Source organism: Amblyomma americanum, chromosome 6 (assembly GCF_052857255.1).
Source record: "Amblyomma americanum isolate KBUSLIRL-KWMA chromosome 6, ASM5285725v1, whole genome shotgun sequence".
NCBI classification, from domain to species: domain Eukaryota; kingdom Metazoa; phylum Arthropoda; class Arachnida; order Ixodida; family Ixodidae; genus Amblyomma; species Amblyomma americanum.
Genome location: NC_135502.1, coordinates 59,976,540 through 60,039,908, shown reverse-complemented (window position 1 = coordinate 60,039,908; position 63,369 = coordinate 59,976,540). Strand labels below are relative to the sequence as shown.

Below are 63,369 nucleotides of genomic sequence, written 5' to 3'. Positions count from 1 at the left end.
ACGTTGCTTAGGACCAGCGTCGAGGGCTTGACCCTCTTGAAGGCTTCGCGCGGGATGAGCTCAAGACGACTGTCCTTGAGGACGAGTTCTAGTTTGCCCCCATCGCTGGACCTCCCAGGGAGGTTTCTCTCTAGTTCTTCGGCGCTGGTGAAGTCCGAGCAAGTCAGCTGTGGGTGATCGTAATGAAACGGCGTCGTTTCCTGGCACAAAGGATCGCAACGGACGACACTAGCCGCACACAAGACAACGAAAGACGACACAAGTCGCGCACGTTCAGACCAGCTCCTAAAAGCCGCCATGATGCAGGGCTTCGCTCTCCTACAGCAGACTACTCCTGTCGTGTGCGAACAAACTGCGAAACTCCGACGGAGGACAACAAAGGTGGCGCTGCGTTTAAATAGCTTCGCTGGGTGCGTATTTGGCACGAAGTTTAAAGCGAGGAAGAAAAATGCTCGAACGGGAGAGAGGGTGCGTTGGAAGAAATAAAACTGCGCGCTGTCTTGAGATGACCTTGAAACGATAATGAAGCCATAATGAGTGTGTTTGCCGAGTACCGTTACGTTCTTCTTATTGCGTTCTTTGCAGCGGACGGCACCGTTGTCGGAAGCTGCCGTCAGCGGGAAAGAATGCCGCTGGCGTGCGTGACTTGAATGCCAAGCAGTCGGGAATCGCTTTCTCGCAGCTAAGCGCGCTATGGACTGCGATGCGACGCTCGTGCGATTGTACCTCGAGCGTCGGTGCAGTGTGTAAATAATGTCTGGCAGTAAATGCTCCCATTCACAGGCACAATGCGCTAATGGTCGGAGGAATTACCGAGCCGTGACTTTCAAGCTGTTTTCTCTTTAAATTTCTTTTTGCTCATGGAAACTTCGGGATTACTTGCTTGGCAGGGTGGCAAATGACGCCCGAGATAAAAATAAAACATCAACAAGATAAAAATTAAACGCCGAGTTATCACTTTTATTGCTCTCTGAATGTTCCGAAGCACCCGGCAGGCGTTTTCGCTTTTGAACGCGCATGGTAACCGTTGCAAAGCTCCGCGCATGTGAATGTCTAATTAGTATTGCGGGCACGGTGAGCGCCTTGGCAGGTCCGGTTGCTGCTTACACGATTAAAATCCAGCACGCGCAGTATTAGAGTAGGCTTGGAAAGATGTACGCGCTGGTTCATTTAAATGCGAAGGGGAATATGTTCACGTGTGATTGTAAACTGCAAATAGGACAAACTAATTACTATTAACACGTATGAGACAATGTCATATTACGGGACAGAGTTAAGTTACTGGAAGGAAAATGTTGAATGCTTTGTTTTTTGTATGTCAGCTCCGTTCTGTCACTAAGGCTTGTTTGCATTGTCAGCTTGGTTTACTCAAAAATGTTAATCTTACCATGAGCCGGATATTACAGATGTTCGATAATGGAGAATTAGATAATTTGTTCCGCGTTTTCCCGCCAGTGAAGCGAAGTGACAACAACATTGATAGTGATAGGTTGAGGAGTCGGCTAGGGAGTCATGGAAACTAGCCTCTAGGGTTTTTTTTTTGTGGAATTTATTTCACTTCTGTGATCGGAAATCGGAGCCGCTGTAAAAGGCATTTGTCTCACAAAGGCTTTTCTTCAAAGAAATGCTCTTGCAAGCAGAAAAGCAAAGTCACGTGATGACAATCTTTAACAATATGTCAGCGTAAAGATAATATGCGGGAAAAGAATGAAAAATGCGTAAAAATACACTAAAACATCCCTCTTATGCCAGTACAAAAGTACAAAGTGCATATATCGTGTTACAACATGCTGTAAATACTGCAACACAATACAAAAATTAAAACGCGTGAAAGTTCAAACGAGACCTTGAGGTATCCCGACTGGCTACGTCGCGCCAAAATGAATGTGCTTTCGAAAAGCATGCAGGCGTAACTAGTAAAAAAAGCCAAATTTCGCCTAGCCACAGCGCCAAGGGTAATCGCGTTTCCGAAATTCCAAAAACTGATATGACTATTACTAACGACTGGCTACAAATTTATAATAGCAACCAGCGCCTTACTCTACTTGTTATAAAGTTAATTATTAAAAATTAATTAACCCGCTTACTACTTAAGCCGATTCATCGGTTTCTGGTGTCCACCAACACTGGTAGCACTATGCTGAAAGAGACATTTTTACCTAAAAAAAACTATTTTTAAGAAGTACTCAGTCATCCCTGAAACACCCGGTACATGAACTGGAAATATTGCGCGGACAGATAGACTATGAATAAAAGAGGTCCTTGCATCGACGTTGCGGTGCATTCTCTTAATTTCTGCGTATCAGAACATTTATCAACGCAAGCATACTTCCCCCGTTTTTCTGTGTAACTGCATATTAGCTGCAAAAGAAATCTTGCAGAACAATTTCTTCAGTAAACTACAGCCAACGACTACCTCCCCGTCTGTCATGTGCGGTTCCAACTCACAGGCGCAGATCCTAGTTATCTACTTGCCGTCACTCGAGAAATACGCCACTTTGAAATCTTTGTAGACCGTACGCCACTTGCCTTCTTACCTGTTTTATTTGCAATTTTACAGCGAGGCGTGGGACTCAACCAGACACTGGACGCAGAGCAGACTCTTTCAAAGGCTGGATCGAACCATTGTCTTTACCATTCCGCGTGGAATTCAGCGTAACTAGACTATTCTCCTACTTAGACTGAAACTGGGCGTCTCTTTCACGCGGTGGTGTGTGCATCTAATGGGCTCGCAGACTCTTCAGACTGCTTTTCTTGTCACGTCAGTGAGACTGTGGACCATGTGATCATGGCACACCCCGTATATGTGTGCCAAATACTGGCGTTGGCCGCTTCCCTGAGTCACGAAAGGTGTTTTATTGTTTCATCTTCACCTGCTACAACTATCGAGAGAGATGTTTTGTGTTACACGTAAGTTTATTATTCTTTTTTGTTACTATTGAGACGCCATGCCTTTTGGCATAAGAAATTGCCTGTAGACATAAGCAAAGACCGGATTCCCAATAGTAGCCCAGCAATTAAGATGCAGCAGTAAAGTTCATTACTTCTTTCTGCTTGAAAAACACGTTTCCTGCGTGCCACAGCGAACTTTCACAGCCTTGATAAAAGAGAAAATAGCAAGATGTTTGGGATGATGCCTGCAAAGGTAATCTTATCGAAACTGATTCTTGCCGATTTAACTTTTAGTTTATAGGTAGCTTTTGCGCTTTGAATAGTGAAAACAAAAAGAATTGAATAGTTGCGCCAAGCTGTTTGCAAGAATTGACCACATCACGTGCGGCAGTACTTATCAGTTGAGCGTAATTATCCAACTCAGCTTTTTCGCGAACTGCATAGTTCTTATTGGTGCGTTCATAAAGTAGGTACTACTGCCGTCGTTTCTATCAGTATACAACCAGAAAACACACTTTTCACGAATACAACGGCATTTATAGTGTTCATATAGTCCTCGCAAACACACGGCATTAGCTTCCGCTGTCTTTCATTTTGCGCGCAAGGCAACAGCTGTTAGCTTCAGCAAAGGCCGGTGTATTTTGTGTTGAAAGGGAAGCTTGAAAGTCGTTCTTTCTGTCTGCGCTGAGATCTAAACCTACTTCCAATTAAGCAAGGCTGTCCTCTCCTCTTTAATTTTACCGCATCGAAGGCATGCATCTGCTGGCGTGGCGGCCTGGTAACTGCCGGTTCTCTCGCTCTGACGGAGAAGTCGCCGTGAAGGAAGGGGGCGGGGTGGTGGAGGAGGGCGGTCGTCTATTGCGCTCTTAAGAGCCCGAGTACGGTTTAATTAAATTCGCGCCGCCGTGACCGTGCGGGGGGACCGCATCAAGCAGACGACTTGTCCCAATATTGGCCTAACCTTGGCCCAGCCTTGGCCCAACCTTGTGTACATATGTGTGCAGAATTCAATCCTCGAAGCACTTATAAGCGCCGTGGTCATGCTTGAGGTGATTGTTTTTGAACTTCAGTTTATTGATCACATTCCAATTGCGCAACTTTCCCGTAAGGGCCCACGCATTATAACTGTCGCTTTGATTGTTGCGAAACTCGGAGGTAAGCAGACTGCCATGCCACTTACGGTAGTGAGGCTAACTGCTCAGTGCATACAAAAAATTTCGGAGTTGTGTGCCTCGTTCATAGGTGGTGCTTCCGTCGGTGAACTTCCAGAAACTGGCGACAAAACATGCCAGTTTTTTTTTTTTTTAAGGGGTGTCGTAGCGGTAGAATGAGCAGATTCGCTTTAACACTCCGTGCGCGAACTTTACAGGTTGCAGTATTATCTCGAGGAAGTGCTGCAGCGTGAAATGTTGTGAAAAAAGGTATATGGAAGAAATTTGAGTATAGAGAGACTGTATGGGGAATTTTATAGCCTCATTTAGCTTTGAGTTGTGTCTGGCCATTGTTGGCGCATGCCCTAATTCTCAGACGAGGCTGCGAATGACAGACTGGTCGATCACTCATATCGCCATCACACAGACAGTATATCGAACTGGCTTCACCAAATAGAAATCATTCAGCGGCAATTACAAATCTAAGCGTAAAGATAATTTTATCTTCGATTCGCTAGCAATAATCTTTCAATACATCTAGACACATATCTACAGGGACACGCACGCTCTGTGCCAAAAGTTAACGGCTCACCGCACCAGTAACTTGAGCAGTTTCTGTGGTGTGTCGTGGTATTGTAGTGGTACTTCTGCGCGGGTTTATGAAGGCGTTTGACAGCAAGCGGACTCTCGAACTCTGCAGAGCATTGGAGCACATGAGGCATCGTGGTGCCCCATTGTATGGTTGGGGCACCACTCAGTTCATGCGTGCGTTGTCTTTAAACCTTTTACTTAGCCACACACATGAAGGATAGTGAAAACTTCTCGTCGATAACGCTGCAACTTCCAGAAACAGTCACACGCTGTGATTTGGCCCTCGCTAACCAGGAGAGACTTCTGGGGTAAGACCACTGTGACTGCGGGGCTGGGGTGAATCGGTGATTTTTTTAAACAAATAACAATATTCGGCATAAGACGTTCTATGCGGTCTGGCTGCCTTGTTCTCCGATGAGAAAAACAAAGAAGAATGGGTGGACTTTCATGTTGCTTCACTTACTGCGAAACCTTTACTGCAACCATCTCCAGGCCTACCTGCCCCGCATGATCATAGGTGGCACAATCCGCGACCCACGTGTACCCTCAAGTCAACCTGTGCAACATTGAGAATAACCTATGCAACATTGATAATAATCTATGCAACATTGAAAAAGTGAACGCGGGAGTTTTTGATTACGAGTTTCTATGCCGCTAAATGTGACGTTGTTTCCACTGAAGAACGTCCAGTATAGTTACCCTTGTTATAAGAGTCAATCTGATGTGTCTCGCTTTGGCAGTAAGACGCTGCATGCTTCACTGCAGTTGCTGAAAATTTATTGGCATTGCGGCGAGAACTCACGACAAAAAATGCGATTAACACTCCAAAATTATATATTTTAGCGAATGCCGCAGTTAAGCAGTACAAGCTTGTAGCTGCCCCAGAAGGACAAGAAAGCGTATCTGCACTGGGGGAAACCAGCGTTTCACCAATTGCAGAGTTTCTTCGCTTTTTTTTTCTGCTTTAAAGGCGCGCGTGCAGCGTTGTGGCGATGACGCGTAAGAGCTCAGGATGTCTCATTCCCCTCCTCCGTAGAGGTCGCTGCTGCCGTGGGGTCATCGGTGGCGTCGCAGCTGAGCTGAACGCGCGTCAGCTCCTTGACGTTTCTGTTCAGCAGCGACTCGGGAGCAGCACACGTCGGGTAGTGCCACTCTTCGGGAAGCTCCAGCAGGAAAGCAGCCTTGCAGTCACACTGCAAAGGATTGCCTGGAACACAAGACGAAGTGCAAGGAGGACCGTGTAGCTAACATAACATATATATGCTAAAGGCACCGTCAGAATTAACTAGCAGCCTTCCATGAAATTCTTGCAAATGCGAATTTAAAAAAAATCAAAATGGACAATGCTGTGAAGTAGAACGGCAGCCACCAACTGCCTTCAATCATTCCTGTGTTGCACGGGGGAGTTAAAGTTGCGCACCAAACATAGCTGTAACCTTGAGAAGATATGATAACGCGCTACTAAGCCCCGCAACATTGTTTAATTGGCCACAGCCACTAGACCGCCATTTTTTTTTAGATCATTGTGCGGAGAGGGGACTGCGTACTCTACTCCATTGTCAACATAAAATGTTTAACAACAACAACAACAACAACAACAACAACAACAACAACAACAACAACAACAACAACAACAACAACAACAACAACAACAACAACAACAACAACAACAACGACGACGACGACGACGACGACGACGACGACGACGACGACGACGACGACGACGACGACAACAACAACAACAACAACAAGAGACGACGACGACGACGACGACGACGACGACGACAAATTATTTTCATTGTGCAACTTGACAAATTGACTTGAGAGGCTAGAGCACAATCCCTACGCTTTAAATAATCGCAGTTTCTGCCATTATCCTGCGCAAGGCAGACGTTCTTTGTTATCTGCTGCTGTGGTTCCTGTCTACAGGTACCCGTCTCTTCCGTGACGGTGCAGCCATCACCGCCTCTTCCTCTGTCTGTGGGTGGCGCCGATAAGATGACAGAACGTCTACATTATGCCAGTCTTCGTGATCAGACTCAGCTGGCCACACAGCGGTCGTTTCGTCGGCAGATGCTTTGCTTTAGCAACGCTGTGCCTTGAAAGCCCGTTAAAAGCCTTGAAAGGTGTCTTGAGAACTGGTGGCGCACCCGCTACGGACACTGGGATCGCAAAGTGCACAGCAGCGCCAGCAGTGCTATAGTAGTTTCTTTTTTCTTTATTTGTCGTTATTCGGCTTATTATTGTTGATCCCCTTGGATGCTCAACAAAATCATCATCATTGTTTATCATTTATTGTTTTTTCTTCTTCTTAGCAGTGAAAGCTTCATTGCGCGTGTTCCGCTTCTTTCACAGCGCTTCCCGGGGAAACATGCAATGTCTCTGAGAAAGTGCACCATTGTCGACGACTTGGGCAGTGTATATATACGATGCCAGGGCGCAGTATGCGGTCTGAACCAAGCGCATTTTGCGAAGGTTAGAGTGTCCTGCTATCGAAACGAAACGCGGAAATGGAACATGGATAGCAGCGATCAGAGGAGGCAAGTGGCTGTCTACGGCTGGCTTATCTGTGCTGACCGGTTCACTGAGGGCAAGCACTCCACGGCTGAAACAGTCATCCTCTGTCGAGGAAAGGTAAGAGTGCGCGAGGGGGACCAGGGCAAGAGGCAAAGAAAAACAAACACAACACCATGGGCGTGTCGTTGTATTCGTTTTTATGCACTATGTCCTCGTCCATTTCGTGCAGTCCTACATTTCCTCGAAATGAGCCAGCTTATCATCAAGAACTTTTTACCAAATCCTTTGTCGAAGTTGCATCCCGCCATTGGCTTGGGCAGCCTCCAGGTCTGCTGTTCATCTTCATGTCTACTGGTCTGAACCGCCTTGTGCAGTTTGCGCGGACGCCCTTATTTCTTTTTATCTGGCCTCCGCTTTATCATTTAACAGGCGTGTACCAATTCACCAGGCTAGGGTAACCACCCGCAGTCTGTTCTGGTTAATGTTGGAAGATAGAATAGGGATGTAGTATTTGCCTTCTTGGCTCTTCAATGGAAACCGACATCAGAGGACTTGGATAACTGTGGTATTTAGATGGTGAGTATGATTGCGCTAAGAGCTGGTGATGATGATGACTGTAATGAATGAACTTGCACACGTTCTTTGCGTTGTCTTTAGCCTTGCTCGTAAAGCAACCATAGATTGCTGGTCCTTAAAGAAAAAAAATGCGAACTAAGTTTTTTCTTCACATTTTGTGGCAAAATTATTCTTTTTGACCCTTCCAAATGATCGTATAACTGCAGAACACTCCACGCACTTAAAGAGAACTTTTGTGTAATCTCAGGAAAGACGGTCTCAGAAGGAGCTATGCCGAGTATCAACGCACCAGTGGGTCAGCGAATGGTATCCGTGTACAAGATACAACGGCCAGGTGGAAAGCCACTTACCGCTCTCTACAAGAGGCTGCATGCAAAACAACCAATTAAAAAATAACCAGTTTGTGCGAATTATCAGTATTTTCTAAACCTATTTCCTTAAAAATATGAGCGCACTTGATAGCATTTGTCTTCATTCGCTATCAGAACCCACGATACAAGACCAGCAGACAACTGTTCCCATGCTCTCATATATATAGGCGCCGAACTCTTACACATGTGCTCGCTTCTGTGTGGCATCAGACGAAAACTATACGACGCCACTTTCTTTTTTTCTTTCTTAAAGCTCAATAATATAACAACTTCTGCCCTTAGAAGAAGTGCTATACTAACTTGGTAAAACAAAATACGCTTATGCTGCTTTTTCTGTGTGCTGTGAGCAACTCTACTTGGTTGGGAGTTAAAACTTATGCTTATAGGTGGAGTCAACTGGGGACGTGAATTGTTTCAGATTTCTAGTATTCCATAGCCCTAATTGTAGCATTTAATTCTTTCATAGCACCCGGCTCGGCCGCCTTGACAACTATGGACCCACATGTCCGCACAGATGCTTTGAGCAACGTGCACCTGAGGGCTTTTATCAAAGGATATGTTTCAAAATCATAGTGTTTTCAACTGCATTCGCACATAATAGCCCTTATAGCTCGGACACCCTTCATTTAAGCTTGGTGGCCAATATTATTGAACTACAGAGCAGTGCTTAATCATTTAATGACAATGTGTCGTGCTTCTAGAAATAAGTAGCATGTTCGACCAGAGCATCTCAGAGCTCAGAATGTTCGCCAATGCTTTACTATTCAGGGGACTTAGGTGATTTGACACTCAATAAAAAGAGCAAGAACAAGTTGTCTCGAAAGCCGGGGAGTAACGTTGTAAAAAACCAATACTATGTGCGCCTCTTTCTCCAGTTCCAATGAGTAACTTATCGTGATTCATTAGAATAGGTCGTTACCCATTACAAAAGATCGTTACTAATCACATGCGGTAAGAAGCGGTGAAATTTTAATTTTATGCAAATAATTTGCGTAGAACTGCCACTATATTCACTTGCATTGTAGCAGTTGCGAACGTCATTGTCAATAGCAGTTACAAAAAAATTATAGCGTTAGTTTACCGCATTGTTTTCGAGCAACCAAGGCGGCGTCATTTCCGCTCCGTTCGATTTATTCGTTTTCAGGGGCCTCACTACTATTCTTGGAACATCGCATATCAATAGGGAAATGTAGAGGACAATAACCAGGGGCAGGCACAGGAAGCACCTTCACAAGTGGCATAATTAGCAGCCATTTGTGAAGTGGCTTGTTGAGCTTCAAGGTATGCTTGAAGTCGAAGAACATGTGGACACGATAACAAAAAGAACTTTCGCAGCTACCTGCATATTATAACCGTTGCTCAGGATACCACACACACCAATGTATGCAAAGTTGTGTTCGCCAATCCAACACCACGCACCTGCCAGGCTGACCCTGGTGCCGTTTCGTGCCAGGGGCAATAGTGTCGCAGCCCGGAAGGACGCGATCGAGTTGTGTCGCAGGCCGACCTCTTGCAGGGCTGGCAGCTCTTCAGCGAAGTCCAGCGGAAGTGACGTCAGGTTGGCGTAGCTGTGCGCGGTGAGAGCAGAGAGATTGGAAGAAAGCTAGGCCAGTTCGTAATGCTCTTCGCTCGTGCAGAGTAGCCAACAAATGCGCTTGGCTACCCTACATCTGCGGAGAATGATAAGGCAAAAGAGAGACAGCATACACCTTGCATGCACGGGGGGAGATTAGAGAGCGTCGACACGACTGCTCGCGAATCAGGAGTATCTTTGCAACGCTCGCGTGGCGCCGTGTTCTCATTGTGGAGCTGCTCCGCACTAACTCATGCGTGCGGAACAGCAGCTATTGGCATATTAATGACGGAGAGTTTGAAGCTACCGGAATACGCCTTCATATCGTGCAATGCTGACATACGCGTAGACTATAGTGAATGCGCTGTACTCTCACACAAAGTTCCTTGAATTAGGCGTGCGGTCACATCCCGCCTATCAATTAAAGCTGTTGGTCTTCGTCTGTAAGTATACGCCGACTTCGTTATAAATCAGTGGCCGTAATCGTGCTTGCTCTATGCCTGGACTATTGTCGCGTTGGCCAGCCTGACTGGCTAGCACATGGGCGGAGGCTTGTGTTCCCTGAACAAATCGTCACTTGCACGCCGGGAACGTTGTTGCTATATAAAGAAGAAAAGAAGCTTTCAATTTTTTTCACTCCCCAGGGGCGAAGAGTAACAACGACCACTGTACCAGTCCCAATTATACCTCATGGGAGTGCCAATAACTCCAGTCACTTATACCAGTCAGACATTTTTTGGTCATGTGGTCGCACCGGGCCTGTTCCCGAAGCGCCCCCTCTCCGGCACGCCTGGACAAACTTCCCATTGGTCACCTGGCGACCGCGGAAGTTTTTAAAAATTGCGGCATGCTGCGATGACAGCGGCACCGACATCATTTAACAAGAAGATAATTCGGTAAAATTTAAGCTCGCAATATTCATAAAGTCTACACTCTGCAAGGTGATAAGCTCGGGACCAATTATTTAACATATTCAATGGGCGGTTTGGAATGGGCTCCACTTACTCGAGTATGAGTCTCCAGAGCTTTGGCGCAGGTCGCGGCAGCATCGTGCGATGGAAAGTCCCCAGGTTGCACTTGATCACGGACACCTTCTCCAGATTCTCCAGCTTTGCCAACCAGTCATCGCTGACGCTTTCTATCGTCGACTTGATCACCGCCACATGGCTCACCGAGCGCGGCAGCTGAGCAAAGTTGCTCGAAAGTCGCAGGCCCGTCATGTTGACCAACCTGAGTTCCTCCAGCGACCGCATGTCGCTCAGCATCGTCCAGCTGCTGGGAAACGTGCTGCCGTCCGCGAGCTCGAAGACCTCGAGGGAGTCCTCGAGGCCTTCGAAAGCGTAGTAACGTTGTAGCCATCCCCTGACGTAGGTGCCGACGGTGACGTTGCTTAGTTTCAGGTGCGAGGCGTTGGTCTGGGCGAAAGTCTCGGGAAGGAAGTAGTCCAGGACGCTGTCGCGTAGCACCAGTCTCGTCTTCGGCAGGTCTAGCTCTCGAGGAACGGCGTTCCATAGCTGCTCGGGGTTGTCGAAGCCGGAGCAAACGAACTCTTCCACTCGGGAGGAGGGCCGCTTCAAATGGGTGCATCCCGACTTGGACGCCGCGCCCGTTACGGCGAAGAGCGCCGCGAAGGCGACGACGGCACCCAACGACATGACCTATTCGCTTTGTCGCATGCGTTGGTAAGGCGCCGGTAATTTTTCTCCGTTTGCGCCGCGAGACGCAGTCACGGGGGTCTCCCAGCAGCTGTTAGTAAACATTGGCTTCCGCTTAAATGAAACCCCGATAAGAAACGGCTGAAAGGGCGCAAGACGCTCCTCAGGTTGCAGTGGAAAGTCGTTGAACCCTCCTCTGGCTATCTGAGCGAAAACAACGCGAGCGACACTCCGTCGGCTAAAAACGGCGCTCGCGGGCTCTGCCAATGTTTCGACGCCGGAAGTACTCGATTTGAGTGTCGATGTCGAAATGACACCCGCCTCTTTCTAAGTATTGAGTGTGGCACGCTGAATACAACTTGTAGATGTTCAGAGAGATAGACGCACCATTGTACGCCGCCCAGAAGAGTGATAAGGTACGCTATCATTGTGGTTAGCGCATAAGGTGAAGTACTTGCATCTAAAGCACGTCATATAGTGTACATATTTACCATGTGTGAATCTTAGCTTCCAACTTCCTTGTAATAACTGGGAAGTGTCGGTGAGGAGATAAACTTGCACAAAGAAAATAATCTAGACTCTCAATCAAATCTCGAAGTACTTCAGCCGTTTGCGCATGAATGTCATACAGATGCTGGGCACAAACGGTGCACCCCTTGAACGCACTGTGAACACTGTAGTGGTCAAGCGCTCTTGCGCCGTGGTTTGATTCAACATTCAATGATTCGAACCGTGTCGCAACACCGCTCGACCACTCCCACCGACTCGAAGCAGCGGCCCGGACCTTTGGCGCAAAATGAAGTTCTTTCTGTCTCTTAAACGTTTACAAGCGAGGTGGCACATAAGCCCGACTGCCATATACAGCGCCTAGAAAACCCTCACTTACAAAACACAACACAGTATATACTATAACGGGTATGCTAAGAGGAATTCCGCTCGAAACGCGACTTCCGGCAGTCGCGGATCTGGCAGTTGCCACGACAGTTGGTGTTAGACCACTTAACGTCTGAAACATATAATATACGTGCGTATGTGAGAACGGAAGGCTAATCACAGAGTACATAACAAACGACTTTCTCAAAAGCAATTCCTTGCGCGACTCTCCTCAGTGAACGTGAATCAATGCTCTTCGGACGCTTCACCGTTGTTCACAAAAATCTTCCTAATTTTGGCATTCACGTTTGCGTGGTGTTCAGCCTTTCCTGGGCGACTGCACCCGCACTACACGATAAGCGTATGTGTAAAGGGGATGTTCCGCATAAGCAGGCTGAGACGCCTGCCTATAGCGTCGACCTCGCACATACGCGAGCAAACAGGAAAGAGTGTTCCCCCAACGACGCCTTTATACGTGTTGTTCCTTGGCTCCTATTTTGTCGGCGATGTAAGAGTTAGGGGTCGAGGTCAATGCATAGAGAGATAAGATGACGGGACAGTCAAAAAGCGGAGGAGACTTTGGCATTTACTTGTGTCCTCCGCGAGCATAGAGTTGTTTATATCATGTTTTCCATCCAAGTGAATTCCTTGTTGCTTGAACGGGACTGCGCAATATCGTTCAGTAACGCAACTGTTCTCACGAGTCGTACAGTAAAGTCACGGACTCTGCAGCGCTCAGTACCACAAGTACTGCATGCTGTCCGCTAAAAAAAACTTCTTCCGTGCAAAAACATTAGAAATCGTACTGTTCTCAATATCGTTCTAGTGAAGTTCACGGAAAGCGAGGATCGCAAACTTCGACCAGCACGAACGAGTGCATTACAAACGCCACTCGCGTCACACATTGTTGCGTTCAGCGCACAGCCAACCCCCAACATGTAAATGTTGCGATGAGCTACCCTCCTCCTGGCACATTCTTTTGGATTTCCCAGGAAAAAAAATTACAGAACGATCATGTAGCCTAAAGCTATCATAACAATTAGATTTTCTCTCGATGATTACTTTGATGCTTTTACTCTAGGACGAGGTTTCACAAGAGCGACAGCATTTTTCTGGGAGGTGAAAGGTGCGCTGAAGAGGGTGGGTGTGTAGTGGGTTGCGCCTGTGGACGGTGAATTGGGATGGCTAGTTGGCCCGAAGGTGGAGGTGGGTCGTTGGGCACCCGCCTAGCCATGGAGGTGGGGTGCGGAAATGGCTGTGGGTGGTTCTTCCGGAGGCCAGTTGGATTTCCCCTCTGTGTCCTTAAATTTAACGTAACACCGTTAACCTTCCCGTTCAGCGGAAAGCCCCACGTCATTAGCGTGAACGAAAAATCCCCAGAGAAGCAACCTAGATGGCCCACCTAGGTGGCAGGCGGACCACCTAGGTCACGGGACTTTGTGACGTCATCACAACCTGCCAACCGGATTGTGAGCAAACTGTCCACCGTGGCAGGTGGCAGTTAAATTTATGACTGGTCGCGAAAGGTTGCTGAGGAAGAGCGACCTGGTTCTTACAAGCCCGACCAGTGGCTGTGTTTGAAACAGCCAAGCGCCGTGGCAGTGGTGCATCGCTTAACTGCTGCACTAGTGCACCGGGAGTTGTATGAGGAGGATTCGCAGGGATCTATATATGTAAAGCAGACAATGATCAGTTGCGCATATATGACCATAAACCTATTAACGCTATCGCGTCATACCCTTGAGGGGGAGCTTAGTGTCCCCTCCAGTATTTAGTTCCACCCCTGCAGTGGTTCAGTGGTTATGATGCTCGGCTGCTGGCCTGAAACACGCGGGTCCGATCCCAGCTGGGGCGGTCGAATGTTGATGGAGGCGAAATGCGATGTCAGTGCACTGATCCCTGCAGTGCACTGATGTCAGTGCAAGGATCCCCGGGTAGTCGAAATTATCCACAGCCCTCCAGTCCAGCGTTCTTCATAGCTGGAGTAGCGTTGGGACATCAAATCTCATAAAACTAATCCGAGCTTTTTCATTCCGCTGCTGCGTGAACTTGTAGTGGGTGGGGTCTTTGTGCAGGGTAGAAGTAGGTGGGTTGGTGGAGGGTGGCATTTCACAGAGATTACGCCGGCACTTTCGCCAGGTGCCACTGGTACCGCCATCGCAGTAGAAACGGTTAACAGCCAAGATTGAGAAAAAGAAATCGCTACCTACCTTCGAACCCGTTTTTTTTTTTACACTAGTGACTTTAGCAGACCAACTAAATTCAGTCATACAGTAAAACGAACATTGCAGCTGCAGTCTACAGCGACCAGTACTACAGGACAAAAAGCCTGGGTCTATGGTCTCTCATAACGTTGCCAAATAAAGCGCGCTTCATAGTATTATGTCTAGCGAAATTAAATACCAGAGCAGATCTTATTTAACGGCTCATCGAGGTCCAGAGTGAACAGATCTTTCTTCACATGTGGCACACTCTATATGAATGCGTCTGCTCTTCCTCACTGATGTCTCGTCGCAATTTTAAAACTGTGGGAAGAAAAAAAAAAGACGCTTCTGTTGCTTCATTCACGAGGATGAGCGAAGGCCACTGTGCCTTCAGGTCGTCTGAAAAGGTTTTATATTTAAGCATATATTGGATCCGGCAAGAAATCGCTGTGATTCCAGAATTGCGTTTCGTAGCCTGCGCGTCCGTGCAGCATGTACGTACAAAACAGCCATGCTTCGCCAGCAGCATTTGAATTGAATTGCTGTTTAGATCTGTATTACCTGGTAAAGCTTCCAACGAGGCTCTTGAGCGAAGGACAGGTGATGTTCCTTTGTCTTTCTTTCTGCACCGCTTCGACTATTGCCCAGTGTCTGTCTGAGGAGGCCAGGACCTATAAAGTGGTTTTTAGAGCTTTTTCTCCGGCCTCCATATTGATAATCATATATGTTGTAGTAAATAATGATCTATAATGATGTATTAAATAACAAAACTCGCTCTGGCCAACTCGTTAAACTTAACGCCGTTATTTGTTAGACAAACACGACATTACCACCCTAATTTTTTAAACCCTTATATTCGTTAAAACAGGCGCAAATTTTCGTATTTTTTTCCACGCACAAAAACAGATTGGAATCAGATAACTGAACCGCTCCACTGCGAGGTTTAACCAACAGGTGCTATTTGTGCCTTTTTTTACAATGTCGCTTCTTCGTGATTTCACTAACTTGTACGCCCTACCTGCTTGGACCGCAGTATGCTACGGATAAAACTAATTAAATTTAAATTAAATTAACAGACCTTGATGCTGGGATAGTTAGTGTTCTTCCGTTATTTCCTGTGCACTAAACAGACGAGGACAAGAAACGCGTGCAAGGAACAAGATTTGCGCTTGTAGCACTGCACGGATATATGCGTTCTTTATCCCCTTCATTGAGAAATAATGGCGGCGCTTGGAACGGCATGTGCACAAACAGGGCTCTTTTTATTTAGGACGTACAGAGACGATGACGAGAACAGGGTCCGGAAAAAGCAGGGAGATGGATGGGAAGGATGGGGCCGCAGTAGACAGCGGAGAGCCTCGTGCGACGCGCAGCGCCACGCCGGGCTCCGGGTCGGGACAGTGCTTTGGCGAAATGCGCACAGCGCTAAGGGCGCGTAGACGTCGGGCAGCAGCAGCGCCGCTACGCGGTGGTCGGCGGCGGCGGCACGGCTGCGGCGGCGGCGCTGCACTGCAGCTCCTCCTCGGTGAGCCGGTGGAAGTAGCGGTCGAACAGCGACTGCGGGGTGCGGCACAGGAAGTAGTGCCACCGGTGGGTGTACGTCAGCAGGAAGCGCAGGCGGCAGTCGCAGTGCAGGGGGTTGTCTGCGACGGGATGCGGAGAAGAAGAAGAAAACAAAACAAAGCGACTTCAGGATTTTTCTTGAAGTTTTTTCAGCGCCGCAAAAACGAGAACATAGAAAGAAAGAAGTACACAGGACGGGCGCTGACTGAAACTGTCAACAGCTGCCAACAGTGCTGTCAACAGTGCTCCAACAGTTGGGGAGTCAGCGCCAGTCCTGTGTACTTCTTTCTTTCTGTGTACTCGTTTTTGTAGCGCTCTCAAGAAACCATGCTTCACCAACTAGCCCACAACGTGTTTTATTAACCGACTTCAAAACCCCCGACGAAGCTAGAAATCAAGAATTTGACGGAAACTCGTCTGGTCTGGATAGTACGGGTAGTTCCAATACGAAAAGGGACAGTTTTCATACATGAACGAATGATGTTGTTACTATTTCACTGAAGATGAAAATTCCTCATGGGCGTTATCCGCCCAGTTAAACATTATTTAGAGCAAACGAAGATTGTTCTTATCGCTCGTGCTTATGCAGTAATTACTGTTTCTTTTCATATTGCAGCCCCCTGTACATGACGACGAACTTTATAATGGCATGGACTGAAAGAGAAATGAAATGAAGAGCCGAAACGTCATTTCATTTGTGATTGTGAACAACGTTTTCATGTAGGAGCCTAAGCATGATTCCATTCGTCCTTTGGGAGGCCAAGATCTAGTTCTTCGTAAACATAGCAAGTTCTTCGTGCATTTTGTGTGACCCTTGCTCTGGGTGAACTCGAAGGCAGCGAATATTTCATGATTCCTCTCTTTATTCCTTTTTAAAACTTGTGAGTCACTGTCATACAGGAAATGATAGTTTAATTATAGACCAAAATGTGCTTTACCGTTTATTTAATTTACGAGCATGATATTTATGAAACGTTAAACTTGCATCATTTCCTGCTTCGTCTGCGAGCTTTTCATACGTAGTTGAATTTTTGTGTCGGCAGACTCAGTACCAACATGCAATCTTTTTTTTTTCGAACTGATACGAGAAAAGCTCGCCTTCAAGCATTCTCTCCGAACTCAAGTTGTTCTGCATAACCGAATTATTTCATCTAGTTTTGCAACAGTTTCAACCATTCCAGCGACAGAGTTAGCCAGCATTGCCAACTGCCTCATGTCCAACATTCTTGGGCAGAAATTTTCAATATTTGAATATTTTAAGGTACTAGTATTTAAATATTGAAGGTAATGGCCCATGCTTACGATGCGTAGCAAAATATTTCTTTTAAAGTTTTTTCATCGCTCCCAACGAGCCGATAAGATTGCCATATAAAACCAATGGGTAACGTTTTGGCGATATCAAAAATGTTAATAGGAAACAAATGCAAGCCTGTCGAGTAGACAGCCGCGTTTATATTGATTGTTATAGTGAAATCTTTAAATATATAAAAAATTTCGTTCGTTAACTGTTTCCCCTTGAAGAATAATTTTGTTCACAATTGCTGGTTACACTGTAGCCCGTGCATCGCCGGTTTCGAAAGCGGAACAACACCGCCGGTTTTTTGAAAGCAGACATTGTTATTTCACTAAAGCGAGTTGCATTGAATCAAGCGTACCGGCAAAGTTGACGAACACGGGCCTGTCCTTGAGTGGAGCGACGGCCTTCTCGTCCACTGTGGTCAGCTTGTTCCTCTGGACGTTGACGAAGCTCAGGCTAGGCAGCTCGTCGGCCAGGCCCTCCGGGAATGCCTCAAGCTGGTTGTCTCTGGAAAACAGATTTTAGACTCGCTGTTGTTTTCTTGGAAGCTGCTAGCCTCTAAGGCTAAACAGCGCGTCTATAGAGGACTCCAGTCAGATCGGGCGGAAACAACGACCTTTTCTTGAGTCTGCCATTTCGGCTACGCTTTTATCTAAGATGAAGCAGGTATAGTGAACCTTGGGAAACTATTAGAGGAATGGAGAGGTTAGCTAAAAAATAATGCACCTTGAAGAACGCACTGCCGTCAGTTTTTGAAGCTTGAGTTTCTATCATAGCAGCTGTCATTATTATCGTGAACGACGTAGGTTACAAACAGCTGTGTGCCTCAACTCTCTGCAACTCTGTCCTACCGCGGCATCGGTTGGAGCTGGCAGAGGACGGTATTTTAAGGTGTGCTACTCGGGAATCGTACACCTAATCTAATTTGATGTGTCCGAGTTTAAAAATATTCTAGATTTAATATTACTCTTAATTTAAAACTATGACTAAACGAAAATAGTTCAAAATGAGTGAGACATCCAATCAAGACATTGTGTGATAAGTACTTTTCAGCCATCTCTGCGAAGTTGCCATAATTAATACAGCCGGGCGTACAAAGTAGGTGACGTAGCTCTGAAACGAAATATATACAGAACAGCATGTGCCCCTCTTGGTACTTTTGAGGTCAACGAGCTGATCCACAGATCAAGTCTGTACATAGTACAACGCTAGAAAGTCAGTAAAAAACAAAAACAAAACAGGGATGTATAGTAGCAAGAAATCGTGGCGCTGAAGTATGCTATTACGGGAGGCATAGAGTACTGCGACCTTTCTTTGACACCGGCTTACGTAAACCATGAAATAGGCACAAAGGTTGACATTGAACAGCTTTAAGACGTTGTATAACTTACGGCAGGTCAAGGAAGAAGAATTTCGGCGCCGGTCTGGGCAGCCAGCCCCTGGAGAAGACCTTGAGGCTCGTCTTGCGCAGCACAAGCGCCTCGAGGTTCTCAAGCGACGTCAGCCAGTCAGGGTCCACGTGCTCCACGGTCGACTTGGTCACGTACACGCTCTTCACCGTCTTCGGCAGCTGGTTGAAGTCTGTGGTCAACCTGAGGTTCTCGTAGTCGTCGATGCAGATCTCTTCCAGCTTGTGGATTCCCTGGAAGACCGACCACGAAGGAGGCAACGTGCTTCCGCTGTGGAAGACCACCTTTCGCAACGTGTCTTCGAGACCCTCGAATGGATTGCCCGTGGGACCCTGCTGAGCGAAGTCCAGGACGGACACGTTGAACAGGGACAGCTTGCAGACGTTGAGGTCCGCGAAGGCCCGCTCCGGGAACTTATCTAGACGACTGTCCTGCAGCTTGAACCAAGTCTCCTTGCTCAGGTCGGCTCCGACGCCACGCTTGACGTACTTGGCGAAGTCGTCGGCCGACTGGAATTCCCTGCAGACGAATCTTCGCACGTTCTCACTCTCCGTCTGCGTACACGAGGGCTCGCAGAAGGCGACGCTCAGCAACGCGGCGAGCGCTACGGCTAGCCCCGGAAGAAGGGACGTCATGGTGATGCTCTGTGAGTGGCGCCGCTGAGTTGATGGGAGGCCGAGGCTAGCTAAGCGAGTGCGGAGCCCGGTGGCGCGACTGAGAACATCGACCGGTCTCAGACGTGCTTTATATGCACGGGATGCTCGTGTCGGACAAACACGTCTGCCCAAGACCCCTCCAGGACTGGTTTCTGGCCTCTGATTGAGCGCCCCTCCTTTCTTTTACGAGGTCTCCGACCGTGTCACTAACCCCAAGACGGGTCCACTTGACTCGCACCTGCTCCACGGCCTCCCAGTGGCGGGCCAAACTTGGGAGGCTTCTTTTTTTTACTGTTATTGGCCAGGGCGCTTTGTGAGCAGTGAAATAAGTTACCGAATCAAGGATTAGAGACCGCCCTGGGGCGTCTACGTGCGTGGTTAGGTAATATTTCATTAGGGATCACGCTAGAAAACAAGCCGCTAACCAACCAGTCCTGATACCACTCTGATGCGGTACGCGGCGACCGAAAACGCACCACTTGTTCCCACACCCTTTGAGGCTTAGGCGGTGTTTACATGTCAGGGGCCGAAAGAGAAGCAAGAAAAGACAGCGCTAAAGGAAGTCCCCTGGCATCCACTTTTCGGCTCCATTGACCCGCTTATCTGCAGACAGGGGCGCTTTTGATAGTTGTATACGCAACTAGATCGCAGAACCGGCTCCAATGAAAACGTGATGGCAACCCCAAACCGGTCTTTGACCTCTGCAGCATTTGTGTATTGCGGCCGTCACATCAGCTGCCGCGCATGGCCCACGATCCCTTCATTCTATCCGCTGGAAAACAAGCAAGATGGAGCGCTCGGCAAACGCTGCGAAAAGCACACCGCCCCCCCCCCCCCCTCCCCCCTGGCGTGCCGTGCAGTTTTGCATGAGGGTCGAACGCGATGCGCCTCGCTCGCGTAATCGGTCGACTGTGCCGTCCCCTCGCCGACTGAAGAAGGCTCGCTGCGGTGCCGGCGTGGAAACTTCCACTGTCGCGTTCGTTTTTTTTTTCTTCTTTTTGCTGCGTGCGTCTGCGTGTTGCTTCTATAAGAGCTGCTGCTTAGACGTCATAGAGGTTCTCTCGCTAAGTTATTGCACACTGGAACTACGTACTTCTCATTATATTTTCGGACTTAGCATGCGGTTGATTTCTGATGATGATGGTAATGACGTAGCGTAGCTTTGTCAAATATAGGCATGCCCGACGTGATTGCTGGAGAGACCCAGTTCTTTAAAGCATCTCACCGTTGAGAATACGAGCATTAGGCCAAAGGGAAAGCTTTGACCGGCCGGAAATCCAGCAGGTAGCCGGCAGCACTGAGAATCGAATCCGCGCCTTCCACATGCTACTGATTACGCATGCAAGTACACTATTCACCATACTCAGTATTCCTAGTGAGTAGGCCTGCGAAAGCGAACTGCATAGCTTCATGCTCACGAAAGCGATATATGAGGGGCGTGCGGGGTCCTAACGGATCACTGTAAATTGCTCGGATAGCATGCTTGGGACGTATAAGTTGTGGGCGTCCACAGCCTAATTGAAAACATCGACGAACGCTCTTTATCTAGTTTATTATCCGTGTTTATAACTGCGCTGTCACCGTGTCTACTAAGGACGCGAGCGCGCCCTGTAATGAAATTTTAAGCAACAGAGCTTTCTTCACTAGATGCGCTATACTACGTTCTCGAGTGTGCAAGCTCAACGATTTCAGACTGTGTCGAATTTCTAGGAGGTGGGAGAACGTATTAATGACAAGCTCGGATGCGCAAATACACAAGAAAGTGTAAAGGCAGCCCTGAGATGGTGGTTTGCACTATATATTTTAATAGGCCAGCACTAAAACTGGACGCAATTTCTTACATAGAATAGCACCTAACATACAGAAAAATTTCACGGATTTGAAGTAGAACGTGTCACGGCAACAAAAATTTTTAAAATCTGACAAAGGATGAAAATTGTTAGCAGGCGGTATTGGCCAGCGGGAAGCGACATTGGTAACCAGCTAAGTCCCCATGCAGTGCATGTATTTAATTTTTTGGGCTGAAAATGCTGTCGACTTTTTTAATCTCTGAAAGGGCATACCTTGTTCAGCTCAACGAGCAAGGTCATCAGTACATTCAGTGAGTGTCACTTATGTTGCAATCACTTTCACGCGGTTACCGTCTGCCGATGACAAATCACTGCGACAACCGAAAAAAAAAATACCCATGTGTTTGAAAGTGAAACCTGGGTAATAAACGAACGCGTTTGACGCTTTGAGTTATTGATAATTGGACAAACTGAAGCCGGACATTCAGTCACTGAGCTGCAAGAAGAATGTCTTGATTTGCACAGTCGTGACTGAGCCCAAAATTGTTTGAACTAGGACGCTTCCGGCTACTGGGCGCCAGCCCTCTATTCTGCATCAAATAAATTGTTTACGAGAAATGGAAAGGCGCAGTAACTGTCTCGCTTCTCCATGGACACCTCAACCTCGCCATGAGGGAATGGATACAGAATGTATTGAAAGCAGGAACAGATAATTTTCTTCATTTTTCGATCATACATGGGGAGAGGGGAGGACGTAATATCCTCTCACTTCTTCACCCTTGAGGAGATCAAAAAGTCTGGAAGCTTTCTTATTCTTTTCCGATTTTTCTAACGACGCAACCGCAAAAGCATCTTCTGGCAGTATGTCCATTGTTTGTGACTTACAGCGAACACTAAATATTCGATAGATTTCACTGTAATCTGTCGCCGGTATTGAGTAAATATACTCCTATTTTGATTATAGTTAAATGATATCAGACAATATCAGTTGTTATCGCAAATCTTGCATACTCAGCTGATGCAAGATTCGAAGCGAAAATGTGTATTTATTCTGAACATTCATTCACATACAATTCGGTCTTTAAGTTGAGTTACGCTTGCAGCAGTGTGACGACAATTTTCGTGAAGTTTTTGGCGTGCGGGGCGAAGGTCTGTCCTTGCCTTCTTTTAGAAAGGAATTATTACTGGCATGATCGTTCCATTTATCAATATAAATGGAACGACTGCGTTGAAAAAGGGAGCGGTTGAAGACGCGCGGTGAATTTCTTGGCTGACTATACTACTTCCCCAAGAATATCCAGTAGTCATCTGTATGTATATGTAAACTCACCCCATCTATTACAATATTTGGTGATGCTGAACCTGCATTGATAGTGCGATTTCAGCCACTGATGCTTATGATTAGTTAGTCGCTTAAGGCCATTGAAATTCCCTTATAGTGATAACTATTATCCTTTGAAAACGACCTGAATCGTTTTTTTTATTAACCGCTTAAAAAATACATTTAGTGACCAAGCGGCAGTCTGAGCAGCTTGTGGACGTGCTAAGTGAGCGCGCTTTGGGATATTTTTTGCCGGCATGGTTTGTGAGTGGCCCACAGTCTGGAGCAGCCAAACCTCGTGCTCAAAAAGGACAATTGACTTGGAATTACAGGAGCTGGGTAAGAGCCATTCAACCCTTTCGGCCTTTCTATTTTTGTCATCTGCCTTTTTCTTTCGCGAACTTGTGCTATGTGCGTGTTGTAAGGTGGAAACCTTGCGCACTCACACATATGAAATTAGATGACACAAAGGTGCTTACAACGTGTGCAGTAAGTTGTTGCCCATTTTTGAACTCAGACGTGTGAAAATGGCCACAGTGTTGTGGCGGAAGACGGATGCAACACTATATAACAGCGGACGAACGAATGGCGCAGACCCTTCGCTGGGTGTCCTGTTTCGATTTCCTCAGCTGCATTAGGTTTAAAAATAATCACCCGACACTATCGACGCACAGATGCGACCGTCACAGGTTAACACTTGTCATTAATGTTTTTTCTTTCTGTTTTGCTGCATGATGGAGTTTTGCTTCGCTGCTGTTGGAACACAAGTGGGGAGACAATAACTGTGCGCTGCGACTCAAGTTAAGGATAACTGCTGCTAATTAGCGATCACCCTGCTCAAGTTTAGTGAGAACATGATTGTTACTGCGGGAGATCACTGCTCTCGGTGAAATGTCAAAGCCTTTTAATGCAAAGCGTAATAAAAAATATACAGACAGAGACTAGTGCCATGGGTAACAAAAATATCAACTCGTCGATAGAAATTCTTCTGTGACGCTCATTAACAGGTTGAGACAGAACTTGTATTAAAACCACAGTGCTTGAACTCTACGTAACACGCGTCGCTGGGTATAATTGCTTCATATCTGACAAAACACAAAGTGGGTCTTCCACAACCGCGAGAAATAAAATTATGACTTACAGATAAAACTATGGCAAACGTTAAAGAGAAGGGCATGCATCACGCAGTCTTCATAATGTGGGGCGGCCATCTTGCAGGTCTTTCTGCTAAAATGACTCCAGTGCGCGCGGGAATAGGATTATGCGACCTACAAAGACGGCTCGAGAATGCTGGTTTCCTTTTATGGTCTGGGACATTAAAAAGGGGCTACTTCCAGATTTCTAACCATGTTTTTTTTTTTAGTTACCGGCACAGTGTCAAATAAAATCTAATTCGTGTCTTCTTTTCAGAAAGACCAGACTCACACCAATATTAACGCTTCACGTCATCATCATCATCATCATGTTAAGCATTGATTCCATTGCAGTACAAACGTCTCTCTCTGCGGTGTCTTGATATTTCAACAAATTTGCTTACTGCGTCACTCTGCCTGACTGTCATCATCCGTTTATTACGTTTTCATTTCACTCTGACACCCTAATGACCTACCGGTTAGACGCTTAACATAGCGCAAAAAATAAAAAAAAAAACGAAGAAGTGTTGGGCAAAACAGAAGAAAGTTAAATCGAAACCATACAGACACATTCTAGGGAAAAAAACGATCACAACAAGCTGTTGATGGGCGTCGCAGGTTCTTCACTCATCACGGTGACGCAGAGGATGGAGGGGCCTCCGACGATGTGGCCTGCGTCGCCGCCGAGGGCTGAGCCGCTGGTGCCGCCGATGGGGGGACATTGGCGACGGCCGCCGGCGTCTCGTATTCGCAGGGCAGCTCCGGTTCCGAGAGCATCTTGATGTAGCGGCCCTGGTGGATCTCGGGTGACTGGCACAGGAAGTAGTGCCATCTGTCGGTGTAGTCCAGCAGGAACCACAGCTTGCAGTCGCAGTGCATCGGGTTGCCTGCGCCCCCGACAGGGAACGGAAACGAAATAAGATTGAGGCAAGAGGGGCGCTTGTGTTTTTCAGTTCCTGCCTCCCATGTCAGTGTCGGTATGGCCTCACAAGTTCGTCAGGCTTTGGACACCTGTCTCAGACTGACAGGATAATGTTTCCGGGTGGATCTGAGCGGCAGTTGCGTGTATAGAGAAAATAATAGTGAGCAGCCGAGTTGTCCCTTTCATAAGTTTACTAGGATTGCGTCAGATCTGTACAGCACGTAATAGCCATAGTGTTTAAACGGCGACAACCGTAAGTAGATTAGGCTAAGACATCATCAGAAGCAGCGTGTTAGTGTATCGCGGGCTTGCTACCGACTCCGTGTCGTAGGTGTCGCAGCTGTTTACTGACGTCACGGCATCTTCCGATTCAAAATATTCACCCCATGGGGGCGTGTTCCCCAGGTGTTTGCAACACAAAGGACCGGCTCGTACCGATCTTCCTTGCACGCAGTCACTGCGTGCATTGCAAAACCCCGAAAATTAATTGCATCGGCAGCTCTATCGCATTCGATTGAGGCCGTGTCTAATAGATGAAGATGACCCCCCTCTTACGCGATAGGATAAATTTTTTAAGATTATTTTTTGGCTTTTGTTTTTACTTGGCTTGGTTCCTTGCTGATAATGAAATGTCGGTTCATATTAGGTACATTTTAATGCACGTTATAACTCGACCTATGCATTTTGCCCACCTGCTTGGTCTTTCAAGACCCCTAGTAGGATTGCAAATGAATGAATGAATGAATGAATGAATGAATGAATGAATGAATGAATGAATGAATGAATGAATGAATGAATGAATGAATGAATGAAACAATCAAAATTGACCTTTTTTCTTTATTTATTTCTTCCTTAGCCTTTGCGGCGGCCGACTGTGCCAGAGAACGCTGGATGGTTTAGTTTCGCGAGATTTTCTTGAAATTAAAGAAATACTATTTGAAAGCCTCTTTAGAAGCATCAGACGGGCCATTGAAAAACGGAAGTTTTCTGCTGAAAACCCCTCCTTAGCACAGCGCAGGGTTCGAGCAGAATTCTCCAGGCTATAAACTTTCACTTCATCGTACTATCGTCGATAGTTTGTAGCTCATGAAACCAGAGACAGTATAACTTTGGTACAATCTTTGTGTGCCCAAAACATAGGCACAAACTGAGGAGGAGCCCCTTGCAGGGCTAGAGTGCAACCTAGATAAGAATTCGGCCCTTCGTGATGTAATATGCGCTCATGCATAAGGCTGTTACTTGAACAACGATATTACTAAATTACAGCCCAACCCGCACTGGTGGCTCAGTGGCCTGGTGATCCCAGGGTCGCGGGTTCGATCTTGGCCTTCGGTGGACGTATTTCGATGGAGGCGAAATACAAAAACGTCCGTGTGCTGTACGATATCGGCGTACGTTAAAGAACCCCAGCTAGTCTAAATAACTTTGGAGCCCTCTATATACTACAGCGTCCCTCGTAGCCCTTGTGTCGATTAGAGACATTAAACCTCACAATTTACAGTTTTCCGTTATAGCCAAGTTTACCAGATAAAGAGAGCACCAGACACAAGATCCCATAATGCACCACACATGTATAGGCTACTAGTCACTGGGTGCACAAAAAACTAAATTAAGAGAAGATATATTAGGTAAATATTGCTTCAGCCGCCGCGGTGGCTGAGTAGTTGTGGCGCTCGGCTGCTGACCCGAAAGACGCGGGTTCGATCCCGGTCGCAGCGTTCGCATTTCGATGGAGGGTAACTGCTAGAGACCCGCGTTTTGTGTGACGTCAGAGGGCGTTAAAGAGCCCCAGATGGTTGAAATTATCCAGAGCCTTCCAGTACAGCGTCCCTCATAGCCCAAGTCTCTTTGAAACGTGAAACCCTATAAAGCAATAAGCCTTAAGCCGTAAGCATTGCTTCAAAATAATTCACGTAGTGTTTACTCGCATTGTAGCGACTGCACAGAACAGAAGATGGAGGCAAATCCCCTTACCCTAACACGGAAATCATGTGCGAAAACAGGAGAACATTTACATGCATATGAAAACTAAAGTAGGCAGAAACTAAATTTTCATTTCTGACTTGCCTTGGTCCTCACTGTAAATACTGTTTTAGACCTGCTCTACTTAGTTCGTGTAGAATATATCCCTTATTTTCAGCATTTTTTGAATTCATACGTTGTGCTCAATTTTTTTAAATATTACGACTCTTTTCGCACAGTAGACGAACAACATAATTGCACACTTCACGAAACTGCGCATATGTAGCTCTGTTGTGCAACCAATTTCAGGCAGCTAGCAACGCGTCCAGTAGCGTGGTGAGCTATACCAGTAAACGGTGAGCTATACCATTCACATTTGTTGAGTGAACTATACGTTTATCACTTTACAAACGGTTGGTAGTAGTTTCTTGTGGTCGCCCTGTGCCACTCCTATTGTTAAACCCGCCTTCCGTACATTAAGCTTAAATACTATTTATTTTATTTATCAGGTAACCGCAGCTAATTTTGGCACTATAATAAAATGATTCTGCACAAATAATAAAGAGTAATGTATACATCCTAAATAAACCGCTCGTCCCATTTAAAAGCAACCAAGGTTTTAAAGCAGATGGTGTGTCCTAGCCAAGTGAAACCAGTTGAGTACTATTGAGAATCACGTGGCCTAGGCTGCACTACTTTTCGTTCCCCGAAGTAAATTAATTAACAAACGTTAATAACTATTTTTTTAAAACATTGGCTTCAGGAATAAAATGTCAATTCGGAAGGGTAAGATCGTTTTGAAAAACAGCTGGCTCATGTGTTTGCTCCAAGGTACCATTTACGCTGCTTTGTTTACCGACATTAAGAGAAAAACCCCGCAGACTACAGAAGCTACCACGTGACTGCTGTTGGCGCATATCTCTCGCCCACTGCACAGGCAGTGCCCCGTCCGGGAGAACGCGCTGGAGAAAAGCGGATTTTGTTCGCTGATGAGACCCGTCTTGAGACTCTGAAGCAGCATCTCTGTCATGTGAAAGCTTTTGCATTTTACGAGCTTATTTTTAAGATTGGTGAAGATAAGTATTTTACGTAAATTGTGTCTTGGTGCAAACATTTCGGCCGGTTCTTTCTCAAAGCGATCTACAATTTCGACCTGGTAAATAGTTAGCTACTAATAGTCTTTACTGATTAAGTTTTCAGAACTAAGAATACTGTTGTCTAGACCACGCGACTCTCGACCGCAGTCAGTTGGTTTCTGACGGTTCTGACACAAACAAAAATAACAAAGATCCCCTGACTAAACGCCCTTAGCGTCAACAAAAACTTGCGGCGAAAGGTTTAATTCGCCTAGGGCACTCCATGGTTTCAATAATAATAATAATAATTGGTTTTTGGGGAAAGGAAATGGCGCAGTATCTGTCTCATGTATCTTTGGACACCTGAACCGCGCCGTAAGGGAAGGGACAAGGGAGGGTGTGAAAGAAGAAAGGAAGGAGTTGCCGTAGTGGAGGGCTCCGGAATAATTTCGACCACCTGGGGATCTTTAACGTGCACTGACATCGCACAGCACACGGGCGCCGCATGGTTTTCAAAATCGTCGTTACGTTTAGCTGAGGCACCCGGTATATACCTACGAAGGCAATACACAAACATGTCACAATGAACTACACGAAAAAATAAAACCTTCATGAAGAAATGTTCGGGCAACAAGAAAAAAGAGTAAACAAAAAGCAAAAGTTCTCACCGATGAGTCTGACCAGGACGGAGTCCTTGTGAAGCGGTGCAACGTCCTTTTCCTCGAGCGTTGTGATTCGGTTGTCTTCGAGGTTGACGAACTGCAGCTGTGGCAGGTCTTCGGCCAGCCCTTGCGGAAACGCACTCAGCTGGTTCTCCCTGCGTTGCGCATGCAAATGGGCGCGGTCTTATCAGTACGTGACCTGGGCTCAACTTTCCAAATCATCTGCGCCGCTTTTATCACCAGACCGTCTGTGACCACTCGACGTTTAGAGGGGGTGTTCGCGCGATTTTGCATTCGAATCACGCGTAAAGTGTGTCTTAACTTACAAGTGCGGCCGCCTGTAATAATTCATTGCCTGTGAGCGTCAGGAGCATTAAGGAAGCGATCGGTGAGCGAGATTATGATAAGCGCTCGGCGGCGAGCCATTAAGCCAAACTGGCTTCCGTGGGAAAAGAGCATTCAGAGAGAAGTTGGCTGCTTTTCCGCTTTTGGGGGGGGGGGGGGGGGGGGGTATCCCCAGGAAGAAAACTTGAAATGACGTAGACTACTAGCGTCTCTCTTTCGGTTTTTCTGAAACTCTGCAAGAACGCTGATGAGGTGAATTCGTCGTATAGAGGGGCGGTCAAGGCCTAGAGTAAACTTTCGCTGATTTGACGAACGTTCTTTCTTGAGGCGTATACCATACAATGAAACGCGTTACTGTTTTCTGACAGCTCGCTCCGGCCACGTCAGAGACGAAGCACTGCTTTATTACATTCTTTTTTCTGTGAGCATTGGTAAGTATTTCGTCTACCTAGCGCACTTGTTTTTGACCCCTTTGTGAAAATGAACTTACTTTCAATAATTATGAGGGTTACGAAGAGAAGGCATATAAGATCCATCGAAATTCTTCGATTGAAACGCTAGTACGCGCTTAGCTGCAGACTCTATCCGAAAAAGTAAGTCATTTTTGCAGGTGATAAGTACTGTTGTCCAAGTTTTCTATATCGACGTGCTTATTGCTCGGGAAGTTACTAGTGTTGGCAAATTTTTTTCATTTAAAAGTTTCAGTTCTGACAGTTTAGGTTCACAATTTCTTCGTGGTTGTTATTTTTTTCAGGTGGAACTCAATAAATTATAACTACGTTATGAGGCTTCATGGGACTTCTTATATGGCTGTACGAAGTGACAAAATATTTATTCCAATGGGAGCTTAGCCTGCCGCCTTGACGTACACAGCTATTGCACGAAAGCATACAATTTTGAATTATTTGGCAATCTAACTAGTTGTGCCGCGAAAAAGCATCACAGAAGCTCATTTTAAGGAACTTAAGCGTGGAAAGTTGATGTGTGCAACAAAGCCTGCGTTCAAATTGCCTACGCCTTACTTTTATTCCTGGACTCATCTTGTGTACTACTTTCTGTCACAAGCAGAAAATCATTGTTACCAAGGTTTTCGTTTTTTTTTAAATTTAGAAATTTAGGTCGGTGTTCCATATACTCTTTTTGCTAAGAAATCTAGTAATTATTGTCTGGTGCAGCTGCCGAGCCCACAGTGCTGCTTCTGCCTTGCTGTTGAATGTGTCAATGTGATTCGTGCTTTACTATTACTATCGGGCGATGTTGAAACAAATCCGGGACCACCTAATACTGATGCTGTTTTGTCCGAACTGCAAAAGTTGAGCGCTGGTCAGAGAAAACTTATTTCTGAAGTCCAAGGCCTGAAAAATCAACTAGTAACAACAGATAAAACAATATCTGCCCTAAGTGAACGAATTGCGAATCTTGAAACCCAATTTGAGGTAATTAGTACCCTGCGAACAGAAATCGAAACACTTCAAACCAGCACTGCTAGAACGACCCACCAGCTTTCCGAGATAGACACACGTCTGGATGATCTTGAGAACCGCTCAAGAAGAAACAATCTAGTATTCTATGGACTTCCCGACCCAAATGAGAAAGAATCATATGACCAATCAGAAAAAATAATAATCCAGCACTGCCTTGACAGCTTGAACCTCGTAATCGACCCTAAAGACATAGAGCGCGCACACCGCCTTGGCCGTCACAGCATTGACCGCCAAAGACCTATAATAGTGAAGCTGTCTGCTTTCAAAACCAAAGGGGTCATTCTTTCGAATGGCCCTAAGCTTAAAAATACAGATTTCAGTATCGGCGAAGATTTTTCTCGGTCCGTCCGAAATGCCCGAAAACACCTTGTGGCTTTCGCCAGAACCAAGTCAGGACCCTTTTCCCTTCGATACAAAACGCTGCACATGGGACCAAAACGTTATATGTTCGACCAAGACACACAGACCGTGAAAGAAATCGCATAGGAATCATGTCGCCGTCGGATCGCGCGCAAGCAACGACAGGCTACCCGTCGAGTTAATCTTTCTTTTTCCATAATCTACACCAATATACGCAGTTTCCTTCCAAAGCGCGAAGCCCTGTCTAATCTCCTGTCATCTTCAGGCAGCAACATATTAATCTTAACTGAAACGTGGCTGACAAGCGACGTGACAGATAATGAAATTCTGGGTGAATTGCCAAATTTCAATGTTTACCGCAATGATCGTCAAGGCACACGCGGAGGAGGTGTTCTTATTGCCATTAACAGCCAAATATCTTGTTCTCATGTTAACATTAGTTCAGATCTAGAAATATTGTGGTTAAAATGTTGCGCTCCACCGGAAACAGTTCTACTTGGCGTCTGCTACAGGGCCCCCAACAGCAACCCAGGATTCGCGCTTAACCTGAACGATGCACTAGTCCAAATTACTAAAAAACACCCTGGTGCACAAATTGTTCTCTTAGGCGATTTTAACTACCCTGGCATCGATTGGCAAAACGTAGGACCACTAACCGCCGGTAACCCTGAAGCAAGAGAATTCGTAGATGTATGCTTAAACTTTAACCTGACGCAAATGGTGCTCGAACCGACCCGCGTCGCTCATGGATCTTCAAATATTCTGGACTTAATACTGACCAACAACCCTGAAAGCTTATCATCGATTACTTACCTGCGTGAAATCAGTGATCATAAGGTTATTCATGCCATATTCAAGTTCTCCCCCACATCCCGCCAAACGTTCAAGAAAACCATCCGTATGTACGACAAAGGCAATTACGAAGAAATCAACAACGAGCTAGAAGCATTCCTGCCTTATTTTCAATCCACATTTCATCACCGGTCTGTCAATGATAACTGGTCGATTTTCAAAAAGAAGATCGAAGAACTGACAAACAAATTTATTCCCTCTATCAGCTTTCGAGCAAACCGCCAAAAACCGTGGTTTTCACACAACCTTAAGAGATTAGAAAGAAGAAAAAAACGACTTTATAGTGCAGCGAAACGGAGCCCAGACGCAGATGCATGGGATAGGTACTATCAGGCCGAGGACACGTATTACAATGCAATTCGCTGCGCCAAACAAGCATTTTTCCAAACTGATCTACCAAAAATCCTAACGAATAACCCCAGGAGGTTTTGGGAAATAATAAATCCGCAAGCAACTCGCATCATCGCTCTAACGAATGCCGCAGGCGAGGATGCCAGTGATACTGAATGTGCCGAAATATTTAATCGCGCGTTTGTATCTGTTTTCACAAACGAAACTGCCTCACCATTGCCCACTCCGCCTACTCTAACACTGCCAGCAATGTCTCCCATCGAAATCACAGCGCAGGGTATCGAAAACCTTATCGACAGAATTAAACTTTCGTCAGCCGCTGGAGTGGACGAAATGAACTCAAAAGTACTGAAAAACACAAAACACATTTCTGCCATTTATCTCTCATTACTGTTTCTGCAATCGCTGTCGACAGGAACTTTACCGGACGACTGGAAGGTGGGGAGGGTCATCCCGGCCCACAAATCAGGTCAAAAGGATTCTCCGCTAAATTATCGTCCCATCTCCTTAACCAGCGTGCCTTGCAAAATCATGGAACATGTCATCTATTCCCATATCATAAACTTTCTAGATTCAAACAGCTTCCTTGATCCGGCTCAACACGGGTTTCGTAGGGGGCTCTCCTGCGAAACCCAACTGGCAATCTTCACTCACGACGTGCATGCTAACCTTGACCGCAACCTGCAGACCGATGCGTTATTTTTAGATTTTGCGAAGGCATTTGACAAGGTACCTCACCAGCGCCTAATACTAAAACTCGCCCTTTTAAATTTACACCCTAATATCCTGCAATGGATTAAAGAATTTCTAGCTAACCGATCTCAGTTCGTTTCTATTAACAACCACCGCTCAAGCGCTCTCCCTGTTAAATCTGGCGTCCCTCAGGGATCTGTGCTCGGCCCACTCTTGTTTCTAATATATATTAATGATCTAGCTTCACATGTGTCATGTAAAATTCGTATCTTCGCTGATGACTGCGTAATCTATCGCACTGTCACTAACCTTTCTGATCAAATGGCCCTTCAAAACGACCTTAACAGCGTCCATAAATGGTGTGACCTCTGGCTAATGACGCTAAATGCTAACAAATGCAAACTCATTTCCTTTCATCGACAACACAACCCTCTTATTTTTTCCTATGCAGTTGCTAACTCGTTTATAGAAAGCGTCCAATCGTTTAGGTATCTTGGTGTCACCCTCTGCAGCGATCTTTCTTGGCGAACACACATTACCACAATCATATCATCTGCTAACAGATCTCTAGGATTCATGAAACGTCATCTTCGTCATGCGCCGCAACACGTGAAGCTGCTCGCTTATAAAACCCTCATCAGACCCAAACTTGAGTACGCCAGCCCCATCTGGAGCCCACACCACGCATACCTAACAAATGCACTCGAATCAGTTCAGAACCGCGCCATTCGTTTCATTCACTCTGCATATTCATATACCACCAGCGTTTCAGCTCTGAAGAAGAATTCCGCTCTTGAAAGCCTCGCAGACCGCCGCCGCATTGCCAGCCTCTATTTGCTCCACAAGTTTTTCCATAGTTCTCTAAATCAACCACCCTACATTACTCATCCGAACCGCATATCTCACCGCACTGCCCATCCGTTTCAGATCGCCCGCCCTGTGTCGCGTACTGCAACTTTTTCAGGTTCATTTTTTCTCCGAACTGTTGTGGACTGGAATGGCCTCCCCACCGATATCGCTGCCATCACACACCTGTCTGCATTTTCAGATACGCTAAGCAATTATTTCAAAGCAATGACTTGTACTTGTTGATCAACATATTAACCCACCCCTTATGTAATACCCCCTGAAGGGGGTCTTTAAGGTGAATAAAGTGAAGTGAAGTGAAGTATTGCTTTTTGCACCTTGTTATGCTAACTGTTGCTAAAACCACATCCTTAACGTACGGTAACATTTCTTTTTCCAATTTGAGCAAAGTACACTTTACTGGGATTTTTTTTTTTACTACGCGCACTGAATGACTCACGCCAAGTCCAGCATCCTCAGCTTGGGCGCGGGCCTCGGGAGCATGGACCGCAAGAAGACGGGCAGGTCGGTGACGCGCACTATGACTGTCTCCAAGTTCCCCAGGTCGGCCAGCCAGTCTTCGTCCACCTTGTTCAAGGTGGCGTCGAACACGAACACCAGCTTGAGACTCTGCGGAAGCTTGCCGAAGTCGCGCGTCAGGTTCAGGTTCCGGTAGCGTTGGAGGTGCAGCTCTTGCAGGGCGGCCATATTGCCCAACTGTGACCAGGACGACGGCAGAGTGCTGTCGCGCCGGAAGGCCATCTTCTTCAGCGATTGCTCGAGCCCCGAGAAGGGGCCTTCGCCCGCTTCGGGATCATCGAGCGAGCCGAGTTTGACGTCACTGAGAATCAACTCCGACACGTTGAGGCCCGCGAAAGCCGCGGGCGGGAGTCGGTCCATGGCGCTGTTGATGAGCAGGAACCAAGTATCCTTGGAAGATTCGTTTCGAGGCACGTGCTTCTTAAAGTCTTCGGAAGAGCCGAACTCCCGGCACACGAGGCGTCGGTATTTGTGCCCGTCGATCTGCATGCAAGAAGGCTCTGCCGACGCCCAGGACAGGGCGATGCTCAAGAGCACCGTAAAGCGGAGTACCGCGTAGTCGGCCATAACTTTCCTGGTTACGGATGCAACCGTGTGCGCGTTGTTGGCCTATCGACTAAGGCGCTATGCTACGGCAGGCTCCTTTATAAACGACGGCCGCCTACTGCGAAGCAAAATGGTTGAAAGTGAGAGGAGGTTCAGCGTATTACCCAGGTTACACTGAGGAAGCGAGCAGCTTGTCTTTACTGCCGCCTTTTTGTGTCTTTCCTCCAGTTCATTTTTTTTCCTTTCCGAATTTCTAAACAAGGACACAGTCGAGAGTTTAGATATGACACGGAAGTTTTCTCGACGAAGGACGCCCGTCCTTCGTCGTCGGTCTTATACTAGGCCGCGCGCGGAAACGAGTCATCGCTGTCGGAGGAGCTCCTCCGCGGCCTCTTGAACTCGCCGTCTCCTCAGGGACGGCGCTTGACTGCGCTTTCGTTTTGCTTGTCCACTGTGTTTGGCGCGCGAGCAAGCAGGCGAACAGGTAGGCATTGAGGTCTCCGGGTATAATAAAACCTGCCTCCTGCAGCGGCTGCGGCATAAACTGCGATGTCACGGCACTACCGGCCGCTGAGAATACGGACGTACAGTACGCACAGGTTTCGCGGTGTGAGCGCTCGTTTCTTTTTCTTGACTTGAGCGTGCCCCATGAACTCGGCATCCCACGGCGCCGGCAGCGCTGTCACTCGTCCGGCACGGCCGACGCGATGGGCTAAACGTAAGCCGATAGAATCGCGCCGCTGCCCCGGTGACTGAGAACTTACGTAAGCCAGCCGCCCCGAGCGCTCGGCGTCGTCGCACAGTCGCGCCACTTGCATTTGCCGGGGTTATACGGGGTTCGACGCGGTTGTAGGGCCATGCCTTTTGGTTTTGCGGCTCTAACTGAACACATGGAGACGAGCGACCGTTCTGCTAACCCTTTAAATGTCCGGCGCATCATGTACGACACAGAATGCAAAAATTTGAAGCATTTACTTATGCTTGTATACAAGTGTGTCACTTCTTCATATAACTGCAGAAACAGCCTTTTGCAGCACGTCTATAAAAGCAAGGTCAAGGTGTCAGTCCCAAGAGATGCAGTTGTCGTGCTGGAAGATAAGTCACTGTAAGACTTCACTCCCGGCGAAAAAAAAATAAGCATAAAATTTCTGCGACCGTACTGCGGCGTTAAGTTAAGATGATGGAACAGTATTGCATTGCACTACTGATTTTTTATACGCGCCTGAGGATTTTTGCAAAGTATTGTCGTTCTGAAACCTTCAGAAGTTATATTATTTATCTGATGTTAATTATGCGATAGCAATATTTTTCCTAATGCTGTTATTTTTAATGAATAGTTTTTCTTGTATCTATATTTATTTGTACCTCAAAGGCCCGCAAGGGGGCATTACATGAGGGGTAAGAACATGCAATGTAAGAACAAGTGACGACGAAGTACTAGAGGTCCATGTCTTCTATAAGTCGCTTCCGTTGCCTGGGAATTGCAGTGTTAAAACGACGCTGACTATATTCTCGCCAGGCCCCACGTACATTATAATACACATCATCCTTTTAGGAATTAATTAGAACAACGTATCACTTCTATGCAGCCTAAGTGCTATTGGTAGTCACTGTGCCCCCATGTAGTTAGCTTTCCAGGAACTGTGCAACAATGGGGGCGTTCTGAGGAGCCTCCCAAGTTGCTGCTTTATATAAATCAGCTTTCTGCCCCAAACGGCCAAACATCTCCATGTTTATCATGCTTCATGAAATTATTTGTAATTCCGATTTAAATATGAATTCAGTCCTGCACGTATCTAACTAAATATACTTCATAAGACCACGTCGCATGTTTCTAACAGCGCAGGGGCCTGTAGCACAGAGCATTGAGAAAAGCCATAAGAGGCTTGTTGGACTTACGGCTGCAATTTTTTTTGTGTACATTCATGGGAATGATCGAGGCTCGAGAAATATATCTAGAGTGTTGAGAGAGTGTTGACAAGCCGTACTTTTGCTCGGGTCTGAAGAAAATATACAAGCTGGCTTTTATTGAAGACAAACCAGATCCGTTCTTCACGTGCCCGAGCAAAATAAACAAACGCAACTTCAGGAGGACCGGGCAGGGAACGGCAAGCAATCCCCCCCTCTACCCTTTCCATCTCGCCCCGATCAGATAGACAAGTTCCTTCTTTAACGTAGAAGTGCGAGCTGACGCATTGTCATCCTATAGCCGCTATGCGTAAACCTTTGTTCCCACGATAAGGTCCCTTGTAGGCCATTGCTCACCGCTTGGACAAACCTCACGCAATGCTCGTTCGCGGGTAGTGTTCCAGACTCCATACACCAGCACTCCGTATGGTCCACTTCCCCCAATCTTTTATTTTTCCATTTTACCTGGGAGTCGTTTCAGAAGTGCTCACTGAACCGTTTATTTTGGCATCGGCGTGTCTGCCCAACTTATTCCTCACCCCATGGTAACACATTTCGCGATCAACCGGAGAAAGGCAATTGGTAACATGTGTAATGCAAGCATTGTAGCTACGCGGAATAAAAATCATGATTGGTGGGATCAACCTGTCAATCAAAAGCTGTATCCATGACGTAGTGTTGTTGTCTTATGACACATTGTTTTGGCCCGTAAACACCCATCGACTCCTCAAGTCAGAAGTATGCAACGCCAAGTGTTCCTCATAGCTTCTTGACGTTGTTTGTCACACCAAGGATAAGATCGCGCATGAGACACTAATCGAACTCACCAATTCGGACGTCTCCGTAAGTCGCTAGAACTGTATGTTGGAAACTGTTGATTCACTGATCGACAAGCCAGCATGCGCACAGCGTTATCGACACGAATGCGCCGATAGGTTAAACACTTTTATTATTCTTACACTTTAATACACGGACGTTACATAAACAATAAACAAAAACTAGAGGTAAATGGGTATATACACAAGTGAAGCACGAAAAGGAAAAGGCTGGGCAGATCTTGTGGGAGAGTAGAGAGGAGGTGGCGGTGCGGAAAGGTGTTCGGTTGCACAGGGTTCGGGATCAGACGCTGCGACGGGTGCCACCGCAGAGGTCCGCCCTCTTGAGGGACCTCATCGATTTGGTCGCCAGGGCTGCCGGATAGGCGCACAGGTAGTGATTCCACTTCCTTGGGTAGGTGAGCAGGAACGCCAACCGACAGTCACACCTGAGCGGATTTCCTGCAGCCCGACCCAAAGCAGATAATATTTGGTGACGCCCTTACAGAGATGCACAATCGACCTCCACCAGTCACACTATACGACCCATCGGCCCATTTCACCACAGTTTCCTAGGAGGGAGATTAGAGTGCGAAATGGCTGCTTGGCAAACAGCCGCCCCAGTTCACAACCTACTCATATACCCATAATAGTAGATGACTAAATTAATCCAAGTAACAAATGCGTGCGAAATGAGCTCAGATGTCGACCTGGGCTAACGTTCCCGCTCCGGCGGCAGCGCTTTAGCACGCAACCTAGCGGGCGGGGAAAGCAACATTTAGCGCAGAGATCTTACAATAATCTCCCCAAGTGGGCATAATTAGCTACATTTTGTCTCTTACGGGTAAGTAGCCGGAAAAGACAGAGGAGAAAAGGGGTAATGTTGGATGTGAAAAGCATGTGCTCGATGTCTGCGATATGATAACAACTGGGGGTGTTTGGGTCGCTGCGGAAGCCAAATAAATAAATAAAGACTCTAGGGAGCACTTAAGAAGTATGTCGGTTTGGATTCTACGAAGGGCTCGAGATTATTTTCTCTGTCTCCCACCCATAACCTGGAGCGCTTGCCTAAACTAGGCGAAGCGAGACAAATAGCGGGCTATAACCGATCAGGCGACCCACCTTCTGGGCATCCGTAATGTTCCTATGGCAGCTGCAATAATGACACCGCAGCGGGCGCAGCCAAAGTTAAGGTTATTCGGAGGTGGTAAAATTGCAAAGGTTTGCGCAATTACCAAATGTTTGTAATGTCAGTGGCACCCGGTGCGGTGGCTAAAGTGACGAAAGACGGAAGAGAACGTAACAGTACTTCCCTGCTGTCTGCCGTCTTTCTTTTTTCTTTTGGCTGGCTCCACTACAATGTTCACCAAGCACCAACTTGCCCAACTCCGCGTTCTAAACTGAAGATTTTGGACGAAGATACACTCAGTTTTTTTTTGCCAAATTCATCATCAGAAACTAGCTCTCATATTTTACACAGCGATCATTCGAACTTGGCTTGCGTGTCTCCCTTCACGTCGCTTACCCGTCATGTGGACGATCCCGCCGTTGATCCTCACGGGCTCCAACGTACTTTGGTAAAGAGTCGAGATTTTGTTGTGGCTGATGTCGAGGGTCCGCAGTGAAGGCATGTCAGCTGTCAGGTCCTCTGGCAGCGACGTGAGCTCGTTCTCCCTGCGTACAAGCATCGGACAACTACAAAAACAGCTCCCGGGGAGCTTAGAGCCCAGCGGAGAGAGAAAGGCAAAAAGAGAGGAGGAAAGGCGAAGAGATTAACCGGCAGAAGGCACAGATTTTCCACCCGGCATTCGGGGAAAGGGACGAGAGGATATAAAGGGGAAGGAGGGAAGAGAACATAGCACATATTTGATACGAACGCTCATTGAACGTTACATATGGTGATGGTTGAAGGTAAAACGACAACGTCATGTATAAGCTCAGGGCTGACGTGTTAGGTCGATGGAAGCTAGGACTACATTAGGAAGCGACAAAACTGCGAACGTGAAAAACTGCGTATTTCGCTTTCTTTTTAGTTTATGCGTTAAGCGATCATTTGCAAGTCAGTTGCACGATGCTAAGTTGACTGTCTCTAAGCAGGAGGGAAGATTGAAGCTCACTATGAGTTACCACTGGGGAGCTGAAACATTGCACGAAGTTAGTGTTTCCCATCACCTAAAGCTGCTTCTCAAGAGGAATTTGGATAATATCCCTAAAGAATAGCTGGTCAGTTTGTCTCAACAAGCGGATCGCTACGAGGTTTAAATTACTTTTGAGCAGCAACTTACGATATATCCAATTGTCTCAGCTTCGGCGCAGGTCTCGGCAGCATCGACCTCGTTATGTTTGAGATGTTGGTTCCTCTGACTGTGACGGATCTGAGTCCGTGCAGTTGGGACAGCCATTCCGGGTCAACCGTTTGTACGGACGATCCTTCGATGCGAATCTCTGTGATAGTGAGCGGCAGCTTGTTGAAGTCCGACGTTAGGTTCACTCTTTCGACATTCTCCACCCTGAGGCTCTCAAGTCTTTTCAGGCAATGCAGCAGGCTCCAGGACTCGACGGCCTTCGGCTGTCGGGTAAATATTAGCCTCCTTAGCGTACTGCTAATGGCCTCGAACGGACTGGGGGCGTTCTCTTCCGGGTCGCCGTACGTGTTGACGCTGACATTCTTGAATTCCAGCACGGAAATCGTTGTTCCAGAAAAGGCGGTCGACGGCAGGTGGTCGAGAGTGCTGTCTTTCAGGATAAAGTACGCGTCCCTCGGCATCCGACTGCGTTCTATCAGGGCGAAGTCACTGGCGGTCTTGAAGTTGCCACAAATGTAATAGTGGTTTCTGAAGCCAAGATGTGCCCGACATGAAGGTGACGCATGGACCGTGCCCAGGACCATCAAGTGGCCAACGGCGAGCGTCAGCAGCAAGCGGGATTGAAACATTGGAGGGGCTTTTAGACGTCCTGCTCCTTGGATCCGCAAGTCCCTCGATCCGCACGCCCTGCTTCTTGGATTCACAAGCCAGTCGATCCGCAAGTCCTGGTTCTTCACGTCCTGCTCCTTGGATGTCCGGATTTACGTGCCCTGCTCCCTGGATCCGCACTTGCCCGTCGACGTCGTGTCTCGGACCGCTTCTGCCCGGAGGGATCTCGAATGCCGTGCGCAAGCAGCCCCGCCACGCTTTTGACGATCATCCCTGACCTTGTCTCCTAAGAAGCATCTCCTCCGCTTACGTTCTAGGAACGCGTGCTTGACTTCGTCTCGTCCGAAAAAATAGCGGAAGAGGCGCGTATCCGGCTGACCGCGCGGCAATCTGTTTTTCAACAAGGAACTTCCGACGAACGGCGTAACAGTCGAGTTTACACAACTCAAAGTTCGGCGATTTTCGTCGCGGATAGGAACGAAAGATAGAAGCAGGTCAGCGCTGACAGAACTCTTGGTAGCAGTTCTGCGTAACGCCGATTCCTTCAAGCAGAGATACCCTTGTTTTCGTTAAGAAGGCGCTCGGCCTTTTGCTTGTTTAATCCCCCTTTCTCTTTTTTTTTCTCTTCACTAAACGCTGGCGGGTCAGTGACGTCAACTGCCATTCAATACGGCGCTATGTTATTCTTTTCTTTTTCTTTCTTCTTGCTCCCAGCGGCGTCACTCTTGCAGACAAGACCACTACACAAAGAGGAACCGTTCCGAGTCGCTTTGGCCGCTTATCGTGAAAGTTGACTCACGCCGCTCTGTTGAAACAAGGCGAACGCCGGCGTATACGCGTTTCAGGGCTAACGTCATTCTCATAGGCCGCATTCTTTCCGCCGAGTGCGGGCCTCTAATCTATCGCTTATCGTGCAGTCAGCCTACATCTTAACGCTTGGCAGAGAACGGGAAAGACGAACAGCGCTGGCTACTTTTGAGTTTTATAACTTAGGGGAAGATACGCAAAGAGATGGAAGGACACAGGACGTGCGTTAGTATATTACTAAACTAGTAACTATCTTGTATTAGTCATGAAAGAACGCTATTTTATATCTGATGGGTCACGTGGGCAACTCGTGTTGGGCAGACAGCAAATTTATTAACGTGTTATGAACAACCGTATTAAGCCTGTGAAGCATGTCGTATTACGCACGGTAGAGACTTTATTTTATTTATTAATACTGTTAACCCTCTGCATGAGGGTCATTACAGGGAGGGAAACATATACAGACACAAGTGCAATTCTCTTCGCTAAAAAAAAGAAACACTCAAATGCACAGAATTACAGATTTGCACAGCAATCTTCCAGGAACGTGTTCACACCTATCACAAATTTTTCTACATCTGTTTGGTCCACAACGTCACTTGGTAGTTGATTCCAAATTTCTACAGCATCGGGAAAAAAGGAGTAGCGATAGACATCAGTACGTGTAATAATAGGTTGTAATACCTTACTGTGATTTTTCCGAGGGCAACGCTTCAGGGGAGGTGTAACATAGTGATGTTTATTAACTTTGACTTTATCATTCATTATCAGAAAAAAAAGTTTCAATTTTTGCTTTGTTCTTCTTACTTCTAGTGATTCTAACTGACACTCTTTTAGCATTGCTGTGACTGAATCAGTGCGGCGGTATTTAGAGCATATAAAACGTGCTGACATCCTTTGCAATCTTTCCAGTTGCCGTTTTAAACCCTTTTGATGAGGACTCCACACTGCACTTGCGTACTCTATGATTGGCCGCACGAACGTCTTGTACGCAATCAATTTAATTTCTCTAGTCGCATTCGGCAACTTCCTCCTCAGGAAACAGACCTTCTGGTAGGCTTTTAAATAGACATTTTCAATATGGGTGCGCCAGTCAAGATTATTTGTTAATGTCACTCCCAAGTACTTGAGACACTTTACTTGATCTAAGGAATTTTCACCGATATTATATCGTAACATCATAACATTCTGCTTCCTTGTTACTTGCATGTAATTAGATTTTTGGTAGTTTATTTCCCTACCCCATTTCAGGCACCACGAGTTTAACGACTGAAGACACCTATTTATGTTCATCTGATCTGCCGGGGAAGCCACAGGAGAGTAAATCAAACAATCATCGGCAAAAAGTTTCATTCTGACAGGCGATTCGACGATAGCAGAAATATCATTTATATACAATAAAAACAAAAGCGGACCTAAAACGGAGCCCTGTGGCACCCCCGACAGAACTTCACGCCTATCCGATACTGCACTTTCTATTTTGACGACTTGACAGCGGTTACTTAGATAGGCCTGAATCCACAGTACTATATTTTCAGCGATTCCTAATCGTCGTAGTTTAAAAAGAAGCTTATGATGCGGAACTTTATCGAAAGCCTTCGAGAAGTCTACACAGACCACATCTACCTGCTGACGTTCACCTATAGCCTTGCAAAAGTCGTTCACTGTTTCAATTAACTGCGTTACTGTCGAAAGGCCGGTCCGAAAACCATGCTGAAATGGACACAATAGGTCATTTATTTCCAAAAAATGAAGGACGTGTTTAGCTATTATGTGTTCAAAAACCTTGCAACATACGGAAGTGAGTGAAACTGGCCTGTAGTTTTTTACAAGAAGTCGATTACCGCCTTTAAATACCGGAACTACTATTGCGCTGCGCCAGTCACGAGGTAAAGAATGATCCCGCAATGACTTTTCAAATAAAATTTGCAAATAATATGATAACCACTCAGCATACCGTTTAAGGAATTCCGTCGGTATTTCATCGGGACCGCTCGATTTTTTCGGGTCCAGAGACAGCAGCTGCTCACAGATGCCCTCCCTATTGATGCGAATCTCGTGCATTGAGTATGGCAACGGGTAAATTGTTATATGATCACTCTCAATATCATTGTCATCCCTACTAAAGACCGACTGGAAGAAATCATTAAACAGATTTGCAATATCGTTTTTAATCAGTCACCTCATCGTCCCCATCCATTACCTGTGTGATTGCGTTTTTTTTCGCTGAAAGATATCGCCAGAACTTTTGTGGTGAGCTTGTGAGAAAATTAGTCAGTGTTGTATTGAAGTAAGTTTTTTTCGAATCTAATAACACTGTTTTGAGCTTCTTTTTGATGTTTGAAAGTTCTGTCGCTCTATCTTTTTTTTTGCTTTCGTAGCCTTTTTACCTCGCGCTTTAACTGAATGATCTCTTTAGTGATCCAAGGATTGAGCTGCTTCGATTTCTTTGAGCGAGTGGGAACAAACCTATCAATGCAATATTTTAGTGTGCCCTTAAAACGTTGCCACAATTCCTCGACACTTTCATGGTGTGATGCAGTTGCAAACTGATTCAAGTTTTCTTCTAAGACGTCTAAGATAGACGTGTCGTCTGCCCGGCTGTAATCTTTGACCCGTATTAAAACATGCGATTTTTTGCGAACTTGTGTGTTCAACCGCACATTCAAACAGATCATCTTGTGGTCAGATAATACCGTCTTGACAGATATAGTGTGGTTTGCCACTTTAGGGGATAAGAAAACCAAGTCCAACAATGACTGGGACCCCGATGTAACCCTTGTAAAATCCTTTACTATTTGCTTAAGGTTATGAGTAAACATAATTTCCATTACTTTATTCGCACTGCTTATTTCTACATTACCTGTTGACATAGTTTCCCAATTAATATGTGGCAAATTAAAGTCGCCAGCCATTATCAGTCTGGTGTTCTTATTTACATGAGAGTTAAGGAACAAAAGCAATTCATCCAAAAATTCAGGAGATGTAGAAGGCGTCCTGTACACAACACCTACTAAATGTACAAGGTTCCCACAAGAAACCTTGCACCACACCATTTCAGAAAGGCTGCAGTTAAGAGCGACTGCAGATACTGTGCTTTTCACAACAATAGCCACCCCCCCCCCCCTCCTCTAGAATTTCTATCCCATCTAAAAACATGGTAGCCTGGTGGGAAAATGCTATCGTTACTAATTCCCTCATGTAACCAGGTCTCGGTTATTAACAATAAGTCAGGGTTCTCGAAAATTAGCAAATGTTCTAAATCAGTTGTTTTGTTTGCTACACTGCGGGCGTTTAACAGAATAATTCTGAGCTATATTTGCGAGCAATCGCTATGATCATCAGAATCTGCAGTTGATTTGGTCGGGGATAGCGAACTATGACCAGCAGACTCATCGTTAACTTTGGGTCGTCCTATCTTATCTTGGTGGGTTCGGTACAGACAACGCTCTTGTCGTTCATGATCCCATGCGTAGATGGTGTTTTTAATCTTAAGTTTATCATGTATCAGTTTGACCTTTGTTCCGTTATCTCTTTCTGCTTTACTACTTTGCCACAGTTTTGTTTCGTACTGCTACTGTTTCCTTCGCATAGTCTGGGCTTACACTTATCGGGCCGCCTTTCAACTTCCCGTAATTCTTAAATACCAACTCTCTTTCTCTAGAGTCGAAAAAGTGCATAATGACAGGTCTATGGCTACCAGTTTTTTTCTTGCCTATACGATGAATTCTGTCTATAGTTTTCGCCTGAACGCCCAATTTTTCATTAAATATCTCCTGAACCACAGCTTCCCTCAGATCGGAATCTGATTCGTCTTTTGCTTCTTTGACACCAAAAACCAAAAGATTATTACTTCTGCTCCTGTTCTCGTATTCAGTCAACTTATCTGCCTGCTGACGAACAAGGGTCTCTAAAGTTTGCATTCGTTTGTTCATTTCTTCGATAATATCAAGAAATCCAGTCATCCTATCGCATTTTGCATTAAGTTCGGTCATTTCTGTTCTCAGTTTATCTATTTTAGCATCCGACGTGGCCTGGTTTTCTAGAATTAACTGCAACATTTCAGCAGTCTTTGGCCCCGGGTTTTCCTCAATATCACCAGAAACCAACAAAGACAATAACATAGACCAAGTGTCACTCAAAACAGTCAAAGCAGTCAACAATCTATTCACTAAAAAATTCCAAATACTCGTAGTATTATAGAAATCTTTTGTCCCAACAGACTTCCGAAAGCAAAATCGCAGCTGTCGGACATGCACATGGCATATGCTATACGCTACTCAGTGAGAATCTCGCTTAAGAAAAACTCGCTTAAAGAATCTAAGGAATTTTACCAAAACATTGCAGAAAGCACAAGTGCACTCCGCTCTTTAAGATAACTACAATTTTTGGACGCGGTAAAACACACAGGCAACGCGAAATTCTAGAGGGATACCATATCGTTAAACAAGATCGATGTGTAAGTGACACGACGGTGGGCATATTCGATAAAGAAATTAGATTTTTGAACTCCTTAACGTAACCGTGTTGCACACTGATAGCGCTCCTGATGGTTGTCTGTGATGATGCAATATACCTTTTCTTGTAATTTTGTCCTGTGTGCGCTAGCGTGGTTTGATACTGAAGGGTATAAATGTGGCCGTTAATGAAATAAAAGCAGTCGATAGTCCAGCGTAGTCCTGTGTTCCTGTTCTGTGTCTCCATCTTTTGCGCTGGTTTTCTTTCTACAATGATGTACCGACTCGCCCAGCTCTCCACTCTACAGAATTTGAAACATCAACAGGCGTGCAGCTGCATCAGCAGATGGAGAATGAAATTAGTTCGGATTCGGCTATTTACTTAACTTGTGTGGCTTAGTACGAATGTTAGTTTTATGACGTTCACGTATTAGCTGAATTTGGTGAGTTTAATTATACTCATAACATTTTACTGAAAAAAAATTCCCTGATTTTCACATTTCCTCAGAGTAGACATCAATAAGGACAGGAAGTTCAGAACTTTTGCCTCACACTTTGATCGTCCTCACACTGTGGGGTTGAACAAAAGAATAGCAGCCTTTCAAGTGCGACTTTAAATTCGTGAAAATCTGCAGTTCGCAGCAGCGGTGACACCCCCTTCCGTGCAGTTAGGAAGGCCATCAAAGTTCAGGAGCCCTGCGCACGCCATTAGTTGTAGAACCACTTTATGTGAAGACGTGTAGCATAAGATAGCTTAGACGTGTGGGTGCGAATCAGTATCCCTAGCATGGCTTTCGCTGTCTTGCGTACGGTAGGTAGCTGAGGTGCGACTGGACCCAAGCTTGTTTAAGTTCGGTGATGTCTTCCTCTCCCAGGCTGCGGTCAATGTTGGACCCTGTTCAGAACCTTGTGGAGTTACTGCTCCAGCACCTGTACCGCACTGCTGTTGTGATGAAGGTAGAGTCCGATAGCACGGATCCTGTCCTTGTGCGGGATAGGTGATCCGTTGAGGCGTACCACGAGTCATGGTGGGTCACGCAGAGGATAATGTACCAAGAACCAGACTGTAGAACTGTACAGAAATTGGAAAAGGCAAATCAGAAAGGAATCCATCTGTGATAACTCAAGAGGCAGCACTCTACTCTTTAAAGCTAAATCAGGGTATCTTACAAACCCGCCGCGGTGGCTCAGTGGTTACGGCGCTCGGCTACTGATTCGGAGTTCCCGGGTTCGAACCCGACCGCGGCGGCTTGCACTTTAATGGAGGCAAAACTCTAAGGCGCCCGTGCGCTGTGCGATGTCAGTGCACGTTAAAGATCCCCGGGTGGTCGAAATTATTCCGGAGCCCTCCACTACGGCACCTCTGTCTTCCTTTCCTCTTTCACTCCCTCATTATCCCTTCCCTTACGGCGTGGTTCAGGTGTCCAACGATATGAGACAGATACTGCGCCATTTCTTTTCCCCCAAGACCAATTATTATTATTATTATCTTACAACGCGGAGCTACAAGAAGAAATTTAACCGAGATGATAAAGTACAGTGCGTGTTAAATTCGTAGAAGTAATTGAATATTGAATATACTTTAATAGAACGTAGCAGTGTCTTTCTACATGTCGATGCAGGCACAGTCATTCTCCCTGAAGTCCTAGGGTTTCACATAACAAACATAACATTCAAATAACAAAGGCAATGTGAATAAATCTGCGCTAGACGCTAGAAAAAAGTGGCTTGCAGATTCATTGCTCAAGAGCGCTTTGCTGACGTAAGGATAATACAAGTTCGAGATTTAGAAGCGGTGAAACGTAGTAGTAGACAGGATTTGTATTTAAAGAAAAAATGGTGAATTTGTAGACAATAGCTTTCTTTGATAAGTTTGTTGCAAAAATATTAGGAAAATAAATACCGAGCATGGTAGCAGCTGCCACCTCTGCGTTTCAGAGGGGCCGCTCCAAACATCCATTTATACAACAGTCCATAAATAACAGCACAGTATTCCTCTTTCGGCGCTGAACGCAGGGAATTCACACAGGAGGTGTTCTGTTGTCTCTCCACGGCCGCATATGCCACAAGCAACTCCGTCTAGATAGTACCGCTAGACCTGTGACGTGAGGTTGCTCACGTATATAGAGCTGCGCGCCGACTTGCGCCAACCAAGCGATGGGGCCGTGTGAGCAGATAAGCGAAAACTTCAGACGTTAAAAGTCGTCCACGACTATGTTACCACGCTGTCAGCCGCTAAGAAACTCTATGGAATCAGCGGCATGGAGACATTCACGTGTACGTGGGTAAATATATACACACACGCGCATAGGCAACGAGTTGCTTGCACGTGCGATGCGGCTGACGTAAAGGTTTGTTATTTGCATTGGTTACATAAACGAGCCAAGAGCGTGCTCTTTGGCAGGGAACGGCAGAGAGGCGACTCATGCAGAAGGAAATAAAGAGCCTTGCTCCTTGGTTCAGTTAGTGCAAGTTCGCGCGCGCACCACCATAAACCTCGCTCTTTCTAACGTGACTACCTTCTCCAGCCACCCGACAGATGGCGGCATGGTTTCGGCAGTTGTAGGCAGTTGCGCTCGGCAAGAACTGGAAATTACATTGCCAAAAGAGATTGGAAGCACAGGTCTTAATTAGAGGTACGATGAATCTGACCAGCAATCGTTGGAGAGCCGAAGCACGCGAAACGACTTAGGAAGGTAAAGAAAATTGCGGAAACACGCAAGGTTTTCAGGAAAAAAAAAGTTCAGAGAAAGAGGAACAGATTCAAGATGCCGGTGGAATCTATTTTTCGGTGATTTTGAAGGGTTGAGCTACGTTAGGGACGTTATAGTGGAGCAATTTTAAGGACTGAAGATTCAGTAAAGAACGTAACAGAAAGAAAGTTAGATTTGACTATCTTAAATCGAAAAAGGTGAAAGAAAAAATCCCTCATGTTAAAGAGAAACCGAGGACAAATTGAAGATTGCTTGTATCGACATGGTAATGCGTTGTAACAACAAAGAGACCACTCTCACTGATAAAGAACCTTTAATAGGCTACAAAAGTAAAAAAAAGGACGAAATAAACCGCGTGCGTTGACACCAAAATTTTCGGTGCGGATATCAGAGGCATGTGCTACACCGGCACTCACTTCAGAACGGCGGTTATCAGTCATACTAGGTGTTGACGTCACGTATTCGAATCTAGTCGTGGGAAACTTTTAAACTTAATTTTCTCAGCCATAAATTAGTATTTTGCTACCGTACAGACGTTAAGTTACCAGTAAAGACCCAGATAATCAATTTTTACTGATAATAGTTGTGTGAAGTTTCCTCTTCGTGCCCTTAAAGCATCAGGTTTAAATGAAATTCTAGTGAGTATAATTTGTTAATTTGGATCACGAAGTAAAGAGGTGTTGTTAAAGCACTCGAAAAAAATTATAGATAAACTGTTCCAGACAGCTCGCCACAGAGCAAAGTTATTTAATTTCTAAAAATAAAACAGATAAAGTTAATCCTTCACGCCAATTACGATAATGTCGTTTGCTTTCAGGTTGACAGTGCTAGCGGTCTGTTTAAATATGCACATGATGGGTATAGACTAGAAAGATATTGGGAGACTTCAGAATGTGTTCAGAACCAGCAGGCGCTTGGGTTATATATATCGACGTAGACAGGAAGCACCGATAACGTGCTCAAAGAGAAAATAATGTCATGAAACAATATAGTTGCTAACAAAATGTGTCGCGATAACAAAGGTCAAGTTGCATGGGAAGGGATAAACAATAAACCGACTGTCTATGTTCACAAAGGCAGGGTTTCCCGTATTTACATCTCAAGGTCACAATTTATGTTATAAAAATAGAAGGCTACAAGGATGTAAGTTTGTATATTTTACTGTGCGGAATGATTTTGGAAGGGCGGCTAACGGGGATACGTATATGCAGACGATATTGTACTCTTAGTTTATTGCTAAAAAGTTCCAGAGATGCTCGTGAATATTTGCGGAGGCGATGGTGATCGCTTTAGACTTTAAATTCAGCGTAAATGAATCAGGTTTTATTATATTCAACGACAACTTCGAACAATTAAGCGCCGAGATCAAGATATTGTGAAGGAAGGCCAGGCCGCGACGGCAAGACGTTTGTGAAAGAAGGATAGGCCGAGACGGCAAGATGGCTGTGCCTGGCGTTTTTTCTAATGGCGGACCCGAGGCGCGTGCCACATGCGCAGCCGCGGGATGATGATGATGGTATGTACAAGAGAAAGAAGATGATCCCTGGAAGGCTCACAATATCAATAGAAAAACACGAACGGCTATTAGTAAGAAAGGGAAGAGAAATGCCGCAGTAATGCAAAACAGGACCACTGTGGGAGTACAATTTAATCTCATAATAACAAAGTCGAAGGAACCGCGCTATTAGCAATGTGAAATTGATCAAATAGGATCTGTACAACGAAAAACTATAAGATTTATTTTCCGCCGCTACGACTTTCATCTTTCACCTTCTTCTGCGATGTCTTCCCTAAACTTAAGTCCGCTCGCATCCCGCCGGAAAACTGACTCTTAAAACTTCTTCACTCAATATTGCATGCATTCTGCTAATTGCCTTTCAGGGGGTCAGCATATCTCGTTTTCAAAACCACCTGCAACCAGGAGCCGTCACGATCTTAATATCCAACCTTTTGTTGCCCGTATACTAACGCTTTCAAATACAGCTTTTCTTTTTTTTTTCGCGTACTGTGGAGAGTTGGAACTCTTTGCATGGCAACATTCGTGCATCATCAATTTCTGATTTTGCGTCGGCAATTGATTCGTAGCATTTCTAGGTGTTATGTGCAGCGTTTTTATTGGTAATCCTTGTCATGTACCCTTTTATGCGTGGAATTGTACCACATTTTATGTACCGATTCCTGCTATAACCCCTAGAATGGGGCTGCAGTATTTTAAAATAAATAAATTAATTTCTTCGTTACGGCTGTTACTTTGTCCTAGCGGTACGCAATCTTGGTTGAAACTGTTGCACGACAGCAGGCTTACCTGCGACTTTGCATAATGAGAACAATCAAGCTGGCGTTTAGTGTCCCGCCGATGTGCGTTGCGGTACCTTTCAACACGCGCACCAAAAAGCACCCACCACGTGGCCTTATATACGAACACCAGCCGAATATGTCAACCTTGTCAACGCACCACCGTGTCTTCCACAGACCGCATGGGCTTCATAGCCTAGAAAACAGCTCTCGGAAGAAAAGTGTGGTCGAGGAGAGGGAGAGACCTGTTCAAAATATTTGGCGGTGCTTTTTTGGTGCTGAAGCCGACAGGAACCGCTGGAAAAAAGGGCGCGCAGCAGCAATTTCTTTGAGTACCTACTTTGGTTGGCTTCGCCGCACAGCTCACGAGCATGCGAGCCACAACACTTATTCTCATGACATCAATGTCTAGCGGAGAACGCATACGCCAAATCGAAGGCTTTGATGATGGCCGTCTTCTGGACAACGAAAATTGTTATACGTTTCTGTTTTCCGCCGCTTGACCCTGTCAAATCAGCGGGACGTCGATACCTTCAAGGACACCAGGCGCACTACCAAACGCTTTAATCATGCGACAGTGAGGCGAAAACGGAAAATTAGCCCCACATGGAACCAGGGAAGCAGAGTGCGCCCGCTGTGGACCTTGTGCCGCGAGGAGGTTGGTGAACGGGGTAGTCCCCTGCAATTTGCCACAGCGATTCGGTACGGCAGTGTCGGGCACCGTTACAGATTGGCATACCCAGCGCGAAGTGGTCATCGAGGATCGCTGGAGGTTTGTTATATCCCACCGTAGGAAAATTTTCCTTCGTAAAAACGAGATACCGGATACATGAAGTTCAATGGGGACAGACTATTGTCTAGTGTGATTGAATGTGTGCGTAGATGGTGCCTTCTGGAGTGGACTACGTTATACTGTGAGTGAATGTGTGCATGGATGGTGGCCCTGCAATGGACTATGTCCTACTGTGACTGAATATGTGCATAGATGGTGACTTCCGGAGTGGGCTGTGATGTGGACTGTGTGGAGTGATTGTGCGCATAGATGCATGGTGACTGCGGGAGAGAATATGTGCTATTATAAAAGACTGTGCGCATAGCGGGGTAGATGCGACAGGCTTTAGGACATTATTAACATAGAAGGGACGCTACGGTGGAGCTATTGCCGGCAGAATAAGCAAGGCTAATCCCACCTGTAGCATTCAACAACTCAACTCAACTCTTCAATGGGAGCTTCCAAAGAAAACGGCTATTTCTTGGTTATATCCATATTTTACTACAGATCCTTTGGTTATAGCCAGGTCCGGTTGTATAATACGCGTACATGTATTAAGTTCTGAGTGGTATCTAGAAAAAAGTAAGGCTTAATTGGCAACAGGCTTTGGGAAAGTAAGGATTTGGGAAGTAAGGCTTTGGGAACACGATATTGAGCATGTGATCAAAAGTTCAATCGGACCTAGGCGTCATCCAGAGAGCCGACGGACTGTCGCCATGCCGGGCGTTTCGCTGCAGAAAAGCAAAGATTTAGGCTTGGGAAGATAAGCTCGCCCATTTGTGCTGACTGTGCCCGCAAAGAAACACCGAATACCTTGTACTCGAGCGTTGCTCTTTCATCCGACAGAGCACGAGTGAAGAGCGCGCGCGGTCCACCGCTGTTTCCGTCAGCATCAACGTTACTCTGTCGTCATGCACTGCAGTCTCTTTCATTGAAGACATCTGCCCGGCGACTAACATATGACAACTTCTGTTTCCCCCTTCCCTAACTTGCAACGGCCACTCGTAGGACTTTTTCTTTTCCATCGTAGCACAGCTCAGGAGTCCTGCACGCGAGAGCAAGCCATTTTGCATTTCCTGTTTCTATCATGGACCTTTCGCAGCTGGAAAAACTTGACCCTCATACCAGACGGCCGTGGGTAAAACGTCGCCATATGTGAGCGCTGGCCTGCTGTGAGCACGTCCCGGGAAACATGAAGCGAGGGTCGACTCAAGCTTTTTCCCATGGCTTGCATCACCTTGCATTGCACTGCATTGTTTGTTTGGCCCTTTCATGTAAACTATGAAAAAGTGAACACGCACGATTGAGGCTTATTACGGAATAAATCAGTCATAACCTAACCTGCTGCATTGTCGATGATAAAGAAACAGCACGCCAATGACTTCCTCTTGTGATGTATATATATGGCTAAACATATTAAAACAAGAACTCACTAAATTACCCAGTAGGGGCGAATATATGCTGACGACCTAAATGTTTTCGGCAGGTCACCGGTCATGCTGACTGTTTGCTTTTATAAAATAAAATCTGTGCTATTGAGGAGTGATGCTGACGACCTAAATGTTTTCGGCAGGTCACCGGTCATACTGGCTGTTTGCTTTTATAAAATAATATCTGTGCTATTGAGGAGTGGAACAGAGGGTGAAAATCTGTTTATTCAAAGCAGAGAAATTCCCGCCGCGGTGTCTCAGTGGTTACGGCGCTCGGCTGCTGACCCGAAAGATGCGGGTTCAATCCCAGCCGCGGCGGTTGAATTTCGACGGAGGCGAAATTCTAGAGGCCCCTGTGCTGTGCGATGTCAGTGCACGTTATAGAACCCCAGGTGGTCGAAATTCCCGGAGCCCTTCACTACAGCGTCTCTCATAGCCTTAGTCGCTTTGGGAGGTTAAACTCCCATAAACCAAAACAAACCGAAAGCAGAAAAATTGAGAAATGCATGAAAAATTGAATTTAATGCACGCGCCATGAAAAATTCACTGACATGCTACTCTGGGAAAATCAGCCATAATGAACTGTATGTGAAGAAGGCGGATATTATGTACTACGTGCAAGGGCAAAAGCTTTGGTTCTCTACTCTGCTACTATTAGGCTCAGTAAATAGCATTCAACATGTCTGCTCTCCCACGTGCCATAAACTATTGGAACAGCCTTCCTGACGATGCTACTAATACCAGAAATCCTGCTACATTTCGTGATAAAATAACCACAATCTTCGCCTAGTTGTCTCAGTTCTGTGTATTCTTGCGAAAAATGTTTTATTGCTGCTTAGTGTGAACTAACTTGTGCACTTTTTAGCCTCTCTGTCAAATCGTGTTCCATTTCCATGTTGCCACATTTTGAAACACGTAATTATTGTGTGTTGTATTACTTTATTTGGATTCTTCTGAGTGCCTCTTGCTAACTATTGTATAAAGTTTTTCTTCTGTCCTTTTTGTTTTGTTATTTTGTGTTTTTTTTGCGCTGTTCTTTAACTTCTATGTACTGCCCCACTCACACAATGCTCCAATGGAAAGGAGCCTGTGAGTAACTTGAATAAATAAATAAATAAATAAATAAATAAATAAATAGGCGAGCTTAGCGTGAAAGTATTGACTACCAGCTTGATTTACGCTCACACGTCTCTTCCGCAGTTACTCAATCATTGCGTGTACTTAGCGCCTTTGCTTGTTGTATGAAAACGACAAAACACAAGAGCTGCATGGTATACACTTCTTTTGTAGTCTGGTAATATCATTCTTTGAATTTGGTCGTTATGTGTGACTACATTTCTGATACAGCATTGACGAAAATCTGTCAGTATACAAGCTGTTTCATCTAAGACTTCACTCAAATTCTAAAAATAGGCTCTCTGAGTTATATTGTAAGAGCGCTTTTTCGTCATAGCATTGCCAGCTGTGTAGCGCATCAGAATATAGCCAAGACGTGCTAACAGTAGGCTGGTGAAGTGATATTGAGTAGTCAGCTTTTCAACTATTACCGTTAGTCTCCTTGTTTATCGAGAGGCGTGTAGCCCATTGTAAGTAATATCCATATCAGTTTTCAGAATTTCGAAAACGCGGTTACTCTCGGCGCTATGGCCCAACAAATTTTGGTTATTTTGGCGAGTTACGTGCACTGGAAAGGTTGCTTTGCCTACAAGCGTCTCGGAAGTACATGCATTTTGGTGCGAATTTATTGGGCCAGACCGCCGAAGGTAACCGCGTTTTCGAAATTCTGAAAACTGATATGGACATTACTTACGGTCGGCTCCATGTCTCTCAATAATTAAGAGCCTAACAATAATAGTTAAAAGTTAACTATTCAGTATAAGATAACGAGCATGCTAGTTAGCACGTCTTAGCTGCATTCTGATGTACTACTCCGCTTACAATGGTATGCCGAAACAAGCGCTCCTCGAACTCAAAAAGCCTATTTTTAACATTTTTTTTGTAGCGATAGCTACATTACGGTAGCATTTCGAGCCTTCAGCGTGGCGGTGCTGCCACCCTGTGGCTGCGCCGCCATGCTGTCACGTGGTTGGTCACGTGGTGCGGAGCAGCTGCCGGCAGCGCGGCGCCGTGGCTCATCGCGTGGTTGGTCACGTGACCAAGTTCCACTCGGCCAGCTGTAGCTATCGCGTCACTCCAGGTTTAACCAGAGCTAAACCACCGCCAATTTTTTTTTTTAAGTCCTAGGTGAAACACCGTGCATATCAGTTCGGACAGTTTGTGATCGGTGTGCTGGCAAGCACCTTTTCTGATTTTGGCACATCGCGATGTTAATTCATGCTTATTTCCTTGCTTAGGCGTAGAGTAAAATAAAGACATGGCTTTTTTTTTTATAAGGTGACAAATGGACACTTTGTGTCGCCATTTCTTGAACTGGCGGACGGGCCTTACTCGTCGACGCTTCGCTGAGCTAAGAGAAGTGGAAAAGAGAACTACAATAAACAATTTCTCTCTTTTAGCCGAAAGAGGCTTAATCTGTTTCAGGTCAGCTATACGGACAGTATTTTTGGAGGGGCCATGACACTGACCTCTACTTAGGGTACGCGGTTTACTCGATGGCAACTATTTTCAACGCTCGGTCAAAACACTAGCACGTAGCCTGCTTATGCTTATGCATAGTGCTTATAAGCACTTGCTGTCGGAGCGGCCTCGCGTTAGATCAGGCGACTACCTGACCAGACTTTCACTAGTCGGCGACAGCATTGCGGCAGCAGCAACGGCTCCGGCAACAAAGAAAAAGTCTTCGTACGACGACTGCAGCTGCATGATGAAATAATTCAGCTATTCACCGAGCACACCACTGATCTCACTAGTCCTTGACTATCCGCTGCGCGCCACATTTTGCCGCGCTTCTTTTTGGAAATTGCAAACGTTAGTTTCTGAAACTCAGTGCGCGTGCTAGTTGCTTCATCGATTTCATTACGGATTGAATTGCATGGCAGTCGCGGAACGATTCGTCTCTTTATCCGTATCTCACTGTGCCCTGCGTCGAAAGAAATCCGACCATCACGCTTTCTGATACAGAGCGAGCCACCCAGCTGCTCGGCGCGTCGCCACTCACACGTGGCCAGCGCTCAGACCGCACTGGCGAAAAAGAAGACTGCAAAGGTTGTGCACGCATTTCGCATCAGCTCAGTCACCAATGCATGGCTGGCAGCGAATTCCCCGGGATCCCGGAACCGGACGCCGCGGCTCAGTTTCTTTATCTTCCATTGCGGATAAAGACGAGACGGTTGGGCGTTGCGAAAACGAGCGCCCATATCAGCGCTCGGGGCTCTGTTCCCGTGCGTTGCTGAAGGCGGCTCCATGCGCCTGCAAAGTGTTAGGAATCTGCCACCCGTCCTCTCGTGGGAGAAAGTTTTCCGCAATGGTCTTACTTACCAAAGCTGGCTCTATGCGGCGCAAAGGGCTAATCATAAATAAAATAAATTTCGATGTAAGGAACACGCCACTATTTCAAGGTCACGGTCAAGGCTTCTTCATGTACCGAGCCACGCTATAAGAAGGCTTCGGAGAAAGGACGACTGTTGCCAGTGGGTGGCATTTAGTGGCGAGAGATGTGTTCTTGCGTTTTGCCGTGGGCCTTGCTGGCCACTCTTGCGGCCTCGTGCCATTCCTCCGCCGTTCCTTCTCCGCCGACTTGCAGAGTGTACGACGGTGTTCACTACCGCCACTTCACCTGCCGTAACTTCCACTCTGTCGAAGACTTCGAGCAGATTGTCCAAGACGACCACTCTGACAAGCCAACGTGGTTCAGCTTGTTGGACAGCCAGGTCCCCAGGATTCCTGGAGGGGCGTTCAAGGACCTCAACGTTTCTGTCCTGCAGTTCAGCCGCGTCACAGTCGAGCATTTCGATCCCACCGAGGGCGAGGAGAACCCTTTCTACGGCCTTGAAGACTCTCTGCGTCGGATTAGGTTTAGCCTCGGGACCCTGCCCACTTCATGGTCTATCCTCGGCCATCTGCAACGGCTGGAAGAGCTTAAGCTGGTCCATTACAAGGACATGCACCTTAGCAACGACTTTAACAATCTTCCGAAGAGCCTCGAGACTCTGTGCATTGCTGACGCTACGATTCAGAAGATCGACGATGACTGGGTGGCTCACTTGGATGGCCTTAAGCACCTTATTCTGCGCCAGACTGATCTGTACAATTTCACCAGGTCTTGGCTGCCCAACCCAGCTCCCGAGTTCACTACGCTAGACCTGCCGTAAGTAGCCTTTTTGTAGCGAAAGCTACACTGGCCTTGAACTCGCCGTTTCGCCGTGCTCGCATTCCCACCGTGGTCACACTGCGCCACGTAACTAACCACGTGACAACAACAAACCAGACAACCAGACTAACCTGGACTTGCAATCAAGATTAACCAAGGCTAACCGAGCTATGCCTTTAGCTTTCGCTACGTATATCCTGGCAGAGCCGAGCTAAGCCACTGGAGATTTTTTGCTACTTTTAAGGCGAAAGCCTTTAATGGCTCATTCTTCCGTCCATCCGGCGTCAGTTACATCCAGCAACTCGATAAGAAAAAAAAAGTCTTTGTGCACGATGGGATTCGATCCTTCCGTTCCGCAGCCGAGCGTGCTCACAACTACGCTACTTCCTGCCAACGCATATGTAGTTCTCCTTGCCTAGGACGCTGGGGATTGTTTGCAGAAAGGCGTCGAATCAGACGGATGCCTCCCAAACGCCCTCATGTGTCTCCAGCATTTAAGTTTCACAAACAATTATGTGTACTTAATTAACATCTTGACCACACATCAGTGACACAAGCATCAACTACAGGCTAAACGATTTCGCCTCACTGCACTCTAGGTCAACAAATTTGTGACCCTCTGATTTTTTGAACAAGGGCATATGTTCTTTGTATATACCTAAATGACTTCACTTGCCAGAAGGTGTACATTCTCTTTGCATATGATGAATTTATTTACATGATCAAGCGATTTCTGATCCTCATTGCCGCAACCAAATAATAGCAGACTGACGGATGAAAAGCCTAATTACGGAGCCTTCTTCTGAAGTACTGAGCCCAACGCCGCTCCCAGTTTCCTGTATTCAGAGAAATATGTGATAATCAGTAACATTTTGAACGCTTAATTTTCAGGCACGTGCAAGAGCAAACTTTTTCAAATAAAAAACAACTCACGTGATTAGCCGTGAGGTTTCTAGAGCACACGAATCCCGCCCTGTAGCTTTATTCGTTATCCGCACTTTTGTTATTCTTTCTTCGTGTACTCACATTTTGGTGCTCCTTTACGGAGTGCCTCAAAGTTCGCACTGTTTCTACGGCAAGTGAAAATCTGATAATTAATAATTTCTCTTGTGGCCCGTGCATTGGATTGGCGAAGAAAGTGCGTGCTAAGTGTTTTACTATTTATCGCACTGAATCATGCAAGATCAAGGCACACTACTGCGCTAGTGAACCGCGTACCTGTGCTGGCTGTCTCACAAACGAAAAAAAGAACATCAATTATGCATCCATTCAATCAGACATGGAGGCATTATATGTCACAAGTAGTGAACTTTAGACCGCGGTCAAGTAGAAACAAGGAGAGGTAGGATAAGTGCTCGCAACGTCAACTGTAAAGAGCATTCTAGACAGTGTATCTTAAACAAGCAGAGCCATTTTCTAGAACAATGCTTATGACATTCATCTAGTGCACAGACGTCAACAGCTTTTTAACCATTTCAGTTAACATAGCTGATTCAGAACCCAAAAAAATCTTCGTGCCATCTTTTAACCAGCTGATGTCAGGAAAACATTAGCTTTTCACCCATAATTAAGTGCCAGTACGCAGGACTTTCTTTACATGCTTCAAAAGGCAGGCAACCAAGCACTGCTCTACAATCATCGTTTCGTTCTAAAGATGGTTATTTCAGTATGCCTTAGAAGCAAAGACGTGAGAAAAGCAAGGAAACAAAGACATAATCAGAGCACGTTCGGCTGCGAGGAGCTAAGCAACCAGGTGCGGGGTCTTGTCTCGAACGCATGACTTTCGCCCTGAGGAGTCTTTCACGCGAAGTGTAAACACATTTGTTTATGAAGGTTGGTCTGGTCAAGATGTGACGTTGCTGGCTTGCGTTCTTGGAAGTGCGTAACGTCAAGAAGCCACGCGGCGCTGGTTCCGCGAATGCATTCGCACGCACGCCTGTTCCACCCCACCGTTTGCAGAACAAACAGGCTTAACTCTTTCCCCGCCGGCTTGGGCGACGGCCTCCCGGCGCTCAGCTACGTCAGCGTCGAGAGGAACCTGATCACCACGGTGACCGAAGAGGACCTGGCTCCGCTGAAGGACAAGCCCGTCTTTGTCGACCTCATGTGTGAGTGAGCCATCGCTGGTTGCAGACTCTGCACTCTGCTTGTTCATTAACGTGGGCCTGATCAGATCCCATGCCGTGATGGATCAACCGTGAAGCCGTGAAGCGCCTGCAGCGCCCTTTCCGTCCATTGTGTTCCTTTTTCGCTATTTTTTCATCATGAACGTTATCCAACTCGCCCAACTTTCGGCTTTGCTTAATTAGTAGAGGCCGACTTCGGAGGAGCTAGCTGAAACACACCTTTATAGTTTAAGCAGTTAAAAGATTAGTATCGTCCCTGCTGCCTTACTCGCCTATTATAAGGTATAGTTGAACATCGTTATAACGAAGTACAAGGGGCCCGTCGATTACTTCGTTATAGCCGTAGCTTCGCTATAGCACGTGTTGGCCGAGCTTCCGAGGGGAATCGTCATTCCTTCGTTATGTCCATTTTTTTGTTATAAACCGGTTCGTTATAGCGAGGCTTGACTGTAGTTCAAAGGGGGAGTTGAAAGGCATCACACTCGCCTGCACAGGAACGAAACCGACTAGCCTACATCTGATTTGCACTACATCAGTGTGACTTGGTGCTGTGCTCAACTCGGCACCTGCCACAAAGACGTTGTCATTTCTCCTTAGGGACCTGGTGACCTCTTACTTCTGACTATTGGCGTAGCTACTTCAATGTTGTCCATAGCGGTGGCAACTCATGCGTTGTGAAGGCTGGGGAATATTGGTTCTTGCGCCGTTTTAGAGGCGGATAAAACTCATCGGGTTGTACTGCTACAGGGTGGTCACTCTGTAAGGTACTTTGTTGGCGAAAAAAAGTCGATTTAATTCCTCTATAGAAGTGGAAATAGGGCGACAAATCTATAAACTCGGTGACTAAACGCCTGAGGCACACTGCAAAGCAGGATAGCTACACACGTGATCCCACTTCCGGCGTCACGCAGGCGCTGCCGAGAGATGGTGCCACGGTGTGTTCTTGTGCCGAAAAGCTGTCAGCCCTGACATCACAGGCTATCGCAGCTGTCCATGACAAAACGAACAAGACTGAATTGGTGGGAAAAATCGTCGCATTATACCACCTCGGCATTCGTATAAGTATTCATTTAAATCCGTTCCAACGCGCATGCAGTTTTGAGCTCCACTTTAGTTGAAAAAAGTTGTCAGGCAGACCCGTTAAATGCAGATCACGCGTAAGTACTGTCTTGATTTTTCCTGCCCCGATGTAGTTAATCGGAATGAATTTGATTGGACTAGAAAGCATTCGTTTCGATTGGCCAGCAGCATTAAAAATCTCATTTACTTCGTAGTTTTTTCGAAGGAAGAAATCATGATTCGCACGTGTCTGTATTGAGCTTAGTTTATAGTTATAATCGGCGCGAACAGTGAAATCTGCAACGCTTTGATCTAGAAAATCCATTCGCCGACCTTGTGGGCCTCGCGGTTCTTATGAAATCGCGACTACGAGTCGGCTGCACGCAACTGGCTAGTGAATGAAGAAACGCGGAATCTCGTTACAACGGTCTACGAGAAATCCCCTCCTCCACATCGGTGCCCTCGCCTCGAGCCTTGGCCCAATGTTCACCGAAACTCCAATGTTACCGAGAGTTCGGGGAAGGATGGCGCATTTAAGCAACCTCGGCAGAGGCTTAGCGCGCCGTATATTGAGAGGATGCAGGGATGCTTGATTCTCCCGTTCCAGTTTTCAGTAATGTGATATATGCCTTATTCCTCTTAGTTTAACGTGGAGTTGTACTCAGCTATTGTGCTGTCCGTTTTTAAGATCGCTTGAGTCCCCTGTTTGTCTAGAGACAAAGCATTGCACAAAGCATTGACAAGTAACGCCTTCTCGTCGGCAGCTGTATGTATACCGTTGACTGCCTCGTTTGCGGGAGGCTCCTTTCTGCACGGGACTGAATGACTTGCCGAGCTTTCCTTACTCCTAATTATCTGCCCGTCTCATATGTACTTTGCTAAGCATAGATTTGTTCCATGCATAGCCGGATTTCTTTTTCAGTTTCATTTGCTGTTTCTGCTGAAAGACCCATTCAATCACGTGTATACTAATTCTACGCTACCGCCTGCCTTCCGCGTGCTAACATATATACATATCGACACGCTGGCATTTCCTGGATTTGTGTTTATTTGTTGCCAGCGTTATTAAGCGGAGATTGTCGCGCTGTACTCACAGGCTCCTGTTGGTGCTGTAATTGTCGCGTTCTGCTGTTGTGTATTTCACTTAGTGACACACAAGTTCCTTTCGCTCCGCTCATAATTTTCCTTGATTGTCCCAGCAGCCCATAATGAATCCCCTTCGTGGTCCCCCGTGCGACACTAACACTCACAACAGCTGCTCGCACCTGTGCAGACTAGAAACACTTGTCTCCCCGTATGTGCTTACAATGTATCTTTGTTCGCGTACATAGAACACCAGCTGCTTGATATGAATGCACGAAACAGAGTATAGCTGCACGAAGTGCTGAAGGTAAATGATGAGCAAAGAAGCAAATGGTGAGGTAAATGATGAGGTAAATGATGAGATCATCATTTATTTAAGCATCTTACTCATCTCTCATTTCAAACCTTTATGTCCTGAGGCAATAAACATCGCTTGAAAAAAAAAGGGCTGAAGTTGAAATGTTATTCATCTAACGTTGCTCTAACTACGCGCTCTGTAACCTGTTAGCGGGGATCCACATTGGTCAACAATTAGTGTCATACTGCTGTCGCTGTGAAATTCTCTGCTCGTATAACTGGAGAACGTTCATGTTGGTCTTTGCGCTCAGCCAACCCGGTGCACTGCGACTGCAAGCTGGCCTTCATCCTGGACTACCCGACCCGTTGGCACTACTTCCTGTGCGCCACGCCCGGAAACGTGGCCGACAGCTACGTCACCCACCTCACCGAGGAGCAGCTCAGGTGCTAGAGCGGCAGCTCTTGTCCACCTGGGGCCCAAGTGCTTCCTTTCATCGAACAACCTCATCCGTCAGTCCGATCATTTTTGTCTCATCATTTACCTTTGTTGTTGTCTTTGTTGTTGCCGTTGCCGCCTGTTTCTCGTTATGCTAGTCGAATAAACAATACTCACGAGGGGCGTGAACCGGGGCTTGAGTTTTGGTTTTTTGTGTTTATTTGGTTTTGCTTGCAGAGGGTTAATGCGGGAGGCTGGTAAAGTAGACGAAAAGCTTTCGGACTTCTCTCTTTCTCTGAGAGCGAAGAAATGATGGTGATAGGTGTACCGCAACTCCCCCCTCCCTCATAAGTCAGTTCACTCTAACCCATGAGGTCTACGGATGGATAGATGGATGGGAGGTAGGAGCGTCCCCTTTGAAACGGGGTGATGGCAGTTGCCACCATGCTCAGCTTTTTTCCTTTACTTTTGTTTGACTGTGTTGTAAGTTATTAAAATTCGCCATTTTCTTTAAATACGTCTTCCTACACTTGTAACCTTACATCACCTTTCTGATTTTGAGCCACCAATCTTCTAATCGCTTGTTGCTAATTTCCACCGTGACTTCATGTACAGCGCCCTCTTGATCAAGCCCTCTCAAACATGTCCCTAACACTCTCTTGATGAGAGGCCCGCTGGACCTCTCACGAGTGTCCAGGAAACCACCACGAAGAAGGCAGCATAACGGTTCTCGAAGAGTCATAGGGTTTATGGAGTAATCTGTTGGAAAGGAGTCATGGAGCGTTCCAAAAAAGGCATCATGTATGTGGCAAATTTGACCCCTTCAAAATTAGTCGTTAGGATCTCTTTTCTTTTCTTAGAGTGTACTACATCTAAGGAACACGTGGGCGGCACACTTTGGATTGAACAACTGCAAAATAAGGGATTCTTCGGTTAAAACGCGCTAGGACACCAACGCTGCTTGCCACTGAGAAGGTTTTCGTACAGCTGTCGCTGTGAAAGAAAAATATTCCAGTTGGTCCTTAGCAGAAGCAAATCAGAATAACAGGAGGGGTAGCTAGACGAACATCATTTTCAAGCAGCCGTGAAGGACAGCATGGATAGAAGGTCCTTGAATTATGGCAGCTTAATGTAAGCCTACCAAGGCTATTTCCTATTGCATGCATAAACATTCTGGACGTGTGCTCACTGAAGTGTGGTGCCGCGTTGCACGTGGGACCACCCATGGTGATGGAGTAACAATCACTTCCTTTATTTGCGTTCAGAAATTTGCAGTTAATCATCATGGTACCAGCCTGCACGGGGCAATATATATATATATATATATATATATATATATATATATATATATATATATATATATATATATATATATATATATATATATATATATATATATATATATATATATATATATATATATATATATATATATATATATATATATATATATATATATATATATATATATATATATATATATATATACTTTCGTTGGTTTCGGTAACAAGAATTTCACTCGTCAACCCCTTTCGTTGCCACTTTATTACTAAACCACAAAAGCTGCCACGGTGGCCTAGGGGTCATTGCGCTCGGCTGCTGGCCCGAAAGACGCGGGTTCGATCCCGGCCGCGGTGGTCGAATTTCGATGGAGGCGAAATTCTAGAGGCCCGTGTACTGTGCGATGTCAGTGCACGTTAAAGACCCTCAGGTGGTCGAAATTTCCGGAGCCCTTCACTGCGGCGTCTCTCATATCCTGAGTCGCATTGGGGCG

At 46.1% G+C, this 63,369-nt stretch overlaps 6 protein-coding genes and 1 pseudogene across 7 annotated transcripts in view; 2 read left to right on the top strand and 5 right to left on the bottom strand.

Annotated features, from left to right (window-relative positions):
• The window catches only part of LOC144093578 (uncharacterized), an 18,389-nt pseudogene extending 18,057 nt beyond the window's left edge, over nt 1-332 (bottom strand). Inside the window, exon 1 of the transcript XR_013306300.1 lies at nt 1-332. This exon is cut by the window's left edge and continues 381 nt beyond it. The product of XR_013306300.1 is annotated as an uncharacterized LOC144093578 (transcript).
• Nucleotides 333-5,388: 5,056 nt separating this feature from the next.
• On the bottom strand, nt 5,389-11,423 carry LOC144094738 (uncharacterized). Its single transcript, XM_077628647.1, has 3 exons — nt 10,677-11,423; nt 9,518-9,666; nt 5,389-5,841 (listed from the first exon to the last, which is right to left on the bottom strand). Exons 1-3 carry the CDS (start codon nt 11,324-11,326, stop codon nt 5,642-5,644), a joined length of 999 nt encoding a protein of 332 aa, XP_077484773.1. The 5' UTR covers nt 11,327-11,423; the 3' UTR covers nt 5,389-5,641.
• Nucleotides 11,424-15,652: 4,229 nt separating this feature from the next.
• LOC144093577 (uncharacterized) lies at nt 15,653-20,152 on the bottom strand. Its single transcript, XM_077627115.1, has 3 exons — nt 18,655-20,152; nt 17,622-17,770; nt 15,653-16,046 (listed from the first exon to the last, which is right to left on the bottom strand). The coding sequence occupies exons 1-3, from the start codon at nt 19,305-19,307 to the stop codon at nt 15,865-15,867; spliced, it is 984 nt and encodes a 327-aa protein (XP_077483241.1). The 5' UTR covers nt 19,308-20,152; the 3' UTR covers nt 15,653-15,864.
• Nucleotides 20,153-23,326: 3,174 nt separating this feature from the next.
• LOC144093576 (uncharacterized) lies at nt 23,327-34,299 on the bottom strand. Its single transcript, XM_077627114.1, has 3 exons — nt 33,586-34,299; nt 28,201-28,349; nt 23,327-24,459 (listed from the first exon to the last, which is right to left on the bottom strand). The coding sequence occupies exons 1-3, from the start codon at nt 34,230-34,232 to the stop codon at nt 24,203-24,205; spliced, it is 1,053 nt and encodes a 350-aa protein (XP_077483240.1). The 5' UTR covers nt 34,233-34,299; the 3' UTR covers nt 23,327-24,202.
• On the top strand, nt 29,346-30,509 carry LOC144094370 (uncharacterized). The gene is made up of 2 exons (XM_077628349.1): nt 29,346-29,351; nt 29,658-30,509. The coding sequence occupies exons 1-2, from the start codon at nt 29,346-29,348 to the stop codon at nt 30,507-30,509; spliced, it is 858 nt and encodes a 285-aa protein (XP_077484475.1).
• Nucleotides 34,300-37,035: 2,736 nt separating the features above from the next.
• On the bottom strand, nt 37,036-40,335 carry LOC144094737 (uncharacterized). The gene is made up of 3 exons (XM_077628646.1): nt 39,220-40,335; nt 38,460-38,608; nt 37,036-37,396 (listed from the first exon to the last, which is right to left on the bottom strand). Exons 1-3 carry the CDS (start codon nt 39,867-39,869, stop codon nt 37,239-37,241), a joined length of 957 nt encoding a protein of 318 aa, XP_077484772.1. The 5' UTR covers nt 39,870-40,335; the 3' UTR covers nt 37,036-37,238.
• Nucleotides 40,336-55,722: 15,387 nt separating this feature from the next.
• LOC144094736 (toll-like receptor 9) lies at nt 55,723-61,784 on the top strand. The gene is made up of 3 exons (XM_077628645.1): nt 55,723-56,591; nt 58,554-58,702; nt 61,471-61,784. The coding sequence occupies exons 1-3, from the start codon at nt 55,939-55,941 to the stop codon at nt 61,608-61,610; spliced, it is 942 nt and encodes a 313-aa protein (XP_077484771.1). The 5' UTR covers nt 55,723-55,938; the 3' UTR covers nt 61,611-61,784.
• The last annotated feature ends 1,585 nt before the right edge of the window (nt 61,785-63,369 follow it).

Coding starts and splice junctions, on each gene's coding strand:
- LOC144094738 (XM_077628647.1), bottom strand. CDS start 11,326: ATGTCGTTGGGTGCCGTCGTCGCCTTCGCGGCGCTCTTCGCCGTAACG. Junction 9,667..10,676: donor CTCTGGAGACTCATACTCGA/GTAAGTGGAGCC, acceptor CACCGCGCACAG/CTACGCCAACCTGACGTCAC. Junction 5,842..9,517: donor CACCAGGGTCAGCCTGGCAG/GTGCGTGGTGTT, acceptor CTTGTGTTCCAG/GCAATCCTTTGCAGTGTGAC.
- LOC144093577 (XM_077627115.1), bottom strand. CDS start 19,307: ATGACGTCCCTTCTTCCGGGGCTAGCCGTAGCGCTCGCCGCGTTGCTG. Junction 17,771..18,654: donor TTCTTCTTCCTTGACCTGCC/GTAAGTTATACA, acceptor TCTGTTTTCCAG/AGACAACCAGCTTGAGGCAT. Junction 16,047..17,621: donor CGTGTTCGTCAACTTTGCCG/GTACGCTTGATT, acceptor ATCCCGTCGCAG/ACAACCCCCTGCACTGCGAC.
- LOC144093576 (XM_077627114.1), bottom strand. CDS start 34,232: ATGGCCGACTACGCGGTACTCCGCTTTACGGTGCTCTTGAGCATCGCC. Junction 28,350..33,585: donor CTGAGGATGCTGGACTTGGC/GTGAGTCATTCA, acceptor TGCGCAACGCAG/GGAGAACCAGCTGAGTGCGT. Junction 24,460..28,200: donor CGTCCTGGTCAGACTCATCG/GTGAGAACTTTT, acceptor TCGGGGGCGCAG/GCAACCCGATGCACTGCGAC.
- LOC144094737 (XM_077628646.1), bottom strand. CDS start 39,869: ATGTTTCAATCCCGCTTGCTGCTGACGCTCGCCGTTGGCCACTTGATG. Junction 38,609..39,219: donor CTGAGACAATTGGATATATC/GTAAGTTGCTGC, acceptor GCTTGTACGCAG/GGAGAACGAGCTCACGTCGC. Junction 37,397..38,459: donor CGGGATCGTCCACATGACGG/GTAAGCGACGTG, acceptor GTCGGGCTGCAG/GAAATCCGCTCAGGTGTGAC.
- LOC144094736 (XM_077628645.1), top strand. CDS start 55,939: ATGTGTTCTTGCGTTTTGCCGTGGGCCTTGCTGGCCACTCTTGCGGCC. Junction 56,592..58,553: donor TTCACTACGCTAGACCTGCC/GTAAGTAGCCTT, acceptor CACCGTTTGCAG/AACAAACAGGCTTAACTCTT. Junction 58,703..61,470: donor CGTCTTTGTCGACCTCATGT/GTGAGTGAGCCA, acceptor CTTTGCGCTCAG/CCAACCCGGTGCACTGCGAC.